This window comes from Panthera uncia, chromosome C2 (assembly GCF_023721935.1).
Source record: "Panthera uncia isolate 11264 chromosome C2, Puncia_PCG_1.0, whole genome shotgun sequence".
Taxonomy (NCBI): domain Eukaryota; kingdom Metazoa; phylum Chordata; class Mammalia; order Carnivora; family Felidae; genus Panthera; species Panthera uncia.
In genome coordinates this window covers 86562345-86634433 of record NC_064810.1, presented here as the reverse complement: position 1 = coordinate 86634433, position 72089 = coordinate 86562345, and the positions used below count along the sequence as shown (strand labels likewise).

The following is a 72089-nucleotide window of genomic DNA, read 5'->3' as shown; positions in this document are numbered from 1 at the left end:
CTAAGAGAGTAGATCTTTTAGAAAAGGGAATTCAATGTAGTTCTTATGTTCAAAGAACTTTGAGATATAGATATTTACAGAAATAATTATAACACTGAGTAGAATGGGGCACAGGAAAAGAAGTGAATAGCAAACGCTAGGTGTAACCATCCTGGTCAGTAACAGAAAACTTTTTTTCTTATTTTTTAAAATTTATTTATTTATTTTGAGAGAGACAGAGACAGAGAGAGAGAAGGTAAGGGGCAGAGAGATAGGGAGACAGAATCCCAAGCAGGCTCCATGTCACCAGCACAGAGCCTGATGTAGGGCTCAACCCCACAAACTGTAAGATCATGACTTGAGCTGACACCAAGAGTTGTTGGCTGCTTAACCCACTGAGCCATCCAGATGCCCCAGTAACAGAAATCTTGATGTTCCATGGCCACAGTATGTTTAGCAGGGAATATAGTCTGTTTCTCCAAATTCTTACTCTCTAAATATTACCATAAAGCCATGGTGTTATTTATATGTACAACCCCAATTCCCATTAAGATCTCCTTTTGATTGATTTATATAGTGCCGTTTTTAGCTTTTTGTTTTCTTGAGAGATAGGAGAGGGTCACTGCACATGTAACAAGACTGCTTCCCATTGTGTGCCAGCCTTTGGGCTCTATTGCTTACCCTTCTATCAAGCTCTCTGTTCTGTTGGTCACCATTGCTGTGATATTCATAGAATGAAACATTTACTCTTGTTCAATAACTCTATACAATCTCACTGCCATCTACATATTAATTTTTGAGATCTTGATGAATTCTGGATTTACAATCACCACATGGTCTATGATCCATTTCCTGGACACTAAAAAAAATCTTGTACTGTTATTCCTCTTGACATAAGGAAAGCAAATTTCCTTTCTCACAAGCATCATTCTCTTCGTGTGTGTGTGTGTGTGTGTGTGTGTGTGTGTATACTGTGTGTACACACACACACACACACATATTATTTAAATTCAAGTCAGTTAACATACAGTGTAGTATTGATTTCAGGAGTGGAACCTGGTGATTCATCACTTACATACAACACCCAGTGTTCATTCCAATAAATACCCTGCTTAATGCCCACCACTTATTTACCTATTTCCTCACTTACCTCCCCTCTAGCAACTCCCAGTTTGTTGTCTGTATTTAAGAGTCTCTTACGGTTTGCCTCCCTGATTTTATCTTGTCTTTCCTTCCCTTCCCCTATGTTCATCTGTTGCGTTTCTTAAATTCTACCTATGAGTGAAATCACATGATATTTGTCTTTCTCTGCCTGACTTATCTCGCTTAGCATAATACGCTCTGGTTCCATACATCCATGTTGGATGGAACTGGCAAATGGTGAAATTTTGTTCTTTTTGATCGCCAATATTCCACACAAACACATGCAAAATATCTTCTTTATCCATTCATCCATCGATGGACATTTGGGCTTTTCCCCTAATTTGGCTATTGTTGATAGCACTGCTATGAACATTGGGGTGCATGTGCCCCTTCGAATCAACATTTTTGTGTCCTTTGGGTAAGTAAATACCTAGTAGTGCAATTGCTGGGTCTTTGGATAATTCTATTTTGAATTTTTTGAGGACCCTCCACACTGTTTTCCACAGTGGCTGTACCAGTTTGCATTCCCACCAGCAGTGCAAAAGAGTTCCCCTTTCTTTGTATCCTCACCAACATCTGGTTGTTTCCTGAGTTATTCATTTTAGTCATTCTAACAGGTGTGAGGTGGTATCTCATTGTGGTTTTGATTTGCCCTGATGATAAATGATGTTGAGCATCTTTTCATGTGTCTGTTAGCCATCTGGATATCTTCTTTGGAAAAGGATCTATTCATGTCTTCTGCCCATTTCTTCACTGGATTATTTGTTTTTAGGGGTGTTGAGTTTGAGAAGGTCTTTATAGATTTTGGATACTAACCCTTTATCCAGTATGTCATTTGCAAATATCTTCTCCCATTCTGTAGGTTGCCTTTTAGTTTTGTTGATTGTTTCCTTCACTGTACAGAAGCTTTTTATCTTCAGATATTTTTAAATGACATCTACAGTTTTTTTCCCATAATTTTAAAGAGTTTCAAAGTTACTTGTATATGGCAAATATCAGTATTGTATATTAGCAACTATGTGCTATTAAGGGAGACACAATTGAAATGTAACACATAGTTTGAAAGTACAATGATAGAAAAAGTATATCTTGTAAATACTAACAAAAGGTAGATGGAGTGGCTGTATTATTAGACAAGCATTTTTTGATACAATTACTAAAGAGGCATGTTTAATAACAAATATAAAGTAAATTCAATAGAAAGATGTAACATTCCTTGGGAATGCAAGCTGGTGTAGCCACTCTGGAAAATAGTATGGAGGTGCCTCAAAAAACTAAAAATAGAACTACCCTACAACCTGGAAATTGCACTACTAGGCATTTATCCACAGGATATAGGTGTGCTGTTTCAAAGGGACACATACACCCCCAGTTTATAGTAGCACTATCAACAATAGCCAAAGTATGGAAAGAGCCCAAATGTCCATTGATGGATGAATGGATAAATAAGATGTGGTGTGTGTGTGTGTGTGTGTGTGTATATATATATATATATATATATATATATATATATATGGAGTATTACTTGGCAATCAAAAAGAATGAAATCTTGCCATTTGCAACTACGTAGATGGAACTGGAGGGTATTATGCTAAGTGAAATTAGTCAGAGAAAGACAAAAATCATATGACTTCACTCATATGAGGACTTTAAGAGACAAAACAGGTGAACATAAGGGAAGGGAAGCAAAATTAATACAAAAACAGGGAGGAGGACAAAACAGAAGAGACTCATAAATATGGAGAACAAACTGAGGGTTACTGGATGGGCTGTAGAAGGGGGATGGGCTAAATGGGTAAGGGGCATTAAGGAATCTACTCCTGAAATCATTGTTGCACTATATGCTAACTAATTTGGATGTAAATTTTAAAAAATAAAAAATAAAATAAAAAAAAAAAAGAAATCAAACCAGACAGAAATCTCACTTCACAATTAAGTATGAAAACCAGAAATATACTACAGAAAGACAATGAAGGAATAAGAATTAAATCTTATTATCCTAAAAAGTTTCATCCATATGTTCCAGTAATATGTGATGTATATACTACTACATAATTAAACAGTCTGATTCTGAGATTGAATCAAAGTACAATTAAAAATTAGGATTTCTGTTGGAGAATAAAAGAAAGATGTAACATTCCTGTATGTATATACACTAATAGTTTCAAAAGACATATAACAATAAGTGACAGAACCAAAAGGAGCAACACACACTTCCACAATCATATGGGAGATCTTAACACACTCTTCCCTGTAACTAATAAAATAGGTGGGCAAAAAAATAATCAGAAAAATACAGAATATATGAACACAAAAGAATAACGAATATATCCAAGAATTGTGGGACAATTACAAAAGATATAAAATATGCATAATGGGAATATTGGAAGTAGAAGAAAGAGAGTAAAGAGAAGAGTTATTTGAATTAATAATGATGGGGAATTTTCTAAAGTCTTTAATGATAGACACCAAACCACAGACCCAGGAAGCTCAGAGAACACTAAGCAGGATAAATAACCAAAAACAATAAGTAAACAAAAACAAAAAAATCTACACCCAGGTGTATCATATTTAAGCTGTAGAAAACCAAAGACTAAAAGAAAACCTTGAGGGGTGCCTGGGTGGCTCAGTCAGTTGAGTGTCTGACTTTGGCCCAGGTCATGATCTCATGATTCATGAGTTTGAGCCTCATGTCAGGCTCTGTGCAGACAGCTCAGAGCCTGGAGCCTGCTTCAGATTCTGTGTCTCCCTCCCTGTCTGCCCCTCCCCGCTCATGCTCTGTCTCTCAGCAAATAAATAAATGTAAAAAAAATAAAAGTAAATAAAAGCATTAAAATTTTTAAAGTAAATAAAAAGAGAACACCTTGAAAAAGGCAGGTGGGGGATCTCCCTTATCTATAGAAGAACAAGGATAGAATTATGTTGGACTTCTAGTCAGAAATCATGCACACAAGAAGAGAGAAGAGTGAAATATTTAAAGAGTTGAAGGAAAAAACACCCCACTAATCTAGAACTCTGTGTAGCAGAGTTACAATTCAAAAGTGAAGGAGGAAGAAATACTTTATCAAACAAACAAAAAGCATTTTTACCAGTACACATTTACAAGAGATGTTAAAAGTTCTTCGGAGAGAAGGAAAATGATATGTCAGAAACTTGGGGTAAAGAAAGGAGAAGTATTAGAGAAGGAATAAATGAAGGTAAATACAATATTTTACTTTATTCTTAAACTGAGAGATAACTGTGTGTTCATAGTAATAGCAGCAATAATATATTGATTGGTTCCAGTATATGGAAAAGTGACAGGAATGACAGTCCTATAAGAGATGGAAGAAAAGAATTGGGAATACTCTGTTATAAGGTACCTGTACTGTCCATCAAGCAGCATACTGTTATATGAAAGTTAACACAGATTAGTTGTAAATGTATATTGCAAACTCTAAGACAAACCATTAAAATTTTAAAAATGAAGTATAATTCATATGCTTCTCTTCTAGAGAGAAAATGGGATCATATAAAGCAATCAATTAAAAATCAGAATTAGAGTAGATTTTTAAAAGAAATACCAAGTGTAATGAATAGAACACAGTTAAAACATGGTAGATACTAATCCAACTGCATCAATAATCACTTTAAATGTGAATGGTCTAAATATACCAGTTTAAAGACAGAGATTGCCAGAGTGGATCAGAAACCAAGACCCAACTATAGATTGTCTGCAAAGAAACTCGCTTTAAATAGAAAGATAAAAATGCTTTAAAAATAAAGGGAAGAGACACCTTGATGTCTCAGTTGGTTAAGCATCGGACTCTTGATTTCAGTTTAGGTCATGATTTCAGTTTGTCAGTTTGAGCCCCATGTCAGGCTCCCATGTTGATAGTACAGAACCCGCTTAGGATTCTCTCTCTCCGGGCACCTGGGTGGCTCAGTCGGTTGAGCGTCTGACTTCAACTCAGGTCATGATCTCATGGTCTGTGAGTTCGAGCCCCGCATCGGGCTCTGTGCTGGCAGCTCAGAGCCTGGAGCCTGCTTTCGATTCTGTGTCTCCCTCTCTCTCTGCCCCTCCCCTGCTCATGCTCTGTCTCTCTCTCTCTGTCAAAAATAAATAAACATTTAAAAAAAATTTAAAAAAAAAGATTCTCTCTCTCTCTCTCTCTCTCTGTCCATCTCTTCATCTCTTCTGTCTCACAATAAATGAATGAATGAATGAATGAAGAAAGACATACCATGGTAGCACTAATCAAAAGAATGCTGGAGTAGCTCTGTTAATCTAGGATATGGCAGAATTCAGAATGTAGAAAATTATCAGGGATAAATAGGGGCATTGCATAAACAATAGAGGGATCAATTCTCCAAGAAGGGATAATAATTTTAATGCATATGTGCCTAACAACAGACCATCAAAATAAGTATGGCAAAAACTAACAACTGCAAAGAGAAAGACAAATCCATTCATAGCTGGAGACCTGAATACCCATTTATTAGTAATTGACTCATTCATGAAGCAGAAAATCAGTAATAATATTGCTGAACTGAATAGCATCATTAATCAATTGGATATAATTGACATTTATAGAATACTACATTTAACTACAGCAAAATATATGTTCATATCAAACTCACAGGGAGTATTCCCCATGATAGGCCACATATAGGGCCATAAAACACACTTCAACAAATTTATAAGAACAGAAATCATACAGAGTATGCTTTCAGATCATAATAAAAGTAGAAACTAATATGGAAAAATAGCTGGAAAATCCCAAAATAAAAATAGAGTAGAAACTAATGAAATTTTAATAAGAAATCAATAGAAAAATCAATGAAATCAAAAGCTGGTTCTTTGAAAAGACTTTTTTAAAATTGATAAATCTCTAGACAGGCTAATTAAGAAAACAAAAAAGACATTAATTACTAATATCAGAAATTAAGGGGTGCCTGGTTAGCTCAGTCAGTTAAGTGTCCAACTTTGGCTTAAGTCATGATCTCGCAGTTCCTGAGTTTGAGCCCCACATTTGGGCTCTGTGCTGACAGCTCAGAGCCTGGAGCCTACTTTGGATTCTGTGTTTCCCCCTCTCTCTGCCCTCTCCCTCTTGGGCTGTGTTTCTTGCCCTCTCTCAAAAATATACATTAAAAAAAAAAAGAAATTAAAAAGGAGCATTACTACTTATTCCCTAGATATTAAAAGGATAATAAAAGAATTTTATGAACAACTCTATGCCCAGAGATTTGATAATATAGGTGAAGTGTACCAATTCCTTGAAAAAAACACACTATCAAAACTTAGATAAGAAGAAATAGAGAATCGGAATAAGCATATGTATACTAGTGAAATTGAATGAATGATAACTTTTGGAAGAAGAGTGCACAAGGCTAAGATGATTTTTTAACTGTACCTATTTTTTTAAATGTTTTTTTTATTTTGAGAGAGCATGTGGGTGCATGAGATAGAGGGGGAGGGGCAGAGAGACAGGAAGAGAGATAATTCCAAACAGGTTCCAGGCTCAACAGAAAGCCCTGTACAGAGCTCCATCCCACAACCACAAGATCACAACCAGAGCCTATATCAAAAGTCGGACACTTAACCTACTGAGCCACCCAGATGCCCCAAGATGTTTTTATGGATGAATTCTACCAAGCATTTAAAGAATTGATAGCAATTCTCTACAATCTCTTCCAGAAAATAGAAGCAAGGGAAACATTTTTTAACATTCTATGAGGCCAGCATAATACCAGCATAATACCAAAACCAGATAAAGATTTACAAGAAAGGAAAACTACAGACCAGTATCTCTCATGAACATAGAGGTAGTACTCTTCAAAATATATATATAATAAAAGAATTATATACCATTACCAAGTGAGATTTATTCTAGTTATGAAAGGCTGGTTCAACTTTCAAAAATCAATTAATGCAGTTTATCTCTTTGACAGGTTAAATGAGAAAAAAATCATATGATCATCTGATTAAGAAGAAAAAATATAAACAATATTTAAATAGTAAATAGATATCATTAGAGTTAGAAAAAGCATTGGCAAATCCATGATAAAAAGTCTCAGCAAATTAGGAATAGAGAAGAACTCCTCAACCTGATAAAGAGCATCTTTAAAAAGCCTATAACTACATCATATTAGTGATGGGAAAATAGATGCTTTCCCTCTATGATTGGGGACAAGGAAAGAATATCCCTTCTCACAACTTTCATTTAACATTGAAATAGCAGTCTAGTAAATTTAGTAAGACAAAAATAAATAAAAACTATACAGAGTAAGGAAAGAAGAAATGACACTGTATGTCTTTGCAGATGATATGATTATAGAAAATAACAATCAACAACAACAACAAAACTCCTGCAGCTAATAAGTGATTATAGCAAGGCTGCAGAATACATGATCAAAATACAAAAAAAAAAAAAAAATCAATTACTTTCCTATATATCAGCAATGAACAATTGGGAAAGTAAAAACACAATACCATTTAAGTTCACACCAAAGAAGGAGAAAGAAAAGAATACCTAGGTATGAGTCTAACAAAACATGTACAGAATTTCTATGAGGAAATTATAAAACTCTAATAAAATGAATCAAAGAAGATCTAAATAGGGATATATTCCATGATTATGGATCGCATATGAATTCTCCATTGTGTCCATATTATACGTTATAAAGGTGTCAATTCTTCCTGACTTTATAGATTCAGTACAAACTCAGTAATAATCTCAGCAAGTTATTTTGTAGATGGAAAAAATGATTCTGAAGTTTATGTGGAAAGACCAAAGACCCAGAATATGTAGCATGATACTGAAGAAGAATAGAATAGCAAGACTGACATTACCTGACTTCTAGACTTTCTGCCACGCTACAGTAATCAAGACAGCATGATACTGACATACAAAAGTCAAATAGGTCATAGGAACAAAATAGAGAGCTCAGAATAGACCCACACAAATATAATCAAGTGATCTTTGACAAAAGAGTAGAGGCAATTCAATGGAAAGGATGATCTTTTGAAAAAATGGTGCTAGAATAACTGGACATCCATTTGCCAACAACAACAACAACAACAAAATCTCACCAGAAAACCTACACTTTTCACAAAAATTAACTCAAAGTGTATCATAGACCTAAAGGTAAATTGAAAAACCATAAAATGCCTAGACGATAACATTAGACAAATGATAGGGACAGTGGATTTGGTGATAAGTTTTAGATAGAACATCAAAAGCATGATCCATGAAAGAAAATTACAATAATTTGGACTTTACTAAAATGAAAAAACTTCTCAGAGAACTACAAGAATAAAAAGACAAACCACAGATTGAGGGAAAATATTTTTAAAACACATATCTGATAAAGGCTGTTATGCAAAATATACAAAGAACTCTTTAAACTCAACAACAAGGCAAGGAACAACCCAGTTAAAAAATGAGCAAAACAACAAAGAGAGGGGTGCCTGGGTGGCTCAGTCGGTTAAGTGTCTGAGTTCGGCTCAGGTCATGAGTTCACAGTTCCTGAGTTCAAGCCCTGCATGGAGCTCTGTGCTGACAGCTCAGAGCCTGGAGCCTGCTTCAGATTCTGTGTCTCCTTCTCTCTCTGCCCCTCCCCCACTCATGTTCTGTCTCTCTCTCTCTCTCTCTCTCTCTCTGTCTCAAAAATGAATAAACATTAAAAAAAAATTAGAACAACAAAGAGATACCACTACACAACTATTAGTGCAGCCAAAATCTAGAACACTGACAGCACCAAATGGTGGTGATGTGGAGCTATAGGCTCTCTCATTTATTACTGGTGGGAATGCAAAATGGTATAACCACTTTCAAAGATAGTTTGGCAGTTTCTCACAAAGCTAAACATAGGCTCATAGTATGACTAGGAATCACACTTAGTATTTACCCAGATGAGTTGAAAACTATACACAAAAACCTGCACGTGAATGTTTACAGCACCTTTATTCATAATTATCAAAACTTTGAAACAATCAAGATGTCCTTCAATAGGTGAATGAATAAACAAACTAGGATACATCATACAATTGAATATTATTCAGAGATAAAAAGGTATGAGCTATGAAGCAACAAAAAGATAACAGAGAAATCTTAAATACTTTTTGCTAAATGTAAGAAGGCAGTGTGAAAAGGTTACATACTGTATGATCTCAACTAGACAACATCATGGAAAGGGCAAAACTAAGTGATAATAGAAAGATCAGTAGTTTCTTTTTTTTTTTTTCAATATATGAAGTTTATTGTCAAATTGGTTTCCATACAACACCCAGTGCTCACCCCAAAAGGTGCCTGCCCTCCTCAATACCCATTACCCACCCTCCCCTCCCTCCCACTCCCCATCAACCCTCAGTTTGTTCTCAGTTTTTAAGAGTCTCTTATGCTTTGGCTCACTCCCACTCTAACCTCCTTTTTTTTTTTTTTTTCCTTCCCCTCCCCCATGGGTTTCTGTTAAGTTTCTCAGGATCCACATAAGAGTGAAAACATATGGTATCAAAAGATCAGTAGTTTCTAAGAGTCCATGGAGGAGGCAAAAGGGGAAGGAAATAAATAGGGGAAGTATAAGGGATTTTTAAGGTAGTTGTGGTAAAACTATTCTGTATAATTGTAATGGTGGGTAAAATTTTTCTGTAAATCTATACCTCTTCAATAAAGTGTACTAAAAAATTAGTAAGAAAACATCATTCTATAAATGGAGAGAATTATACCAGAAGCAACATAGACATTAAAATTTTGATTTAGCAGATAATATGAAAGGGGAAATTTATCCCTGGAAAAAATGCTGTATATTTTCTCAGTGTAGAAAGAATAATATAACCATCACTACAAAAATTTATCCAAATAAAATTTAAATTAAACATGCTATATATTTACGTTTTAGGATGGTTTATTTTTGGATCTCATTTATCACAGAAATAATAGCTGCTATGTTATCATGCATTGTTCATTTCCACTACTGAGCTAAAATATAAATGCACTGAGAATGAACATCCCTCCATATAAAACACAGTACTTGCTCAAAGCAAATGGTATTTGCTTTTACTCAGTATTAGCTAATAGTCTAATTCAATATGGTTTATGAAGGAGTGTAATATGGTTAGCAGATTTTTCTACCTACTCCAAAAGCCAGACTAAAGTTCCCAATAGAATTGAATTTGAGTATTAGACAACAGGAAATGTGGCTGCTGATAACTGAGTTACTTTAAACCCTGAAGCAGTCACTGGGACATTTTGTCCATTAAGTATACAGATGGCAAAGTAGATATGCCATTCACAGCTGCATGCATGAGGCTATGACATTTTTGTCTATATTAATCTCATGGATCACTTGACATGACTCATTCAACCCCTCTTTCTATTACATGAAAAGAAAGCTAACTAGCAAGACTTTTAATGGTTTTTAAAATAGATCCATATACTATCACTGTCTATTCTTAAAAGGTTAGAGGGAAATAATACTCATTTCATTTTGCCAAGTAATTGGGCCAACAGAGGGTACATTTTGTAATCATAATCATAGTAAGGCAGTCAAAAATTAAGTCTAAAATAGTGCAAATAAGCCCAAAAAGAGTTTATTTAATGCACGTTTCTGACAAGAGTTTTTATCTTCAATGGCAGTAGAGACAAGATACTAAAACTTAAAATGGAAATTAGATTTCAGAAAAATGCATTGGCTACAATTATTCAGAATTTCTAGGAAAACAACAACTATATAAGAGCTTAATCATTTATTTCGTCTGAACCCTGTAATCATGCGCCAACAACAAATCAGGAAATCTGTTCAACCATCTGTGTCTTACCTGTAAGTTTCACTTTTTCACAAATTTGTGTGCTGTGCTGAACATCCAAAGTTATAGGACAAAGTAATGATAGACATACTCAGTGAGGTAATATGATCTGCAGTCTACCAGCTCCAACCAAGATAAAAGACATCTAAACTGATATTTATCACTAGATAAAATAAAACACAAGAAGTGATGAATGGTATATATAAAATAGCAGAAGCATACAACTCAGCCCTTAAACAAAAGGAGAAGCAAGGGGCGCCTGGGTGGCTCAGTTGGTTAAGCATCTGACTTTGGCCCTGGTCATGATCTCACATTCTGTGAGTTCAAGCCCCACATCAGGTTCTGTGCTGACAGCTCAGAGCCTGAAGCCTGCTTCAGATTCTGGGTCTCCCTCTCTCTCTCACTCTGTCTCTCTCTCAAAAATAAAGATTAAATAACAACAACAAAAACAAGAGAAGAATTCTATGACCAAGAACTTAAAACAGCCATTTGCGAACCTGGAAGATCCTAGAAGATTTTAATCAACCTTGGAGCAAAATTTGAAAACTCCTAGTCTGATAATTGGGAGTTGAGTTCTTCATTTGAAGAGCTATGAATGAAAAAAAAAATCTAAACCGTGTATAGATTTGAGCTGAGAGAACAAAGTCTGAAGTTCTGTGTCATGCTAAAAGGCACCTTCTCTGTCTATGCAAATTAAGTTGCACTTTGGAGATGTTTAAGCCTCTTTAACAGAAACCACTTGATCCTTAAAAATACTTTTAGATGAAAAAAAGAATAGGACACTGGGCAATTTAGCATAGCCCTACAAGCTCTCTCTTTAAAAAAAAATCATCTATTTACATTGTCTCTTTCTGAGGTCTGGTCCACAAACCCCCAAAACAGAAATCTTCTTTGACTTTCATCTTCAAAATTTGACATTTTGGAAGAGCAATCCAGGACAATATTTAAATATTCAATAGGAAGAGAGCTCACACTCTAATACGCAGAGGGAAATAAGTGGTGAAATAACACTTATAGTCTTATAAATGGCAAATGTGTCTGAAGTGGGTAGAACATGCTGCTTTCCTGTCCTGGGAAAGAAAGAAAAATGTGCCACCAAAAATAGCACAGAATGCCTGAAGCGTGGAAGCACTCTATCAGTAAAAGCATTCTGCTGCCTATTAAGCCAGTACCAATTAGGTTCATGGAATCTAAGAGCTGAAAGGGGGTATGAAGACTATCTCACCTGGCATTCTCAACCTCAACCATTCCAAAAATGAGCTCAACAATCCATTCCTCCTGCAATTCAAGCCTTGTGCAGTGTCCTCCCACAAACTGGGTATGGAGTCTCCAGCCCCAGGTGCTTCTGCTGATCCACATGGATCAGGCGTACCACCCAATTGAGTCTTGAACCCTGATGCACAACATCATGAGCAAAATAAGGTGGTTGTTTTAAGCTAGTAGGTTTGGGGCAGGTTTGTTTTGTAGCAATAAATAACCAGAACATAACTTTTCTAAGTTCAGAATAGACCTTGCAGGCCTACCTGATCATTGTATTTTTTTCCATGTGTCCATCTAGAAGTATAATTAATTAATTAATTACTGAAGTATAGTTACACTGTTATATTAGTCTTAGGTGTAAAATATAAGGATTCAACAATTCTATACAGTACTCAGTGCTTATCACTATAAGTATACTCAGTCTCCTTTATCTATTTCACCCATCCCCCCAACCCCCTCCCCTCTGACAACTAGCAGTTTGTTCTCTGTATTTAAAAATGTTTTTGGGACACCTGGGTGGCTCAGTCAGTTAAGCATCCAACTTCAGCTCAGGTCATGATATCATAGTTTGTGGGTTCGAGCCCCATGTCGGGCTCTGTGCTGACAGCTCAGAGCCTGGAGCCTGCTTCAGATTCTGTGTCTCCCACTCTGCCCCTCCCCTGCTCATGCTCTGTCTCTCTCTCTCTGTCTCTCAAAAATAAATAAATGTTAAAAAAAAGTTAAAAAAAAAAAGAATGTTTTGTCTACTTTTTTTCTTCATTTTTTTAAATTCCACAGATGAGTGAAATCATATGGTATTTGTCTTTCTCTGGCTGACTTATTTGACTTAGCATTGTGCCCTCTGGGTCCATTCATGTTACAAATGGCAAGGTCTCAAATATTTTTTTTATGTCTGAGTAATAACCCACTAATCTTCTTTCTATTCATCTATGGCTGAACATTGGAGTTGCTTCCATATCATGGCTATGTAAAGAACACTGCAATAAACCTATGAGTGAGTCTACCTTTTTAGTTTTGTGCTTTTATTTTCTTTGCATAAATACCTAGTAGTAGAATTAATAGTGTACCATAGGGAAATTCTATTTTAATTTTTTGAGGACCCTCCATACTGTTTTTCACAGTGCCAGAACCAGTTTGCATTCCCACCAGCAGTGCATGAAGGTTTTTCTTTCTCCACATCCTTGCCAACATTTGTTATTTCTTGTCTTTTTGATTTTAGCCATTTTGACAGGTATGAGGGTAGTATCTCATTGTGGGTTTTATTTGCATTTCCCTGATGATTAGTGATGTTGAGCACCTTTTCTCATGTATCTGTTGGCCATCTGTATATCTTTAGAAAAATGTCTATTCAGGTCATCTGCCCATTTTTAAATCAGATTGTTTTGTTTTTGTTTGGGGGTATTGATTTGTGTAGGTTCTTTATATATTTTGGATATTAACTCCTAATTGGATATATCATTTGTAAATATCTTTTCCCATTCAGTATGTTGCCTTTGTTTTGTTGATAGTTTTCTTCACTGGGCAAAAGCTTTTTATTTCGGTGCAGTTCCAATAGTTTAATTTTGCTTTTATTTCCCTTGCCCGAGGAGACCTATCTAGGAAAATATTTCCATTACCAATGTCAAAGAATTTACGGTCGGTGTTTTCTTCTAGGAGTTTTATGGGTTCTGTTTTCATACTCAGGTTGTTAATCCATTTTGAGTATATTTTTGTGTATGATGTAAGAAAGTGGTCCAATTTCATTCTTTTGCATGTAGCTGTATAGTTTGCACAGCACGATTTGTTGAAGAAGCTGTCTTTTCCCATTGTATATTCCTGCGTCTTTTGTCATAGAATAATTGAACGTGTAACAGTTTATTTCCGGGCTGTCTATTCTCTTCCACTGATCTATGTGTTTATTTTTGTGTCAGTATTATGCTGTTTTGATTATCACAGCTTTGTAATATAGCTTGAAATCTCGGATTGTGATACCTACAGCTTTGCTCTTGCTAAAGATTGCTTTGCCTATTCAAGGTCCTTTCTGGTTGGTTGAATTTTATTATTATTTGTTTTAGCTCTGAAAAATGTCATCATTTTGATAGGGATTGCATAAATCTGCAGATTCTTTGGGTAGTGTAGACATTTTAACAATATTGGTTCTTCCATTCCATGGGCATGAAATATCTTTCCATTTGTGTCATTTTCAGTTTCTTTCACCAATGTTTTATGATTTTCAAAATGTGGGTCTTTCACCAATTTGGTTAGGTTTATTCCTAGATGTTTTATTATTTTTGGTGCAGTTGTAAATGGAATTACTTTCTTAATTTCTCTTCTTCATTATCAGTGTAAAAAAATGCAACAGATTTCAGTATATTAATTTTATGTCCATCATTGTATTTTTAATATTCATTCACTGAAAAAATACATAATGATAAGCTACTGTTAAATCAACAATGCTTTTTAAAAATTATGGTAATAATCATGACAATTATAATGGCTAACTTTAATTTTTTTGCTCAGTGCTCTTCCAAGAGCATTTCTAATTATGCTATTTAATAGTCCTAGCACACCTATGAAGAAGGTATTTCTATTAGCATCCTCAATTTATAGATGAGGAAACTAAGTCACAGACAGATTAAATAACTTTTCCCACTGTCACCTAGCTAGTAAGGAATTATTACATATTTCCCTTCATTGAAATAGTAAATGTGCTTGATACATTGTAGTTCATAAGGCATACCAAACATACTATTTATTTACAATGCTCAGTACATTAATAAATTTACACTCACTTTATGGCTCCAGGGTCTCCAAGGAATTCATGGACCACTGTTTGAGACCATTGATCTTGACAAACTCCCTTGACTTCTTTTAGAAGAGCACATGGTGGGGAATAGAGAAGTTATATCTAAGTTTACAGAGCGACCTGGTCAGAACTATAACCCCTTGCTAGTGATTTCCAATTCAATGCCTTTATACTAGTCTTAGTTCATCTTTAACTACTTTTTGAATCTTTGGTTCTTTATGTCTTTCTATCAGAAGTGTACTCTGACTTTAGTTCCTATCGAAGGTTAAATCTTCAAAATCCTCTCATATTGTGTGAGTTTATAGTTTTTAGACATTCTACATTTGTCTGATTATGAGTTATTATGTTTTCTTGTTATTATAGGTAATGTAAAAGCCTGAAGACATAAGATTACACCTTTGAAAACATCTTTTATTCAGATTGGCTTTACCACAAATCAGTTTTGTACTGTCCTGTGCAAAACAACCTAATAAATTTTAAATAGAAAACTATTCCTATCCTGGTTTCACATGTACCTAATACTGTCTACTGTATTTTGCTACATCAGCCTTGTTCTGTCTGCTGTGGGAATTATCAGTTGCCAAGTAATCCAGTTCTTTTCTATTCTTTCATTGTCTTAACTTTTTTTTTTTTTTTTTTTTTTACATTCCAAGGGTGATCAATGCAAATATCTTGCCAGAGTTCATTTCCTGTGCATGTTACTTCTGCACATCATTCAATCTTTGAGCGGATAGCTTTCCAGGAGTTCATCTTAGGTGAACTTGAATATGCCCATTTTTCTTTGAGAATGGAATGAAGAGTTCTAAACAAGTCATAAAACTGTAAAAGCAATTTTAAGAGTCCATCCTGATTGTTCCCACTGTGAAATAGAAAGAAGCATTGGGGTTTCAAAACATTCCTGTACTCAAGGATATATCAGTAACTATTTATTGAACATTCCAGCAGAAAACATTATGTAGACTGTGGAGAACTCTGCAGTGGTTCGATGAGTTATTTACAGAGTTCTCAAGGCAAGGTATTGTTATTCATGCTGAATATGAGTTACAACAATAAATCCAATAGTACCAACAAGGATTTTATGGCAGAACTCTCTTATTAATTTATTGTTAGCATTATAATCATTAGGTGCATATAATCATAAAATTGTAATTCTGAAAAAGACCTTAAAAATATATTTAAGCCCCATCATTTTATCCACAAGAGAATATAAACCCAGACAAAAAACAGGTCAGTTTCTGTGACTTTTAATGATTGGCATAGTCAAGCTTAGACACCAGACCTCTTAACACCCACCACGGGCTTATATGTTTATATTTAGTGTGCTGTTGGAAAAAGCTATGGTAGGTAGGTAGTGATGGAAAATAATAAAAACAAACAAAATGAATTCTTGGATATTTCAGTTTATGCAAAGGATTGAAAAGCCAAAATAAAGTTTGAACAATAGGTAATTTTCTGAGTAGTATAACATCAGAGAACGTGTATTCTGATTAACTACCTTAACTCCTCCTGTCCTTTGGTAAAAAGGCAATGCCTAAACTTTATTCAATTGTCTCTGGATCAAAGTTTCTTCTATAAAATAATAAAACACTCCACTTTGTTAATCAGACTTCTGTGAGGACAACATAAAATAACTTTCCTGGAATATAAAGAAAATCACTTATTGAATTCATGTCTCATCACAAATGATGCTACTTGGCAGCCTGAGAAAGAAATCCAAGAGGAGTTTACTTAAAACTGTAAAGAGGGCTCCTGCTCTGCAGCCTCTTCTATGTGGCAGTTCCTATGTTAGTTGTTCTCATAAATTGTATCAGACTCTCACATCATCCTTGTGGTTTAGCTATTATTTATTTTTTTTCCTCACTGATGTATAAGGAAATTGAGTATCTGATAGATTAGAAACTTGCCTACTGTAAAATGGCTAGAAAGTGTTTGAGGCAAGGTGTGAATGCAAGTCTGAATTTAAAGTCCAGACTTTTTCCCAGGATGAGAAGCAGCCTTACCTGATCTCAAGCTCAATAGTTAGTCTCATTAACTATTTACCAGGTAGTTTCTCCTTATGTTTCTCTATCTTTAAGAGGAAGGCCCCAGATTCAGTGGACATTAATTGTTTGCCTGTGAATTCTGTGTCTTTGTAATGAGAAGAGTGATTAAAGAGATAGATATTAAATATGGTTGAATTACTATTTCAATTAATAATTCAAATTATCAGATTGGATTTTAAAATATTTATATTCCGTATAGCAAGAGATCATGTTGTATATCTTAAGTGTATATAATTTTTATTTGTCAAAGTAAATAAAATATTTTAAAAATCTGTATTCTGCATATTAGAGAAACAATATAAGGATTTTAAAAGTCTGAAAGGAAAAGAATATACGTTGGAAAAAACTATACGTTGCAAACACTAATCAAAGGAAAGTTTGTGTTTATATATATAAAGCACACTTTAAACAAAAAAAAAATATTACTAGAAGGAAAGAGGGACATTTATAATTCTAAAAAGTCATTGAGGAAGATGTCAGCATTCTAAATTTGTGTTCACCTAATAAAGCATTGGCTCAAAGTTTAAGAAACAAAATAATTGATAGAAATAAAAGTTTAAAGAAACAAATCTATAATCTACACATGAAAAAAAATCACTAAATATTTGGAGTTTAGGTTATTTACTTCCAAAAAATTCCAAGTCAAAGGAAAAAAAAACACATTGAAATTCAAAATACTTTTAATTGAATGAAAATAAAAGTTAGACATATTAAAATTTACTCTTTTTTCTTCTTGGAATGGACACTTAGATCACTGACTTTCAGCCTTGGAATTTGTTGGGACATTCTTCACCTAGGGTTAGTTTTGGTAACAATTCCATGTTCTCAAGAAACAAATAAAAAAGTAAATTAAACTCAAATGATCAGGGCAATGTCAATAAAAATTTATACAAAATTTTTGATGGAAATTAATATGCTTATTTTAAAATTTATATGAGATTGCAAAGGACTTAGAATAGTCAAGACAATCTGAAAGAACAATATTGTAGAATTTACAAGATTTGTAAAGCCAGATATCAAGACATACAGAGTCACAGTAATTAAGAATAATCTGGCATTAGCACATGGTAACCAATAAAAAAGAACAGAGCACAGAAAGAAGGTCCATACATATGTCAATACTTATGACAAAGGTGACTCTGCTAAACAGTGCTAAACAATTGTGTTATTATCAGTAAAGAACATTGGGTCAATTGAACATCCATATAAAAATGATTTGTAGGGGAGCCTAGGTGGCTCAGTCAGTGAAGTGTCAGACTTGATTTCAGCTCATGTCATGATCTCATGGTTCGTGAGTTTGAGCCCCACGTCTAGCTCTCTGCTGACTTCAGAGCCTGCTTGGGATCTTCTCTCTCTCTCTCTCTCTCTCTCTCTCTCTCTCTCCCTCTCTCTCTCTCTCTCTTCCCCTCCTCTGCTCACTCTGTCTCCCTCTCTCTCGAAAAAAAAATATGTAGCTCACACTGAATACAAAAATAAATATTGGAAGAATTGTTTATCTAAATATTAAAGCTGAAAAATAAAGCAGTTGATAGCATGGAAAAAGGATAGCATAGAAGAGTGACACTGGAGTAAACAGAGATTTATTAAAGAGGGCATAAAAGCAGTAATCATAAAATTTTTGTAAGTGGGAATTCATTAAAATTTAAATCTTCTTTTTATTAAAAGTCAAAATGAAGAAAATAAATATGCAAGCCACAGAGTTGTAGAAGATATTTGCAATGTGTTTAAATAACAAAGCACTCCTCAAAATATAGAAGATCCATAAAAATTCATAAAAGTACATAAGACAGCCATATAGAATTATGGGGAAAAGTCTTGGACATTTACTTTATGAATGAGGATATCCAAATGGTCAGCAAGCCTATGAAAAATGCTCACTAGCATTAATCATTAGGGGAATGCAATTTAAAGCTAAAGAAGATACCAACCAAACCCCCCAGCCAAAGCAATTTTTTTTTTTTTTTTTTTTTAGTTTTAAAGTAAAAAAAGGTGTTAGGATGGATGTGGCATCACTGGAATTCTCATTCAGTGCGGTGGAGATTGTAAATTGGTAAAAGTACTTTGGAAACTGTTAGGCTATATCTACTAAAGCTGAACGTATACATAATTTATCACTCTGTAATTCCATTACTGGATATATACCCAAAAGAAATGTGTACATTTCTACACAAAACACATGAATGAAAATGTTCATAGCAGCACTAATCATAACTGCCCCAAATAGGAAGCAATCCAAATGTAATTCAACAGTAGAATGGAAAAACAAATTATGGTCTATTCAAACAATGGAATACTGAACAGAAATGAAAATAGATAAAATGTGCTATATGCAACTACATGAATAAATTTCACACAAACAGTGTTGAACAAAAGCCACACACAAAGGATATACACTGGTATATTTATAAAAAGTTTCAAAAACAGATAAATCTAATTGATGTTGTTGGAAGTGAGGATAATGGTTACCTTTTGGGAGGAAGTGTGACCCCATGTCAGTGAGAAGGACTTGGAGGGATTCTATGGTATTGCTAGAACGGTATCTGATATCTCTAGGTTGGGGTAGTCACTATACAGACATGTTTACTTTGAAAAAATTCATTAAGCTATATTCTTGTGGTTTGTGCACACACACATCATACATTAATAAAAACATTTATTAAAAGCGGAAGAATCAGGGGAATGTTCCAACGTGACTTCAGTGTTCAAATAGATCCCAATTCAGTTTGCCTATTTATGTATGGAACTAGTTCATTATGAATTGGAGCTTTCAACACACATATTGAAAGTTCTGGTTTCTTTTAAAGTTGAAAATTGAAGTTCGTACTCTTCTCGGTAAAAGTTTCCATTTGTTTCCAAGTAGGGCAGACGAGCCAGACTAATTGAGAACTTGAGACTTAAATTTATGTTAATAGATATTGAAACATACAGTCTTAAGACATCACTGACTTGGTAAATAAATTTACTGAGCATTAGGTGTTCACAGAGTTTGTTTTCCCATCGTGTATGTTAAGAATGAGTTGAGTGTGTATAAGTTCTGAATCAGCCTGCCTACACTGACTAACATAAACAGGCATTGCTTTTCTCATATAACCAGAAGTCCTGACAGAGACGGCCAACGGCTGCTGCAGGAGCTTCACTGGAAGTTATCACTGTTCTGTTTTTCTTCTAGCTTTCTACTTTCCCATCCTTAGCATGTTCTTGTTCTTAGACTCGAATCCTTAGTGTCTGGTCTTATCCACATGTTCTAGGCAGAAAGAAAAGAGAATGAAGGGGGATGGGGGAACACCTGAATGAGTCAAGTACAAGTTTTCTCAGAAATTCACCATCTTCTGCTGTCTCCTGCCTTCGCCCTCAAATGAAAGACAGTGACAGGAGGTGTTATTTTGTTGGGCCGTGTTGCTGCCAACAAAGCTAGGGTTCTTTTGGTAAACAGGAAGAAGGGAAGAGATACTGGGTAGGCAGTGAGTAGTGTCTGTGATACCATGTTCTCTTACTCTCCTGAACCGTTAAGAATTGCGAACAGTGCCTCTCAATATCGGACATCGGGGCGCAAATCCATTTTTTATTAGGTTCAAAGAGCAATTTGAATATGGAATAATTTGGTTATACTTTCTACAGAAAACCTGACTCAGACCCTTTTTCAGATGTAATTTTTGGAGACTGGTATATTTTAAATGCTAATGATAGCATTATAGCAATTCTTTTTGCATGTGGCATTTCAAAGGGAACACTTTTTCCAAGTAAACATTAATGGATCATTTACATACACAGCAATGAAATTACTTGCACTGTTCCATTTAAAGCAGTTTTCCCCGACCTATCAGAAATTGCTATTTTAAATTAAGGTTTAAGTTTAATAAAATCTCAGAGCATTTTTATAAAAATGTGCTGAGCTGGTAGAACATTAGTTAATAATTCAAGAGTATATTAAAATTTTTCTATCTATGCTAAAATAGTTTTAGTTAGTAATCTAAAAAGAAGAGGTATTTGTGTTTCATAGGATCACCATTTGTATGTAATTTGCATTCTCATATCATACCCTAGGGAGCCTACTTAAACGTTTTGAGGATTTATGAAGATGATTAAAGAAATAATTAACAAACCTTGGGTTATGTAAAGGGAAAGAGAAGTCAAGGAATTCTGTGAAACCAAACGGCCCTCTCAGAACTAAAACAGAAATGTCTGTGTTTTGGAAAAGATGTAATTTCAAGCTTCACAAGTACATTTTCATATAAAATAACTCCCCTTAGACTAGCCAGGGAATTTGTAAAAAATAATGGCTTATACAACAATTAAAAACAAAAAATAGGTCTGCAAGGAGTACCTTGAGGCACTGCGACAAAGACCTCAAACCATTTGAGTTAGAAAAGTTTCCAAAAGAGGTAAAGATACCCCCGGTCTGTTCCCAGCCCTCACGTCTGTAAGTCTAGGCCAAATTCCAGATTTGTGTTGGTGTCTCTCCGGCTGAAAGCTTGTCCCGAAGCTTACCTAATTGGATAGGGTTCTAACAACCCTGCTTGCCCTCCTGCTTTCTTTCCAAAGCCTGGATCCATTTGCTAAGATCCTGCTTAAAATCTGGCAGATTTCCTAGCAGCCTTGCTGATGCTGCCAACTGCCTAAGTCAGAGAAGTGGGAGTGTTCGTTCTAAATGAACGTCAGTGCTGCTTGGCAGAAGGGGCTACAGTTCAATGAGCTTGCAGGAGCCTAGCCCACAGCCTGCCTTACAACAAGGAGATTATGGCCAAACCTAACTGAATGGCAACCCTGGCTTCATCTTCTCTCATACCATCCTCTTCTCTCCTTCACACAATTATCAGAATTTGGATTCTGTATCTAGTGTGTGTCTCTCTCACAGACTTCTGTCCCTCTGTATGCGTGGAGGGTTCCCTACCTCTCTTTGGACCTGTTCAGCTTCATGGGCTGTGGCTTGTGCAGTGGCACGGGGCCCTGCTCTCAGGAGCATCCCACGTTTGCTTTACTGCTCTGCTGCCAGCCTCGTAAAGTTTTTGATAATTTTGCCTTTGAACCCGGCTTTTGTAAGCAAGCTCTGATGAGGCAGTGAGACATGGACATGAGCAGGGGAGGTGCACCAGGCAGCACTGAGGACATGAGCAGGCTCAGGCCCCGAGGCATCCCAGGCAGGGCCAGGAACCCTGCAACTGACCCAGCACATATGCATGTGCCTAGGGGCGGTCTGGGAGAACTGGGAAGCCCTGACCTATGCAGCGACAATGCCTGCAGCAGCAGAGGCAGCACAGTCCTGGTTGAGAAGAGGGACTCTGCAAGGGCACAGCACTGGGACTGCAGGGAGGCTGGTGGGGGAGCCTGGCCCCAAGGCAGCAGCTCCACAAGTATTAACTCCCCAGACTGCCCAGTGACAGCAGCTGCTGATGCTTAGGCAGTAAACTTTGTCAGTAAATTATTACAAAATAAAAGCATGTACGTGGACATTACGTGTGTCAATTCCTCAGGAAGTAAATAACTCAGAGAGTCATTACAGGTTTTAGTTTAGAATCTCCAACTTTGAAAACAGACACAGTATTGCAAAGCAAATATTTACAGGCTTAGAAATTCAGTGTGATTGTTGCATTTGACAGAAACGTATTTTCTTGTTATATGAAGCTTTGGGTGAACGAGTTTTAACATGGAAGATAATTTTATAATTAAATTTTCCTTATAAGTGAAGATAACAATAGAATGCATAAACAGGTGTTTTGAATTCTGTACAAATCATGAAGCTGCTTTTGATCTCTCGTATAGTAAGTTACAAGAAATGTCAATGGAAACTTTATGGCACCATTGTATAAATTTATATTTAAAATTACATTCAGATTACACAAAAGTGATTTGTGTGAAGAGTTAAATCTCTTTAGAAATATTGTTGCCAAAGAATCATTAGCTCTATGATGTAGTGAAATGTAAATGTAGTACTATAATGTAGTACTTCAAAATAATATATCTTAGAAATTTATCCTAACCTATAAAACTTGTCACAACCTATAAAATAAGATGCATCAGGAAAAATTTAACCTCAAAATTAAAAATTATCAAAAATTGTGTGATCTTGCATTTGACAAGAGCACTGATAGAGTTTTCAGTTGGATCATTTGAAAATTAAATTTTTAAAAGTATATATTTTGCTGGGTTAACAAAATATTGGCAAGACAAGTAAGGTAAATAATTTCACAATAAGTTTAGATACTACATTTAAAAAGTTGTATTTTTATTGTGCTATATAAAACCATGGTAGCAAAATATTATTTTTTTGCTGGTTTTGTGCTTATGTTGTTATTCATGTATCGCCATTACCCTATTACATTAATAAGATATTTTTAAAGGTAAAAGCTTTCTATTTGAGTATCTTTAATGGCACTTTTTTTTCCTGCTGTTTCAACAGGAGGTCCACATTTTCATTTTGCTTTGAGCCCTGCAAATTATACAGCCAAACCTGCTTTGAACATTATGATTTCAGTTCTGTACCCTTTATCCACTTTCTCATCTCCACTCTCAGAACCCTCCTAGCCAGTCCTACTCCTCTTTCCACCTCACCCTGCACATTCATGATTCACTCCTGCCTTCTTGCCTGCCAGCCATTTGCATCACAGCATGTTATTCCGGTTATAACAGCATATTTGCTGTCATTTTGAACACTTATTTTTGCTAAATCCTTTATATATATAGCACCTAATTAATTGTCACAATCACTCTGTGGGAAAGGTATTTTAGCTTAATTTTATAGACAGAGAAGTAGAGGCTTATAGTGATTAAATGTTTTTTAATGTCACACAGCTCATTGGAGTTTGAAATATACTAGTAAACTGGGAGGAACATTAGATTCCAAATTCTTGTTTAAGACATGACTATAGTGGCTCATAAATGGTGATGCTTCTTCCAGGGTCTGTCTTCTTTGGTTCACAGAGTCCCTCTCCTGACACTTTCATTGTCCTTTTAATGTCTCCCAGGCTTCCAGAAATGCTCTTGGCCCATTCGCTGAGATCCTACCAATTCCATCTGAAATATTTTCTCCATCTTTTTCATTGAGCAAATGCCTTTTCATTTTTCATGACACGGCTCAACCGTGCACCTTCTTTACTGAGTCTTGCCTCATTCCCTCTCCCTCACTAGACAGAGTGACTGCTCTGTTCCACACATTGTTCTCTCAGAGCCTGAGCACTTCCAGCATACTTAGACAGTGACTTATTGGTCTCTAGTATAGGATGATTTGTCTGTCACAGATAACAGGGTATCTTAATTTGCCTTCCTCTTCCCAGCTCAGTTTACTCTGAATAAATAATGAACAAATGAGAAAAAAAAAAAAAAAAAGTTGGGGGGGAGAACTAGTTCCCCTTATACTGGTAAATTATTACTACTACTTCAGTTACTACTACTATCTAATTTGTAGATATCGTTTCTAGTTCTAAGTGCTTTTTGTATAACTGTCAATTTATAGCTCACATCACCTCCATGTTCGTGGACTCGTTATTTCTTTCAACACAGCTAGAGAGGTTAAGTTCATTGTTCAGTTTCATACAGCTACTAAAGGAGTTGTAATTTGAGCTGAGATACTTCTAACTCCAAGACCTGAGATCTTAAGAAAATGTGTTTCAGGGTACCTGGGTGGCTCATACAGTTAAGTGACCAACTCTTGGTTTCTGCCTAGGTCATGATCTCACGGTTCATGAATTCCATCCCCATAACAGGCTCTGCACTACCAGTGTAGAACCTGTTGCGGATTCTCTCTCTCTCTCCCTCTCTCTCTGCCCCTTTCCCACTCATGTGTATACACTCACTCTAAGTTAAAAAAAATTATGTTTCCTGATACTCTGCAATTATTAAAGCACTTATCTCACGGAATATAACTCTTCGTTTAAGTAAACCCTCTGTGCTAGGAAATTGACTGAAGTTCCCTGGGACTAAAAAACTGTATCAGTATCTCTTTCCCATGCCAGATGAGAAATCACCTTTCCCATCCAACCCCTAACTAGTTTGCCTGGATCCAAGATCCAAGATCCAAGATTGCACATTGATCCTGTATATACTGTTGTGGAGTCTTAGTACATAAGGGAAGGGGTGGGAGGCCAGCATCTTTCCCATCAGGTCCGTTCAGGTTCTTCCCAGCAGACACCTTCCTGGTAAATAGATGCCTGGCCTGGCACAGAGATCTGGGTGCCTCATGGTTCCAGGGCATCCATGCTTTCCGTGGTTCCTTCCCAACATTTTGTATTCTCTCTCTCTGGGGCATGTACGGTAGACAGAAAATCTCTGAAACTTGGTCAGCTTAACTTAAATTTTGTATATATAATTTTCAGTTTCAGAATATCTAAAATTTATACTAGGCTGAATAAGAGATGTAAAAGGAACAGAGAAGGAAAGATACAATCTAGTCTCTCTTTATCATAAGAATTCAAATTTGTAATTGAAATCACCTCTGTAGCTAGTTTCTTAGAAAATCTTTTTCTATGACATTTTATTTGAATTTGAGATTTGGTAATCTTTTTTTTAATGCTTAATTGGTTAAGTACTGTATTTAAGGAAGCTTCTCAAAGGACAAATCATCTACAATTCTCTTAATGTTTATGAGATACTAATAAAGGGTAAATTTGCAATTAGGGCTATATTTTATATGAATTTAAATACAAGACTAATATTTATGTGTAGTGAGAGCAATTCTTTCTTTGGAATGGTAATTCATTCTTTCTTTTCTTTTCTTTTCTTTCTTTTTTTTTTTTTTCCTTCACAGAACAGCTGAGCCTCTGTAGTACCCTCCATCATTTGTCACATTTAACAACCCAGAGTAAATAGCTCTCTGAAAAGTAACTACAGGTCCATCTTGTTGATCCCAATTTGTCAAACATTGCAACGAAGAAAGCGCTAAGCCTTTAGGAAGGGTGTGAGGAGATTTGTAATTTATCTGAAACTCTAGACCAAGGCTCAGAAATAGATTTTCTTTCTTGCATCTATATAGTTCCTATTGACCTAAGAGTGGGATTTGTTATGTCATATGATACAATTGAAATTTCCAAGTCTTCAGTTTTTCTGGTATTATTTTTCATTGAGGATACATTAAGGAATTTGTTAATATCCATGCCACCTTTTTCAGGCATGCCACCTTTTTCAGGCATTACCTTTACAGAAAGGGTAAAATATATTACACTAAACCATGTACATAGTTTATAGTAAAGGCAAGATTCATTTTCAGAAATGTTTGGCAACCAAATTCACTTTATAGCAAAGAATGGAAGCAAGAATATTGAGGATACAGTGATTGAGGACCATAGAAAATGTCTACATAATGCTGGGTAACAGCTAAATAACAATATTTAAATCCAGTTAAGATATGGATGTTTTTATATGTTCTCATATAAAAAACAACTCTTAGCTGATTTGACACTGATTTTCTAATTTCAATTATAACCATTGGATGACTTACATTAAGGGCTTTCTTGTTTATGAAGAGTTATTGCTTCCTGTTAATAAGAGGAACATGTGGGGGCATCTGGGTGCTCAATTAAGTGTCTGAATTTGGCTCATGTCACAGTATCATGGTTTGCAAGTTTGAGCCTCACATTGATCTCTCTGCTGTCAGAGCAGAACCTGCTTTGAATCCTCTGCCCCTTTTCCCTGCCCCTTCCTCCCTCTTAAAAATGAATAAACATTAAAAAATACAGGAGGAACATGTGCTTACCTAAGTATGTGTGAATTGTATCTGTCATGTAAAGTTTCCTAATAAATGACCAAGTATCATCTCTCTGATACCTTCATTTATTTCCCCAGCAAAGCCAAGGCAATTAAGTCTCAGTAGGTTATTTTTCACAACACAACTATACACTCTAAACTGTAGCATTGGTAAGTCTCTATAGACATTTAGCCAAGCTCACCTTTACTGTATAAACTGGCTACTGTGTACATGCTAAGGGGATGAGGATTGAAAGTAGGCAATATTGAGCAGAGAAAACATATTATGTCAAGCTGGACATAATACCACTTGAGAATACAGAAAACTGCTGCTGCATTAATAGAAAGCAAAGTTGCTAGAGATCTCCTTCATACATACAACATGGGTACAGTTAGATTCTGTATCAACACCCAGCCTCTTCTCAGTAGCGTCTATAAAAACCTCAGGGGCTTAGGGACTGTTTCCTTCACTCAACCTTTTATTAAAAAATGAAAAATCATTCTATAGGCCAGGTATGTAAGGAAGTAGCACAAAAATGGAGACAGCAATTTTCATATACAAAACAGATGTATAATATAGCAAAACAGTGAAGGTAGGACTACAAAACAAGGCAAAATCAGAAAGAATTATAGTGCTGTACGTATTTAGGTGAGAGAGAGATCGTCTGTTGGGTGATAGTGGTGGATTGAAAATAGGATGTGAAGGGGCGCCTGGGTGGCGCAGTCGGTTAGGCGTCCGACTTCAGCCAGGTCACGATTTTGCGGTCCGTGAGTTCGAGCCCCGCGTCGGGCTCTGTGCTGACAGCTCAGAGCCTGGAGCCTGCTTCCGATTCTGTGTCTCCCTCTCTCTCTGCCCCTCCCCTGTTCATGCTCTGTCTCTCTCTGTCCCAAAAATAAATAAAAAACGTTGAAAAAAAAAATTAAAAAAAAAAAAAAAAGAAAATAGGATGTGAAGACAATAGAATTTAAAACAACTGATGTGATGAGTATGGGAAGGAGTAATTGGATTAAATGCTTATTACAAAATTATGAGAGCACATGTAAAATCAAATAGCTTGAAATCATAATCAGTACATATATGACTATCAAAAATATTCAGAAGCCTAGGACTATAGATAATCTGTATTGTATACTTGAAAAATTTTTTCCCATCCCCTTCCCACCCATCTCACCTCTGGTAGCCATCAGTTTGTCCCCTATAGTTAAGAGTCTTTTCTTGATTTGTCTCTCTCTTTTTAATTTTTCTCAGTTGGTTTGTTTCTTAAATTACACATGTAACGGAGATTATATGGTATTTGTCTTTTACTTATTTTCCTTAGCATTACGCTCTATAGTTCTATCCATGTTGTCACATATGACAAGATTTCATGCTTTTTTGTGGCTAATATTCTTGTGTGTGTGTGTGTGTGTGTGTGTGTGTGTGTGTGTATACACACACACACACACACACACTTGGGCTGCTTCCATAATTTGGTTACTGTAAATAATGCTGCAGTAAACATTAGGGTGCATGTATCCCTTTGCGTTAGTGTTTTTGCTTTTTTTTTTTTTTTCTTTTTGGTAAATACCAAGTAATGTGATTACTGGACCATAGGGTAATTCTTTTTTTTTTTAAATATGAAATTTATTGTCAAATTGGTTTCCATACAACACCCAGTGCTCATCCCAAAAGGTGCCCTCCTCAATACCCATCACCCACCCTCCCCTCCCTCCCACCCCCCATCAACCCTCAGTTTGTTCTCAGTTTTTAAGAGCCTCTTATGCTTTGGCTCCCTCCCTCTCTAACCTTTTTTTTTTTCTTCGCCTCCCCCATGGACTTCTGTTAAGTTTCTCAGGATCCACATAAGAGTGAAAAATATGGTATCTGTCTTTCTCTGTATGACTTATTTCACTTAGCATAACACTCCAGTTCCATCCACGTTGCTACAAAAGGCCATATTTCATTCTTTCTCATTGCCATGTAGTATTCTGTTGTGTATATAAACCACAATTTCTTTATCCATTCATCAGTTGATGGACATTTAGGCTCTTTCCATAATTTGGCTATTGTTGAGAGTGCTGCTATAAACATTGGGGCACAAGTGCCCCTATGCGTCCACACTCCTGTATCCCTTGGGTAAATTCCTAGCAGTGCTATTGCTGGGTCATAGGGTAGGTCTATTTTTAATTTTCTGAGGAACCTCCACACTGTTTTCCAGAGCGGCTGCACCAATTTGCATTCCCACCAACAGTGCAAGAGGGTTGCCGTTTCTCCACATCCTCTCCAGCATCTATAGTCTCCTGAGTTGTTCATTTTAGCCACTCTGACTGGTGTGAGGTGATAGCTCAGTGTGGTTTTGATTTGTATTTCCCTGATGAGGAGTGACGTTGAGCATCTTTTCATGTGCCTGTTGGCCATCTGGATGTTTTCTTTAGAGAAGTGTCTATTCATGTTTTCTATTCATGTTTTCTGCCCATTTCTTCACTGGATTATTTTTTTCTCAGGTGTGGAGTTTGGTGAGCTCTTTATAGATTTTGGATACTGGCCCTTTGTCTGATATGTCATTTGCAAATATCTTTTCCCATTCCGTTGGTTGCCTTTTAGTTTTGTTGATTGTTTCCTTTGCCATGCAGAAGGTTTTTATCTTCATGAGGTCCCATTAGTTCATCTTTGCTTTTAATTCTCTTGCCTTTGGGGATGTGTCAAGTAAGAAATTGCTGTGGCTGAGGTCAGAGAGGTTTTTTCCTGCTTTCTCCTGTAGGGTTTTGATGGTTTCCTGTCTCACATTCAGGTCCTTTATCCATTTTGAGTTTGTTTTTGTGAATGGTGTAAGAAAGTGGTCTAGTTTCATCCTTCTGCATGTTGCTGTCACTGAACCATAGGGTAATTCTATTTTTAATGTTTTGAGGAACCTCCATACAGTGGCTGCACCAGTTTGCACAGTGGTTCCTTTTCTTCCCCTTCTTGGCCAGCGCTTGTTATTTCTTGTGTTGTTGATTTTAGCCATTCTGACAAGTGTAAGGTGACATATCATTGTAGTTTTGATTTACATTTCCTTGATGATGAGTGATATTGAGCATCTTTTCATGTATGTGTTTGTCATCTGTATGTTTTCTTTGGAGGAATGTCTGTTCATGTCTTTTGTCCATTTTTAATTGGATTTTTGGGGGGAGTGTGGAGTTGTATACATTCTTTATATATTTGGGATACTAGCCCTTTATTGGATAAGTCATTTGCAAACATCTTCTCCAATTCCATAGGTTGACTTTTAGTTTTGCTGATTGTTTCCTTCACTGTCCAGAAAATTTTTATTTTGATGTAGCCGCAATAGTGTATTTTTGCTTTCATTATCCTTGCCTCAGGGGATGTATCGAGGGAATGTTGCTGTGGCTGATATCAGGGACATCACTGCCTGTGCTCTCTTGTAGGATTTTTATGGTTTCAGGTTACACATTTAGGTCTTTAATCCATTTGGGTTTATTTTTGTGTAGGGTGAAAGAAAGTAGTCCAGTTTCATTCTGTAGCATGTCGCTGTTCAGTTTTCCCAACACCATTTGTTGAAGAGACTGTCTTTTTCATTCCTCCTTTGTCAAAGATTAACTGGCCATATAATTTGTGGGTTTATTTCTGGGTTTTCTGTTCTATTCCACTGGCCTATGTGTCTGTTTTTATGCCAGTATCATACTGTTTTAATTGCTACCACTTTGTAATATAACTTGAAATCTGGAATTGTGATACCACTAGTTTTGTTTTTCTTTTTCAGGATTTTTTTTGGCTATTCTAGGTTCTTTGTGCTTCCATACAAATTTCAGCGTGGGTGGTTCTAGTTCTGTGAAAAATGCTCTTGGTATTCTGATAAGGATACCATTAAATGTGTAGATTGCTTTGGGTGATATAGACATTTTAACAGTGTCTGTTCTTTGAACTCATGAACATGGAATGTCTTTCCATTTCTTTGCATTATCTTGAATTTCTTTCATCAGTGTTGTATAGTTTCCAGAGTACCAGTCTTTCACCTTTTTGGTTAAGTTTATTCCTATTTTACTGTGTTTGGTGCAGTTGTAATTGGGGTTGTTTTCTCAATTTCACTTTCAGTTGTTCCATTATTAGTGTATAGGAGTGCAACAGATATTTCTACACTGATTTTTATACCCTGTAACCTCAGTGTATTTATTTTTCAGTTCTAGTTTTTCGGTGGAGTCTTTAGGGTTTTCTATATATAGTATTATGTCACCTGCAAGTAGTGAGTTTTATTCATTACCAATTTAGATGCCTTTTATTTCTTTATGTTGTCTAATTGCTGTGGTTATGACTTCCAGTACTATGTTGAATAAAAGTGGTGATAGTGAACATCCTTGTCTTGTTCCTGACTATAGAGAAAAAGCTCTCAGTTTTTCACCATTGAGTATGATGTTGGCTGTGGATTTTTCATATAGGGACTTTATTATGTTGAGGTATGTTCCCTCAAGACCTATTTTTCAGTGTTTTTATCATGAATGGATGTTGTACTTTGTATACTTGAAATTTTTAAAGGAGTAAATCTTAAGTGTTCTCACCACAAACACACATGAAAGGTAACTCTGTGAGGGGATGAATAGGTTAATTAATTTGACTGTGATAACCATTTCACAGTATGTAAACATATCAAAACATCACACTGTATACCTTAAAGATAAACAATTTTATTTGCCAATTATACCTCAATAAAGCTGGGAGAAAAAAAAGAAGCCCAGAAGTGGGAATGGGAAAAAGCAAAAATGGGTGGTGATTCAGAAGTGGGGACTTAACAAAGCTGGAATGGTTGCCAGTCAAGGAACAAAAATTCTTGGGTGACATCAGGTGGTCTCAGTTGAACCGAGTAGACCAGAGGTACAACTGGGGTGGGAGAGAATGAGCGTGCTCAGAAGAGATGTGATGACTTTGGCACAAATGGAGTAGATGGACCGGTGTGATCACATGCAGATGGAGAACAGGTTCTGTGATGGTATGGAGCGGGGATGTAGAAGGTAATAAAGTTATTGTTCTAAGGGCATGCTTATTCCTCACATTTCCCAGGAAGAGAGGTAATTCATTTGCAGAAGGAAAAATTGTAGTAGGAGAACTTTTCATGCCTCTCTCAAAGGAGGGGTAGCAACTTCCTTGGTGGTAAGATCAGGAAAGAAGCCTTTGCTGCTCAGTCCCTTCCAGAGGACTGTACTTCAGTCTGTCATCAGGAAGCATGAATTCGTGTTTTCTTTATATGGGAGGCCTTCCTATCTGGGTGGGCAGGCTTTAATTCATGAACAAAAGCAGTAAGGGGGCGCCTGGGTGGCTCAGTCTGTTAAGCATTGGACTCCTGATTTTGGCTCATGTCGTGGGATCGAACCCTGCGTCAGGCTGTGCGCTGATGACACAGAGCCTGCTTGGGATTCTCTCTGTCCCTCACTCTCTACCTCTCTCAAAATAAATAAATAAACGTTAAAAAAGTAGTAGGAATCCCATTACACCCAAGCCTAAGCTACATGTTCCATTTCAGCACATTCAATAAATGCTAAAGCCTCATCTCTTTGATACGTTCCTAAATTTCTCTGAAATAAATTTCTCAATTGATTCTGAACTTGGATGGAAGCAGGATGTAATTGTTACCTCCCCAAATTCTAAGAGCCATGATGAAAAAAACTTTTGAGGTGTGGAAATTTGATCAGTTGACAAGGTATTGCCAACAAATGGATGACTTGATAGAAGGGTCACAGAGTATGAGGAAGCCAAGAATCTTTGAAGTAGTAACATATAGAAAACTTACTAGCATGATGCTAAAGTCTCTGAGGGAGATTTCAGGACTTAGATAAGGAAATGTGGGAGTGTATCATCTAGTCTTTTAGATGCTGGACAGAAAAAAAAATGTTGGCAAGGGTGTGAAACAATGATAGCTACCATACACTTATATTGAGAATATAAGTTGATATGGTATGGTTTGGTGTTATCTAGTAAAACTTAAGATGTGTATGTCATATGATCTTACAGTTCTTCTCTTAGGTATCCACCTTCAGAAACACCACACATTAAGGCAAAATACATATTCACATTTGCTCCTAGAAGTTTTGTTAGCAATAGTAAAAACAAATGATCAAAAACTGTTCTCATATATTGCAGTGGAATATTATACAGTACTAGAGTGGAATATTATATAATAATAAAAGTGACCAATCTTCAACTAAACCTAACAGCACAGTTCTGAACCAAAGAAGCAAGGCAAAGGAATATTTAAACTATAACTCGTTTAAAAAGTTAAGAATAGACAATATAAATCTATTATTTATCAAATCACTCTTGACTTTTGCTTTTATACATTCCTTACTCATGGGCTTCTTAGTGTTTCTTGAGAAAGTTATAAATGTACAGATTATAATTCAAACTATCTCATTTAAAATGTGCTATCTTTATTTAATGTGTTATCATAAACAAGTCATGCAAAAAATAATTTGAAATAATCACTTTGGAATGGTAGAAACACAACAAAAGGAAACAAGATGAGAGTTAACATCATTCAAATAGTTTTGCCATTTATCTCCAAAATTGTTAAGTGACTTGTCTAAGATTGCTCAGCTGAAATGGACAGAGCTGACATTTTAATGTAGGCATTTTGCTCTGGTTCATTGGTTCTCAGATTTTAGTGAGCAGTCTAATCACTTAGAGGGCTCATTCACACTCCTAACACACTCCTGATATTCTGAACTCCTAACATATTCCCAGGTAATGCTGATTCTGAGGAGGACAACTGGTTTAGATAAGGAAAATAATAAGAGTTATCTTATAGGATACACACACATTTAAAGGGTTAATAACTTCGGATAGGTAAGACACTTAACATAGTGCTAGGCATGCAATATTCACACATAAATGTCACTTTTTATTATTATTATTACTACTATTCCTCTATAATCTTTAATGGTCTTGTGAAAGTCCCACATTAGGCATGCCACCTTCCTCCCTTTTCACATTGCATCCTCCTGGGTGCTTCATCTTTTTCTTTCTTTAAGTTTTTTTTAAAGTTTATTTTTTTAATGTTTATTTATTTATTTTGAGAGAGAGAGATAGCATGTGTGCATGTGCATGAGTTGGGGAGGGGCAGAGAGAGAGAATGAGAAAGAATCCCAAGCAGGCTCCACAGTGTCAGTGCAGAGCCTGATAGGGCCCTAACTCACAAACTGTAAGATCATGACTTGAGCTGAAATCAAGAGTTGGATGCTTAACCAACTGTGCCACCCGGGCTCCTCTGGGCTCTTCATCATTTTACATGCAGATGGGCAGGCTCTTTTTCTCCCAGATCTTCTCCTTCTTCAGAGAGGAGAATCTAAGAGATCTCTGTAAACTGCTCTTTGCTACTAGAGATTGCCTTCCATGAAATAATCTTTGACATGTTCTTGTTAAACACCACCTTCTCAGCAGGGCTGATGAAAAGAATGCAAGAATTGAAAGGGTTAGAGCCTCATTCTGTTGCATTAAAATGAGAATGTGATGAAGTCATGGTCAAGCAGAAATCCTTCAGTGGCTCCTTCCCAGGAGGGAGACTCAGTCTTCCCTGTGACCTGCCCTTACCAACCCGTTCTGCTTCCTCAGATACCCCTCTCCTGCTTCCCAGTCCTGGGAGCCACTGGTGCTTCTGATCCTTGGAGTTCCTCCTGCTTCAGGCTCTTTGCTCACATTGTTCCCTCTAGCATGATCACTCTATCTTTCATCCACATGGCTATTTATTTCCCACTCGTCCTTCCACTATCTGTCCAACCATTATTTCCTCAAGAAAGCCTTTTATGATATTCTAGATTAGTCAAAATCACTGCTTTATGCTCTGGAGCACCTTCATCTTTTATTTCAGAGCATTTATCACAGTTTGTAATAGTATACTTATGTATGTGATGATTTGATTACTATTTGATTCCCTCACTACCAACATTATTTAATGGAACTTCCTGTGATAATGGAAATCTTTTATATATTAAACACTTAAAATGTGAGTAATGTGACTGAAGAGCTGAAGTTTTAGTTTTATTTAATTTTAATATCTACAAGTGACTAATAGCTACCATGTTAGACAGCAGAGTGCTAGACTGTAGGCTCATAAGGAAAGGAGCCCTAACTATATTGTTCATTTCTGTATTCCCAGCTTCTATCACAGGGTCTAATAAATGAAATGATCTCAGTAAATATTTATGAAGTTAATGATCTCTCCAATGTCTATATATTTTAATACTGTAAAAGAGTTGAAAGTCTTTCTTTTTTTTTCTATTAGAATAATTCCCTCTTTTTATTTTTTTTCTTATAAGAAATTAAATAGAACATTGGTGACACTAAGAAATGCTTTTTGTGTGAAATTCTGAATTGCCTAAACCTTGTGGCTTATATATAGGTAACATCTATTGCTTCAGTCCACTGAGAGTACATTTTAAGATTCTTTGTAATTAAAAAAAAAGTTAATTTATTTCCAACTATTCTTTCTTTTGCTTAGAATTTTCTTCTAAGTAGTCCTTATTTCTCATTTACTCAGAGCATTTTGTAAGTTTCTGCTGTCATTTGATGATTTAAAATTATTTCTTCTTTATGAACAAATAATTGCAGACACACAAAGAATGTTAAAGTAGAAAAGTAGCCATATGAGTATAATTTATAAGAAATACCTTATTTTCTAAATATTATACCATTTGCCTACATTTCCAAAAATTACCTAAAAGCAGTCAATGATAAGGAGCTTTCTTGGATTAAAAATGACCACTCTCAATTTTTGAGCTCTAATCATTACTATATGGATGGCTAAACTTTAGGTAACTACCCAAAGATATCCGATCTAGTCCCTGGCATACACACAACAGGTACTAATAACATGGGTTTTGCCTATTCAGTGTTTCTGTCAATTAGTACAATTGCCTGTCAGGAATATATTGATAAAAACTAATGCCTTTATCCCTGTAGGGAAGATTATCTAATGATCCCACTCTTCCTAACTTCCTTGAAGACTTGGAGGTTCAGGAGGCCAGAACTTATTTCATTTTGATGGCAGAGGTTTTTTCTGGCACGGCTTCTAAAGAAACTCTTACTTATCTTCTTGCTTATGACTATAACTGTTTTCCTGAGTGTGAGATTGGGGTCACAGGGACTCTGCTACAGACTCTTTATTAAGGGGGGTAGGATGGTGTGCAACAGTTTACTATTTTTCTGGGTCTTTACAGTCTGTTTAAAGGTCATCTTCCTTTACTTCCTATAGTAAGTCAGCCAGAAAAAAGAAAAGATGACCTTAAATTCATAAAAATAACCTATTTTTAAAAATTTTCTTTGAACCTCTAAAAAAGCACCCTTTTGTATTGATGTGTCTCTCATTCATATACTGGGCATCTGCCTTGAGTATAGGGACCATAGGTGTGTTACCACTATGAAAATTAACTATTGCAAAATAAGATTAATGTGGAAAGTTAGATTTTAAAATCAAGATATAAGAGAACAAGCAAAGATGTGCAGAATCAAATTGAAGAGAAAGATTTGTTCTGAGTCAGGCAAGAATGACATATGCTCAATTAAATAGCCATTTTCAGGGGCGCCTGGGTGGCTCAGTCGGTTAAGCGGCCGACTTCAACTCAGGTCACGATCTCGCGGTCCGTGAGTTCGAGCCCCGCGTCGGGCTCTGGGCTGATGGCTCAGAGCCTGGAGCCTGCTTCCGATTCTGTGTCTCCCTCTCTCTCTGGCCCTCCCCTGTTCATGCTCTGTCTCTCTCTGTCTCAAAAATAAATAAAAAAAGTTAAAAAAATAAAAAAAAATTAATAAATAGCCATTTTCAGTACAAAATAGATATCAATGAGAAGAGGATAGGTGGGTTTATCATCCATGGGGACTAAGAGGAGAATTGTAGAAGCAACTGTTGGCAGGCAGTGCCCATGCCAAGGAAATGAACCCTGCCATTTCCTTGGCTTGACATCCCTGTAGGAGGGAAGAACTTTCTCACCAAGAAACCACCTGGGTGTTTAAAATGGGCTTCATATTTAATTTCCCTCCAAGGAAAAATGTATAGAGAGGCTGGTATGGGTATATGGCTCTCTTGACAGCTTCTAACAAGTAATAAATGATTTGGCCTACTATCTCTGCCAACAACATTAGGTTCCTGAGCTGTAATCTTGATAGCCAGTTCTGAACCAAAGACATTTCCCTGGTAAATAGGTTTCTCTGCTTCAGCACATAAAATACAAAATGCCAATTAAATTTGATTTAAGATAAATAATTTGGAGAATAGTTATTCTAAAAATCATCATTTATCTAAATTTCAAACTGAACTGGGCATCCTACATTCTGTCAGCTAAGCCAACTTAGTGAAGATCTGTGTGAACTGCCAACTTGCCTAACCTGCAAGCCACCCTCGGGCATCACACTGGTATGAGTTAATATTTGAGGGTGAAGCCATGTCCTGCACTTGATAGGGCTGATGATTCTTTTCCGTCTTATCTGATTTGAGCTTCACAATGAATGTGTGCCCTCCCTGGTGTGCATGACTACCATGTGTTCATCATCATGAGAATAATGAGACCCTCTAACTTCTGGTCTACTGTCTTTTCCATTTGACTGCCTCTCTTAGAGGATGTCTTATTTCACATCATTTCATTAGCTGTTTGTGTTAATCCCTTGATTCTCACTTTGAACACTTACTCCCAGCATCACTTTCAAAGAGTAAGTCATTTCATTTGCTTCCTAACTGATAAGGAGTTGCACTGACACATAATACTTCTCATGGGAATGTAACAGTAGAAATAGAGGTTCAGAATACGCCCCAAGCAAACTTTTGGTTTGACAGACCTTGGATTGGGCACCTTTCTGGACTTCTTTTCTAAGTCAGAAGTCCCTTCATTCCTACCCTCCCCCAAGTATTGAAGATTTCCTTAACTGTTGTTGTTATTTCCTTAAAAAGTTCCAACTTTTCTTTCCAAACCTTCTGTCAAGAAAAGACCTTTTTGCTCAACTAACCTAAGGTTAAACGTACCCAATAATGGGCTTAATTAAGTTAAATGAATGCTTATGGACAGCTTGTAGGGAAGAATGTTATGGTACTTTACTATTTAGAGGGGGATCCTTTCACTTACTCTGAAAAGACTGGCATTTGATCTTTATGGAAGATGGAAGGTTCTAGGAATGTTTGTAAACTCTCTTTAAAAATTATTTAGATCAATAGGCGGACAATCAAAATCACTGAATCCTGTCTGAACAGGGAGCATGATGCGAAGAGGACAGTATGGTTCAGCTTCTCTTGCATGGAAGAAGTTAAATTAATATGCAGCCAGCAGGTCTGTTGAGAAGCAGGACCTGTAGCTTCAGTGTCTGAAATCTGTCCCTGATTCTAATGACTCATTTTGTGACCCTATGCAACTTATTAACTTCTTTACTCTAATCTTATCTGCTGGAAAAGAGATTTAATAATACACAATTCATAAGAGATTATAATCCCAAATCATTAATGCAAGAATCTGTAGAGAGAAAATACTGTTAGCTGGTAGAGTGGGGGTGATAAAAGTAATTCTGAAAGGCAACATTTGAAAATCTGGAGACAGTAACAAAATAAACTTGTAATGCTACAATTATGGCTTAAAAAATAGAATCAAGAGGTTAAATCATTGGAGACCTAGAAAATGGAGAGGCACTGTAGGGAGCAAGAACAAATCTAAACCATATTGTGCCGTGTGACATGCCTGTTTCCATTGTCACTACCCCCACTTCCTATGACCTCTCCCCATTTTTGTCTTTTCTCCACATCCCAAACACTGAATTCTATTAAGGGCCTTCTCTTTTTGCCACCCTAAACCTGAAACTTGTTCTGAAATGCTTTTTATGTACTAAGACAGGTATGAAGTAATAAGTCAAAAGGGCATTATTTTACAGGCTGGTGGCAGAATTTCTTCTGAGAAAATATTTTCGGTTTAATATTTGAGAAAGAAAGGTGAAGGCTGCAAGGATAGGTCGGAAGGAAGCAACTAAACTATCTTCCAAAGAAATGACGTTGTGGGTGAAGGAATACTCCAGGAGATGGAGAAGAGGAAAACAGAAGGCTGGCAGAAAGCCAGCAACCCAAATTGGTAGCAATGGCAGAGATACTCTGTAAAAACTTAGACATCTAATATTCATTCTTAAGCTGTTCACATTATTATGTTATAGAACTACCCACACCAAGGCCTTTGTGCTTTCATCTGTGTGTGTGGAATGGAGGAAATGGGTCACAGTGCACTTGAAATGCAAGTCTAGGTCACAAGAGGCAGAAGCCAGACAGCTGGTGGACAAAAGTGAAATGATGGATGAATTAAATGAACTCAGAGGAAATAGAGTTTTGAAGCTTGAGGTGACTGAGAAAAAAACCAAATACTTCTTCTCCTCCAGAATTTCCACTGATTTCTACCACAAACAGGAAAGGGTTTCAGTGCGCTTTGCTTTAATTTCCACAGACTGGTATCTTAACAACTCTAGGATTTAATTTGGGCTATAAAAAGCCCCTCTCTGGGGCTGTGTGACGTGGGGCAGAAAGCTGGCATCCCTCATTTCCCTCTTCCATTTCCCCAGTCTACCCTCGCCTTGCTGCTCCTCGTGGCAATTCCAGAAAAGAGTTCCTTTGAACTATGAATTGCACAGCTGGGAAAAAACAAACAAACAAGCCAACAACAACATTGTTTTAAGCAGTTGGAAAATCTCTTTGGAAAGATATTTCTATTTTTGTACAGATCAAATAAAATGATTGGGACTGTGTGAAGTAATGTCATGCACAAGGCTTTCCAGGAATGTGGGGACAAGTTGGAAAAGTGTGCACAGGGTTGGGCTGGAAGATGGTAGGCCAGATGAGGAATCTGGAGGATAAAGCCTGGAATTTGAAGTCTTCCCAATGAGCCCCAGACATTCCCCAGAGGAGCATTTTCTAAAGACTATTTTGGCAGAAAAAGAGAATAGATTTTAAGAAGAAAAACTATAATTTAAGTTCAATTGCTGACCTTTAACATTATATTCTGCTGTCAGAATATCTCAAAGACCTTGAAGCTTAATAAAAAGATTCAAATATTATACCATCCACTGATGATAGCACAACTGTAGCTTATACTGTTTTGTTTTTGCAAGAAGTATTACATTTTGCTGTGAATGCTAATAATTTCTTAAATAGCATGTAAGATAGAAGTACCAAGAAACTCTTCTCTTCATATAAGAAAAGGTATAATTTTTCACTTAAAAAAATTAAGATTTTATTCCCATTCCTTCACTTCCTTCGAATTGCTTTTTAAAAGGCTACTTAACATTTCTTAAGCTTCTTTTACAAAGGTGATACTTTTGAGAACTGAGTTCAGGACTCTCAAATTTCTCTTCTATCATTTGGTGCTGGTAGAGATCCCCTCACTTTAAAAAATGACTTTTAAATGACAATCTCACAGCTCATTTTTAAATAGCCTCTTTCCATTTCTGCAGAATTGCCTTGGAGTTCAAACAAAATGAGTCACCCAAGGGAAAAAAAATCACAAGCCATTTTTATGCATTCTCCAGAGCAGAAATTTAATTTAATGGCACTGATATAGAAGAACTCCTTCATGCAACAATTTAAAAGTCAGTTCCTTTACTTTTACGACAGTAACAAGTTATCTATGCAGATGAAATAATAATGAGTGGTGAATGAATGGTGCTCATGTATGAATGGGAATGGGGTGCTGGTGATGAGGGAAAGGGGTGGGTAGACATAGTATCAAAGGGATAAATAATTATGTAATATAATTTGGGGGGAGGGTGTCATTGGAGCCCTTCCTGCCTCCTCACTGGGATCAGAGCCATCTCAGTCCCCCATAGCTCCTTCCTTCCTCCTCCTCTGCCTTCTGATTGGAAGGGTTTTCCTGTGGGAAAAATGGAGGATGGCAAAAAAGGAACTTGAAGTGGTTCAAAATTTCTCTACAAGTTCAAATTGTTTATCTCTACCTTATGTCTGTTTTTCTAACATTACAGAGAACTTACCAAGGTGTCCTGTTCTAAGTCCTATGTCCCCTTTCTGCCATGAGGGTCCTTTCCTTGACTCCCACACCTGGGGATGAATCCACTACAGAAGTAGATACATGTGTGCATACATGTTCTCATGTGCCTCAAGAAAATCTACATGTTTAGAATAAGTGACAATACTGGTCTAAGGTCTCTCTGTTACATTTTGAAATGATCTCTATGGTTCACAATTTCATTTCTTCAACAGGACATACTTTTTATTTATGTTTTATTCAGTATAATTAACATACAGTGTTATATTAGTTTCAAGGATATAATATAATGATTTAACAATTCTATATATTACTCATTGCTTGTCACAGTAAGTAATTCCTTTATCTATTTCACCCATTCCCCCACAACTCCTCTCTGGCAACCACTAGTTGGTACTCTGCATTTAAGTCTCTTTCTTGGTTTTTCTCTTTTTCCTTTGTGCATTTGAGTGAATCGTATGGTATTTGTCTTTTTCTGACTCACTTATTTCACTTAATATTGTACCCTGTAGGTCCGTCCATGATATTGCAAATGGCAAATGTCAAGTCTGTTTTATGGCTGAGTAATATTCCAGTGTGTGTGTGTGTGTGTGTGTGTGTGTGTGTGTGTGACCCCACTCTTATCCATTCATCTATCAGTGGTCACTTGGGTTGCTTCCATATCTTGGCTATTATAAATGTTGCTGCAGCAAACATAGGGTTGCATACATCATTTCATATCTTTTCTTTGCTTTCTTCGGGTAGATACCCAGTGGTGGAATTATTGAATCATATGGTAGTTCTATTTAATTTTCTGAACCTCAGTACTGTTTGCTACAGTGGCTGCATCAATTTGCTTTCTCAACAGTGTATAAGGGTTTCTTTTTCCTCCATATCTTTGCCAACACTTGTTATTTCTTATAGTTTTGAGTCTAGCCATTATAACAAGTGTAAGGTGATATCTTACTGAGTTTTTTTTTTAATTTTTTCAGTGTTTACTTATTTTTGAGAGAGAGAGAAAGCATGAACAGGGGAGGGACAGAGAGCGAGGGAGACACAGGCTCCAGGCTCTGAACTGTCAGCAGAGAGCCGGATGCAGGGCTCAAACCCATGAACCGTGAGATCATGACCTGAGCCAAAGTCAGATGCTTAACCGACTGAGCCACCCAGGCACCCCTCACTGCAGTTTTGATTTGCATTTCTCTGATGATTAGTGATGTTAAGCATCTTGTCATGTATCTGTTTGCCATGCATATGTCTTCTCTGGAAAATGTCTACTCATGTCATCTTCCCATTTTTAATAGGATTATATTTTTGGGTGTTGAGTTTTATGAGTTATTTGCAAATATCATTTCCCATTCAGTGGGTTGCTTTGTTTTCTGGACAGTTTCTTTTGCTATGCAAAAGCATTTTATTTTGATATACTCCCAATACTTTAGTTTTGCTTTTTTTCCCTTGCTTGAGGAGACATATCTATAGAAAATGTTTCCATGGCTGATGTCAAACAATTTCCTGTTTATGTTTTCTCCTAGGGGTTTTATGGATTCAGGTCTTACATGTAAGTCTTTAATACATTTTAAGTGTGTTTTGGTGCATGGTGTAAGAAAGTGGTCCAGTTTCAGTCCTTTGCATATAGCTGTCCAGTTTTCCAAGCACCATTTGTTGAAGACAGTGTTTTCCCCATTGTATATTCTTGCCTCCTTTGTCACAGAATAATTGACCATAAAATGGTAGGTTTATTTCTGGGCTTTCTACCCTATTGATCTATGTGCCTGTTTTGTGTCAGTACCATACTGTTTTGAATACTACAGCTTTGTAGTATATTTTGTAAACTGGGATTATGATTTGTTGTTTCTCAAGATTGCTTTGCATACTAGGGGTCTTTTGTATTTCCATACAGATTTTAATATTACTTTTTAGTTCAATGAAAAATGTTTTTGATATTATGATAGGGATTGTATTAAATCTGTAGACTGGTATGGATGGTTTGGACATTTTAACAGTATTTGTTCTTCCAACCTAAGGGCATGGGATGTCTTTCCATTTGTTTGGGTCATCATAAACTTCTTTCATCTGTGTTTTATTGGTTTTGTAGTAAATGTCTTTCACCTCTTGGGTTAAAATTATTCCTAGGTGTTTTATTTAAGTGGTGGGAGTGGACATCCACTTCTTGTTTCTGATCTTAGGGGCAATGCTCTCAGGTTTTCACCATTGAGTATGATGTTATCTGTATATTATTTATATATGGTCTTTATTATGTTGAGATACATTCCTTCTAAACCTACCCACTTTTCCATCCCTGTAATAAATCTCACTTGATCATGGTAGATGATTTTTTAAAATATATTGTTGAATTCTATTTGCTAATACTTAGTTGAGGATTTTTGCATCTTTGTTTATCAGAGATATCTGTGTGTAGTTTTATTTATCTGGTTTTGGTATCAGGGTCATTCTGGCCTTATAGTATGAATTTGGAAGCTTTCCTTCCTTTTCTATTTCCTGGAATAGTTTCAGAAGAATAAATATAAACTTTAAATTTTTTGTAGAATTCACCTATGAAGCCTCTGATCCTAGAGTCCTATTTGTTGGTAGTGTTTTGGTTACTGAATGAATTTCATTGCTTCATAATTGGTCTAGTTAAATTTTGTCTTCCTGGGGCACTTGGATGGCTCATTCAGTTGAGCATCCAACTCTTGATTTCATTTCGGGTCATGATCCCAGAGGCATGGGATCGAGCTCCATGTTTATTGATAGGTGTAAACTTACTGCCATTTTGTTATTTCTTTTATGGTTGTTTTTGTAGTTCTCTGTTCCTTTCTTCTCTTGTTGTCTTTCCTTGTTGTTTGATGGCCTCCTCTAGTATTATGCTTGGGTTCCTTCCTCTTTACTATCTGCCTATTACAAGTTTTTGAACTATGGTTACCTTTAGATTCATATATATCTTACACATTTAGCAGTCTATTTTAAATTGATGGCCACTTAAGTTTGAACCCATTGTATGCATATGATGTCATACTTTATATCCTTTAATTTTGTGAATCCCTTGAATGTTTTTTGTAGATACAATTGATTTCACTGCTTTTGTGCTTTAACCTCTATACTGGTTTATAAGTAATTAATCTACTTTGATTATCTTTGTATTTCCCTGTGAAAGTTTTTCCTTTCATACTTTTCTTAGTACTGATTATGGCCTTTTACTTTAGCATTTCTTGTAAGCATATTTTAGTGGGTGATGAACTTCTCTAACTTTTGTTTGTCTAGGACATTCTTTATCTTTCCTTCTATTCTGAAAGATATCCTTTCTGGGTAGAGTATTCCTGGTTACATGTTTTATTTTTTTGTTTTGGGTTTTTTTTTTTTCCCAGTACTTTGAACATATCATGCCATCCCTTTCTGGCCTGCAAAGTTTCTGCTGACAAATCAGCTGAGAGCCTTATGTGGTTTCCTTTGTAAGTAACTGTATTCTCTTGCTGCTTTTAAAATTCTCTTTATTAATACTTTCTGCCATTGTAACTATTATGTGTCTTGGCATGGACTTCCTTGGGCTGATTTTGTTGGAGGCTTTCTGTGCCTCCTGGATCTGGATATCTGTTTTCTTCTCCAAATTAGGGAAGTTTTCAGCTATTATTTCTTCAAATAAATTTTCTGCCCCCTTGTTTCTCTCTTTTCCTTCTGGAATCCCTATAATGTAAATGTTGTTATGCTTGGTGATATCACTGAGTTCCCTTAATCTATTTTCATTTTTTATTACTTTTCCTTGCTGTTCAGCTTGGTTGCTTTCCATTACTCTGTCCTTCAGCTTGCTGATCCATTCTGCTTCCTCTACTCTACTATTTATTATATCTAGTGTATTCTTTTCTTTAAGTTAATTTATTTATTTACTTTGAGAGAGAGCGAGCGAGCATGTGTGGGAGGGGAAGAAAGAGTCCCAAGCAGGCTCTGTGCTGTCAGCACAGAACCCAGTGTGGGGCTCAAACTTACTGTGAGATCATGACCTGAGTTGAAATCCAGAGTCAGATGCTTAACTAACTGAGCCACCCAGGTGCCCCTAGTGTATTCTTAATTTCGCTTATTGAGTTCTTCATCTCTGCTTGGTTCTTTTTGATATTTTCTGTCTCTTTATTGAAAATCTCATTGAGATCCTCCACTCTTTTCTTAAGTCCAGTAAGTATCTTTATGACCATTGCTTTGAATTCTTTATCAGGCTTATTCTTTCTTATCTCTGATTCATTCTTTCTTTGGGATATTCCTCAGTCTCCTCATTTTGTTTAACATCCTGTGTCTGTTTGTATGTATTAGGAAAGTCAGTTATGTCTCCTGATCTTGAAAGTAGTGGCCTTATGAGGAAGAGGTCCTCTGGTACCCTCTTCAGGTGCTTCAGGAATGTCTCCTGTGTGTGTTGTGTGTGCCCTAATATTGTGGATTAGCCTCATTTGCCTTCAGTCCAGTTAGCTGCAATGGCTCACTTTACCTGTTGTGGGATGGGTTTAGGACCTATCTGGGACCACTTTGGGCTTGGTAATTGGGTGGTGTCAGACTAGATGCCTGCCTCCAGTCTGTCTGTTGGGGCTGCAGTAGCACCAATCTGCAGGGTACTCTCCCTGCCTTGTCCTTTGAGAGGCTTTTGTTATTGGGCAGATGTCTGTCCCTAGTCCCTCTGTTGGGGATGCTGACACACTGATTAGCAACACTCCCTGTGTGCTGCCAGTTATAAGATTTGACTTCTGGGGCTACAATCAAACTGGTATGTATGGATATAACTCAGGCACTTTTCCAATTGCTGCTTCTGTGCTATATCTCTACAGGGCTATTATGCTGTCTCTTTCCAGGTAGGGACTCAGTTTCCTATTGCCCTTTGGCTCTCCCAGAACTAAGCCCACTGATTTTTAAAGTACCTGAAATTAAGCTCCACTGGTTTTCAAAGCCAACTGTTATCTGTGACTCATCTACCCAGTGTGGACCCCTTGTTTCTAGAGTGCTGGGAATGGGATTTGCTTTCCTTTCTCTGTGCTTGTGGTAATCTTATGGTGGGTTTGGTTTTCAACCATGTCATCACCCCTCTTACCCTTTTCAGTGTGGCCTTTTCTCTGATTAACTGTGGAAAGTCTATTCTGCCAGTCTTCAGGTCATTTTCTGGATTGGTAGCACTGATGTGGCTGTTGTCTAGGTGTATCCATGGGATCAGGTGAGCTCAGGATCCTCCTACTCCACCATCTTTCCAGAAGTCTAACAGGACACATTTTAAACATATGGAGTATGAAACTATAAATATTTGACTTCAGCTTTAGTGTAAAGATAGCTGACTAACAACCTGGTTCATCTCCTGTCTAGGCCCAGTTTCTAGGTATGTGCCTTTGGCAAAGTTTCTGTGATTCAGTTTCATCAAGTTTCTTCATTTGTAAAATAAGATGATAGCAGTAAGCAAGTAAATACATCTTAGGTGCTATTTGACAGTAATGTTAGTGCTAACAATTATTATTACCCTAGAATTAAGCATGAAGTAAACTTTTGGCTGTAATTAATAGACATAGCTATTTACAGTTTGCAAGTCATTTCAATATATATTAGCCCATCAGATGTTCACAAATACTGAGTAGAGGTATGTAGGACTTGTGTTTTTATTCCCATTTTTCTAGAAAACTAAAGTAAACCCCACACCCTCCCCCCCCCAAAAAAAAAATCCCACATCACATTTAAAATTGGAAGTGAAAAGTCTTTACAGGATGATTTATACAAAGCAGTGGAGATAAGCTGAATATAATCAATTAAAAATAGTATTAAAAAAACCTTCCCTATGACATGTTTAAGACAATGAGTAAATAGTACTCTTTCAAATGTCTTTGCTAATAAATTTGTGAAAAAGCAAAAGGATTATATAAAAATAAAAATATTAACATAATCATAAATAGAACTTTAGATAATGTCAAGTGTATATATGTATATGAATATATGTGTGAATATATATTAGTATATACACGAGTTAAACTTTGCCCAGATTGAAACCACAATATAAAGATGATATACATAGCTACCTACCACACCCCACCACTGCCCCCTCATCTGAATTAGAACTACTTATCCGATTTTAGATAAAACATTAAATTTATATTTTTATAAAATGCCTAAGATTAACTGAAGTAAAATCAGAACACTAAGCTGTTTTCTTTAGCAAAGCATTATCACTTGAGGAAAATTTCCCAGCTTGTACTTACATTTTCATAACAGGAAGGATTATAAGAAAGCTTTGGTTAAACTGCTGATAACCTCTCCCTTTCACGTAAGCAGTACACAACCTTGGAACAGAAGAAGCTGTCTTCCTAGGGATCCTCTTGGTTAGTACACCCAATTTGGTCCCAGCCCCCATTGCTTACAGGTGTGCATCTTGAGGTCTACTGAAAATAGATCCTGGAAGGAAATAATGACTTATCAGGACTGACAAGTTCTGAAATGTCAGTGGGTTTTTCTATCTTCCTGAGTTGTACTCATGCTGGAGGGTCTGGCCTTAATTCTGTGTCACATATTCTTCATTGCTCTATTGAACTTTCATCTGGATGTTTCTCCCTGGGATTGTTAGCCCCAGACAGTCCCTCCCCCCCCCCAAAAAAAAAAGAGAGTAAAGGATGCTTATAACTAATTATTGAGGACATACATGCATACTTTTCTCTCTACCCATGTGATACTCTTCCTATTCTATCTCCTTCCGCCCTCATGTCCCCTACCCCATCCATCAGTCCTCCCATCTCTCCACCACTTGGGATTATGAGAAGGAATAACTGGAGAGGGGGACCCTGTAACACTATTGGACAGCCTACTATCACCCAGTTGCATTCAGAGAACCAAAACAGGTAGTAAGGCCAAGTAATACTCTGTCCTCAGTGGGTGAGATCACTACTGGTTATTCTCTGGTTACCTTTGCAAATCCATTCACTCTGTTCTGTGATGATCCCTATTGTCTACAACATTTAGACCCCCCCCCCCCCACCTCCCAATGGATTGTTTATGCCTGGGCAGTGGGTGGCACCAGCAGGAACTCAAAGGCCAAGAGGGTTTTCCACCAGGACTATGGTAGTGTCTGATTCCTGTTATAATTACAGCTCCTACCAGCAGCCTCTCCTCCTCAGTTCTAGCTCTTAATGAACTTCCATAGCAAACCTGGTTTCCTTTGTCTCCTTAGTCACAAGGCAGCAATGGCTCCCCATCGTTACTTGTCTCTGGGCGCCTCACCATCTTTTGTCCTTTCCCTTCATCATTCCTATACCTCAGTAAGTAGACCCTTCCTGAAGTCTTGCCAGTTGAACTACCTGGTATGAATTCCTGCAAGGGCTTTGGTTAATATGGACAAGAAAAATAGAATCAGATATGTCTCAGATATTTCCTACACCAGGAAACCATAACACAATACAATACAACATCACAAACCACACCACAGTAAGTTCTTCATGAAGTCCATTTAATCTGCATGATGAGCTCCTGGAGTCACTCTCAGCTCTGTACAGTCTGGGCCTGGATACTTTCATCAACCATTGAGATTCACAAGTAAATGGAAAACTCTTCTCCCTTTGAGTACCAGAGGGTTTGATGCCTTCTCTGATCCTTAAAAAAAAAAAAGGTTAACTATCATACACACACACATTTATGTGTGTGTGTGTGTATATCTTTGCTATTATATCTAATAATCTTGTCTTGGGGCTACCTTAGAAATATAATATGGCTTTTGAAAGCCCATGATTTTAGCCCATTAAAATAATAAAAATATCAATGTAACGATGGTGACTACTATCAACTGAGTCTCAAAGATGTGGGGTTCTTGCTTTGAATACGTTATTTCATTTATCCTTCATAACACCACCATGAGGATGTTTTTCTCTCATTTTATGGGTAAGAAAACAGATTAAAGAGATAAAGTAACTTACTAGGTGAAATATATGTTGCTGTGTAACAAACCAACCTAAACTCAGTGGCTTAAAACACAACAATTATTTAATTTGCTCAAATATCTGCCACTTGGGCACCATGTGGTTGGGATAACCCATCTTTGTTCTAAGCTGGGTTGATGCATAGGTTGGGAGGACATGATGGCTGGGGACTAGAATCATCCAAAGGCCCACACACTTACACAGTCTGGTGGCTGATGCTGCCAGTTACTTAGATATTCAGGTATGGCTCTTGGCTGGAATGCCCATATGTGTTCTCCATGAAGCTATTTGACTTTCGTGGATCTTGGCAGCTGTGTCCTAAGAGTGGGCACCCCAAGAGACAAGAAGTGGAAGTTGCTAGTTGAAAAAATTATTTTTTTCAACGTTTTTTATTTATTTTTGGGACAGAGAGAGACAGAGCATGAACGGGGGAGGGGCAGAGAGAGAGGGAGACACAGAATCGAAACAGGCTCCAGGCTCCGAGCCATCAGCCCAGAGCCTGACGCGGGGCTCAAACTCACGGACCGCGAGATCGTGACCTGGCTGAAGTCAGACGCTTAACCGACTGCGCCACCCAGGCACCCCGCTAGTTTTAAAACCCTGAGCCTGGAAACTGACACAGTACCATTTGCATAGTATTATCTTGGTCACAGAGTCTAGATTCAAGATAAAGGAGACAAAGACCTACCAGATGATGAGAGAAATGTCAATGAATTTGGGGGCCGTGGTTTAGAACTGCACATTTACTGGCATCATGTAGCTATAAGGAGAGAAGCTGGGACTCAAACTTTTAATTTTATAACTTCAAGGTTCTGGTTCTTTTTAAATATATTGTAATGTTTATTTTTGAGAGAGAGAGAGAGAGAGAGAGAGAGAGAATCCAAAGGAGGCCCTAGGCTCTGAGCTGTCAGCAGAGCCTGATGCTGGGCTCAAACCATGAACCATGAGATCATGACCTCAGCTGAAGTCTGACACTTAACCAACTGAGCCACCCAGGCGCCCCAAAAGTTCTGGTTCTTAATCATAGCTTTGCTAAGTCACCTGAAAACTAATTTTAGATTAATGAAGGGGAACATTTAAGACAGTTCTATCCAGCTGTCCTACCTCGGTTCACCTGACCTCCCCAAACAGTAATGATGACCTGCTTTCTCTCTTCCAAAACAACTGATCCTGTTGATCCCACCTGGCCCACAGGGACATGCCCACGGATGTCACCATGCCCTGCCCCCCCCCAGCCCAGCCCCATCTGACACTAGTGACTCCCTCCTGCCTCTCCCCACACACATCTGGAGTCAGGGCCTGCCCCAGCCACCTGGCCTCTGAAGCTCGAGGCAGCTGCCCTGGGTAGAATGGGGCCCTGAGCGCCTCACCCCTGCCCAGCTTGCTGCTACAGCATGGCTTTTGAGGACATGCTCAATCCTGCCCCCATCCACATCTTGCCCCCTAATCTGAGCCCAGTTTTGCCCAGTCCCCAACCTTCCCAGTCCATACACCCTTGCTACCCTTGGCCTCACCTTTCACCCTGGTCCTTCCAACCCTGCCTTCTCCCACTGGCTGCATCTTGTCCAGCATTGACCCGTCTCTTTTGATGACCCCTCAGTTTACAGAGCCAGCAAGAAGGGTCTGAGCTTGAAGTAGAAGAGGGCTTCTCACCTGATGCTTCAGGTTGAGGCTGCAGGGTAGGGAGTTCTAAAGCACAACAATATGCATAGTGTAAAAACACTAAGAGCTATAGAGTCATCAGTCCCTCATGTGCAGCCAGGGACTAGCCAGGCTCTTGTCTTACTTGGATGCACACAGTTTGGGGAGAGAGTGTCCAGTGCAGAATGTAGCAAGCTTCAGCCTTATGGGAATAGGTGCTTAGACTCTGTTCTGTGTACAAATCTTCCCGAGTTCCCCTTTTTTTCATGAAAGTGAAAACTTAGTCTCACCATGTTTGTTTTAAAACCACCTCTCCTATGTCAACTTTTACCAGAGTCATGCAGCGTTGGGGAGGAGGAGCCACTACATCCCTTGGCTCAGGACCAAGTCATGACCCTGTCCTTCCCATGTCTATTAAAGGACTCCCTCATGAAGGAAAACATATGTATGTGTGTGTGTGTTTCAGAGTTCTATGAATGCTTGCATAAAGTATCCCTCTAAAAATTCAGCTTAAGCAGAGTTCAAGAGATACTGGAGTTAGAGGGGACCTTCATGTACTCCACTCTGCCTCCCCCCTCCGCCCCGTATTTTACAGACTTGGATGTTCAGGCACCAGCTGGTTATACAACATGGCCATGTTAGCCAGCTGCGGTGTTGGGACCAGAATCCAAGCCAGTGCCTTCTGTACTGTGTCCCCACATGGGTGCACATTACTTCCTTATCCACTTTGGATACTGGTAATTTTTTATCCAAATAACTACCATCTATGAAGTGCTATAGTATCATTTGTGCTTTTTGTCTTTACAGTCTCCTCCAGGATGTCTTTCCTAGCCCACTGGGACAATGCAGAAAGGTGGAAGCAGAGATGCTAATGGCAAATTCATAAAAATCAAACCACTGATTTTAGGCTATGCAATATTAAGCTAGAAAATAAAGTTATAAATGAAGAGTCAACAAATAGCATGGTGATTGGAAGCTGGTAGAAGAAACTGGCAGTGAGAGGATTGACATACAGTGAACAAGGCAGACAGAGGTGTCCTAATGGGGTGTGGTTGCTCCAAAGTGAATATCATGGAGGTTGGATTCTAGTGGCTGCACCCCTTTTAACTCTCACCCCACAAGGTCAAACCCTCACTAGACCTGGCATAACACCACTGTGAGGTACATGAGTGCTGTTATTACCCCCTGTATCAATTTCCTAGGGCTGCCAAAATAAATTGGCCCAGATTGGGTGTCCTCAAACAACAAAAATGTATGCTCTCACCATTCTGGAGGTTAGAAGTCTGAAATGAAGGTGTCAGCATGGCCATACTCCCTCCAAGGGCTCAAGGGGAGGATCCTTCCTTACCTCTTCTAGCTTCTGGTGGTTGCTGGCAATACTTGACATTCCTGTACGTTTGTTTCCAAATGTCCCTCATCCTATAAGGACACCAGTTCTTGGACAAGTGTCCACTCTAATACAGTATGATCTCATCTTAACTTGATTGCATCTGCAAACACATCATTTCTAAATAAGGTCACATCCACAGGCTCTGGATAGAATGTGAATTTGGAGGGGAACACTATTCAACTCAAGCATACGCTCTTTTACAGAAGTAGAGACTGAGGTCCAGATAGGCTAAGCAGTTTTCCCACATTGTTCAGAGGAACAAATTGGAATTTAAAACCCAATTTTCTGATTCCAATTCTGTGGTGTTTCTGCTGTATCCTAAAGTATGAAAGTTTTCTGATGTTATTTGATCCTCCATATAAAGCCTGTAAAAAAAAATTAATGCTGCAGCATATTATCTATATTTTCACTAAGGAAAAAAAATGACTTCCTTGAACTTTCTGCCCTTTCTATTTGTTCCCATAGCAACCTGTAATAAGTCTTTCATAAGTGTTATCACTTTATTGTATTTGCCCAATTATTTATCTGTTTCTACTAAAAGCAGAGAAAAACAGCATTGGTGCTGGCACTGGTGAATGAGAAGGAGACAAAAGGTCCTGCCTGAGTCAAATAGGTTAGATGCAAAGCTTGGACTTGAACTCATTCTCAGCGACCTTGATTTCATCTTCCATATCTCCTCAGAGAGTCCAACTTCTCTCCCTATGCACAAGACCACTCATCGAGAGGTATCATCAGGCATAGTGCCTATAATTGATGAATTTTATAAAGGCCAACACAATGTCTGACAGACATCTGGAAAAATATTACCAGCTGCAAAATAAAAGAACATTGCAAAACTAAATGCAATATGTATTTTAATTAAACTGTAGTAAAATATATGAACAAAATAACTGCAATAATTATTACAGAAATAAATATGCAAATTAGAATTGATCTAACACCTCGGTGCATTCTAATTTACTTATTATAATGTGGGATAGGTGGGGGGCTGTCTCCAACAGTAAGAATGCCTCAGGCCTATAAAGATCCCCAAAAGGCTCTGATGACCACATTAAAATCAACCCTATTTATGAGGATCAAAACAACTCCAGATTGTCTGGCATATGAAATGGGAGAGTGTGAACAGCTCTTTTTTTTTTTTTTCTTTCATCACGAGTAAAGCAGCTTCTTCTTATTATATAACCATATTACTCAGGCTCAGTAATGCGGCATTTGGTGAGGTCGTCATGTACTATTTGTGGCTCACTTAATCCTAGTGCTCCTCCCGGGGATAGGCCTAACGGAGAGATATTTCATCTCGGTGTGTTTTTCCTGTGAAATTTTTGATCCAATTATCTTTTAATCTTTTGCTACACAGTGTGTTGGGCAAGCAACTTAGCAGCGAGAGCCCTTGTCTATAATGACAATTAGCCCAAGAGACAAGAGAACCGAAAATATTTGAAATCAAAGAAGGTAATTCTGAAGAGGAGAAAGCTTTATCATTTTCTTATCTCTCTGTTCCAGATAACACCCAGATAGCTAAAAGAACAACTAGATTTTAAAGATGTTATCAGTTTTCTCAGTGACAATTAATTTTAGGTCCAGCTCCCCCTATATTCCCATTCATGGAATAAAAGTCTTGTTAATCCCTTCACTGCGAACATTTTCTTAAAATTCAAAGTAGATCTATGACATGGCTGTGAACAGCACAGTTGAGGAATCTTATGACTCTAGTTGGCAATGAGAGTTTATTTTGTTTAACCACAATAAAAGCTAAGGATGTAGAGTGAGTCTATACTTTTCTCACAATTTCTCAGCCTACTCTTGACTTCCCATCCTTTTTTCTCCGGGCTAAACTCTTAGACCATGATTTCAGTCATTCTCTTGCAAATCTCAACTCCCTCAGCCCTTTAGCCTTTCTTCATGCAAACTTTACAAATCCCTGTGCTGTTTCAGTCCCAGGATCTGTCACCTGCTTTTTCACAGTCAGCTGAGTTTCCTTCACTCAGCTCCCATGCTGCCCCATAGTTACCACTTACAGCCTGCCTTGGGGGATTTCCTCCTTCTCTCACCCTTTTATTTATCTTTGGCCCGCAGCCTATCCCAGTCTCAGTGCATCCTCCAAACTTTCTTTTCAAGTTGTCATCCCAGCACTCATGCTCAAAAAGCTCAACCAGCTTCCAATGAGCATCAGGTTTGAGGCACCACCTCACGCGTCCTTCTGTATTCCCAGAAATCTCTCTATAGCACACCTCGCCCTTCAGTCAGAGGTAAAGGCGTCATACCCCTTTGACATAAATCTCCCGTCTGTGCTCTTCATTGCATCCATCTTCATTTTCTTTCTGTATCCCAAAACTGAAATAGAAGACCGAATGCTTTCTCAAAGGATAGTAAGAGAGACAAGAGACCCAACAAAGGTAACAACAGTTTATATCATTTTGCTCTTCTTGCTAGAAGAATATCCACTCTAGAATACTGGGGCCAGAAAAAATTTCCAGAGTAGGTGATACCTGAACCAAACAGAATAAAAAAAGGCTAGCCTGGATTTAAAAAAAAAAAAAAAAAAAAAAAAAAAGTGTGTGTAGGGAGACCATCCCATGCAGACTGAGCAGCAATTATAATGGCACAGAATCCAAAAATGAGGGAGGGCTGAGCTAAAACTGAATTATCTAGGTTATCTAGGTTGAGTGGAAAACAGTCAAATAGGACAAGTACTTAATGATCAGACTCTGAATATGTCATACAGACTAAGAAGCTTGGGTTTTTATGCTGATGGCACTGGGGAGCCATTGAAAGTTTCTTATCATGAGAAAGGCACAATCACATTTGCATTTTAGAAAGAACATTTGAATGCAGCGTGGAAGACAGATTGCAGTGGGACAGACATTAAGGGTTTGAACTAGCAGGAGAACAGTTAATAAACTCACAGTAACCCCAGGCCAAGAAAGACAATAGGGTGAACTAATGTATTGCTGCCTCAGAGCGACAGTGGGAGGGGTGCGTTCATACGGCACCAGTTCCCTCAAGCATCCCTAAGTACAGATCTCTGGTCTGGATGTTGATCCTGGTCCCCTGGACTTGTGAAGGTTCTGCAGCAGATCTCACTGCTGCAAGCCAGGGCAAAAGTAAAGAAAAATTGTAGACCCCACAGAGGAACCAAAACTGAGTTTCTAAGCCTATGTGAAGAATTGACAAGGTCAGGTTAAATTGGAGAATGTGTGTGTGTGTGCTTGGTTGGGGTGTAGAGATTAATGACCGGAGTTAAAGTTCCTGCAAAAATGGGCCGAGGCATGGGGAGGAAGGAGTTATAGCAACTGGGCTTATATTTATTTACGTGTTTTACTAGGGTACACTCTCGGAAGAAGTAACAGATGGCATGTCACCCAGTCTGATCTCCTTGTCAACTGAATCTCCAAGCAGATACACTCATAATATATGCTACGAGGAGGAGAACTTGAATTCAGAATGCCTTTGGAAAGATGTCCCTGGCTAAAGATTTATCTATGATAATAAACCAGAATCTCTGGATTTGTAAGACATGACTTCCTACAGATTTTCACATAAGTTCCTCCACCTTGGGGTATAAAATGGAGATTTTTCACTGCTTAAACATCCTCTGCTGCGTGAGGTAACCTCAGGAATCTCATTTGGAGACCTCACTTCTTATTCTGAACCAGAGGTACATGTTTGCTGCAGGGAGAAAGGACATGGCTGGCTGCCCCCCACATCCCAGGCTCTCCCTTGCTCCCCTCTGTGCCTCTTGATTGCCTGTACCCTTGAAGTTAATAGTAAAACTTTATGCTAGATGAGATTTGTGAGTCTGATTTCACAATCCAATCCTATATATTATATCTGAGAAGAACTAGTAAAGTAACTACTAATCTTGCTATGTTCCTAGTTTTACCTGGAAAATGTTTTCTTTAGGGAAAAACAGGTTATACTTACATTTTATGGTTTTAAGTCTAGCCTTTTTGACCAAATCAAATGCTTCTTGATCCATTCAGATATTTCTGACAGATCTGTCCAGTTGAGCGTGAATTTTTATCCACACCATCTCTCACGCTATCTCCACTAACTGGGACCGGTGAGAATAGTTTCTGCCCCTTTCCCCCAACAAGATAATCCCTGAGTTGTTTTCAATACATTACCAGTACAAACAAAATGTATATTAGTGCATGCCTTCAGAATCTTGTTCCTCATGCCCCAACTGGAAGAAGTCACATGGATTAGAGTAAAAATATCTGTAAGAGAACTTGTATGCAAAGCAAGTATAGACACTGCTTTAAATCCACAAGATAAAGCAAGCAAAGCTATGTATGCTTTCTTCTCTAGGGCAATTTGGGCTAGCTGGAAGGCAATTACTGCCTATAGCAGAAGAAAGCTGTCCCCACAAGTAGGCAGCCAGGGAGCTGTGAATTAGCTTTTCAACACCTGAAGCATACGTTAGAGAAAGTTAATGGCTCTGCTTTGAGAATAATAAGAAAAGCCTGGGGTTAGAGGAGGTCCCTTTTTTCACAGTAATTTTGCACATTTTCATAATTAGTAGTATATCAATATTTATGGTATCACAATAAAGGAGCATATTTGGGGGGGATGTTTGATCATGTGCATATTTTGTTCACAGTCGTCCATGACTAAAGAGAGCTCCATGTCAGGGCAGGGACAGTTTCTCTGCCAAGACATTCTAAGTCAATACATATTGGCTGGAAGAAATTAGGCCACTTCGAAAGTACTAGACTTACAACCCTACACCTAAAATGTGATGCTCATCTTAAACTACAGGTCACTTCATGCAGTGATGCTATGGTAACCTTTTAAGTACCTTTTGAAAGACTAGAGGGTATCCCTCGTATTATCTCCTTCAGTGGTTTTCAAACATTAGTGCACATTCAGTGCTCATGGTATTTACTTCCTGATACATGATGAAGGTACTTCTCTGTGGTATTCTTTAAAAAAAAAAACAAAAAAAACCCAAATCCTAAAGTAACCATGAGAAAAAATCTATACACTGAAAACTATAGAAAGCTTATGAAAGAAGTTGAAGAAGACACAAAAAAATGGAAAAAGATTCCATGCTCCTGGATAGAAAGAACAAATATTGTTAAAATGTCGATACTACCCAAAGCAATCTACATATTCCATGCAATCCCTATCAAAGTAACACCAGCATTCTTCACAGAGCTAGAACAAATCATCCTAAAATTTGTATGGAACCAGAAAAGACCCCGAATAGCTAAAGCGATCTTGAAAAAGAAAACCAAAGCAGGAGGCATCACAATCCCAGACTTCAAGCTGTATTACAAAGCTGGAATCATCAAGACAGTATGGTACTGGCACAGGAACAGACACTCAGATCAATGGAACAGAATAGAGAACCCAGAAATGGACCCACAAACGTATGGGCAACTAATCTTTGACAAAGAGGGAAAGAATATCCAATGGAATAAAGACAGTCTCTTCAACAAGTGGTGCTGGGAAAACTGGACAGCGACATGCAGAAGAATGAACCTGGACCACTTTCTTACATCATACACAAAAATAAACTCAAAATGGATGAAAGACCTCAATGTAAGACAGGAAGCCATCAAAAGCCTCGAAGAGAAAGCAGGCAAAAACCTTTTTGATCTTGGCCACAGCAACTTGTTACTCAACACATCTCCAGAGGCAAGGGAAAAAAAGCAAAAATGAACTACTGGGACCTCATCAAAATAAAATCTGCACAGTGAAGGAAACAATCAGCAAAACCAAAAGGCAACCAACAGAATGGGAGAAGATATTTGTAAATGACATATCAGATAAAGGGTTAGTATCCAAAATCTATAAAGAATTTATCAAACTCAACACCCAAAAACAAACAATCCAGTGAAGAAATGAGCAAAAGACATGAATAGACACTTCTCCAAAGAAAATGCGGTGTACCCTAAATGGGATCCTGGAGCCAAAAAATGGGCATGAATGCGAAAGATAATGAAATCTAATAAAGTGTGGAGTTAAGTTACTAGTAATGCACCAGTGCTGGTGTCTTAGTTGTGACAAATGCACCACAATAATAAACATATTAACAAGATTGGGGACTGACTGAGGGACATATAGGATCTGTTTGTACTGTCTTTGCAACTTTTTTGTAAATCTGGAAGTACTGGAAAAATAAGTTTATTTAATGATGCCGACGGAATACTACAGGCAAATCAAAATCTCTGGGGTTGGGACCTGGCTATTGGCATTGTTTTAATCTCCCAGGTGATTCTCCTATGCAGCCAAACTTGGGAATTACTGATTTAGATAGATATAAATTAAGGACTTTCGTACTAAATCTACCTTTCACTTGGTCAGCATGGTAGTTAATACTGAAACAATTTGCTACTTTTTGTATTTCTAGAGAAAACATCTCTTTTAGTTTAGGTTAATCAACTCTGTAAAATAATAGTACCAGTCACTTAAAATAAAAAGTAGAAACAGAAGAAATCCATACACTGGCTTTTAAAGATGACATTCCAGAGTATATCCTGAGGTCCATATGCATCCCCTCTATCCTATTACACCATGTTTTAAAACTATCAGACAGAGCTTTGGGACCTGGGGAGAATTTTGTGACTAATAGAATTTAGGCAATTTAGATAATTGCACATGAGCCCTCTGTACCTGGAAGACCCTGTGCAAGCCCCTGTGATAGATCTATAAAGTCTTTACTCCAAAGCATAAACTTTTCTTCTAATCTCTGTTAGTTTTGTAAGAACTAAGGCTCAACTGTAGCACTCAACTCTAATATTTGTCTCATTTTTCCATCTCCACATTGTGTGGATAAATCTTCCCAATAGGGATACACTAAAAACAAAGAATAATTCTAACTACGAGGTCATTCAAATAAGAGAAAGGTTTTTACTTTTAGTTAAAAAAAATTTTGTTATATTAGGAGTGCTGATGTTGGAGAGGCTAGCTATTCAATTGGCTATTAGAGCATCTCCTGATACTTCCTCTTTAGTAGGGCCACATGGTTTTTCAGACTCAGCATCTGACCTATGGAGAGTCATGAGGAAAGGAAATTAGTACCTGGAATTCTGCCAGTGAAGTGGCAAGTTCTGGTTCCTCGCCAGGTAGTGCCAACCAGTTCACTGGGCGGCCCAGTTTTCTGGTTTTTGCAGGTCTGCAGGATACCACTGGAAATGGTTCCATTTCATCCTTTCCACACTGTGGCTAATCTTTGTAGATTGAATGCCACTGGCAATTTTGAATGAAGGATCAAGTCTGCAATTGATGAGACTATACAGGTGGTAACAGAAAGTCTGGCACTTGCCTCCACTGCAGTTTTTTACTGGCATCACAGGCAAGCATAGGGATATAGAAAAAATATCAGGTATTATGGAATTGCAACATTCAAGGAGTGAATGTACATTTTTAATATTTAATGTATTTTTCCTCTTGTGAGTGAATCTCCCATAATCTTAGAAAGCAGTTAGAAGTATTACTACCTGGTTTTAGGAAACATTAATATGACTTTTTAGGCACTGAGAGAGAGAAAGCGAGAGAGAGAGAGAGAGAGAGAGAGAGAGAGAGAGAGAAAGTCACCATCTTTTATACACAGCAAACTTATTATTCAGTTTTCCTGCCTTATTCAAGACCCAGAATCTTAGGGATTCTGTTCCCTTAGCAGTTCTTGTGAACACACCTTAACCCTAATGCCAGGCATTATTGATTGGACCCAGAAGAGGACATCTGGTTGGAAATAACTCACTGATTTCCTTTCCTGGGAATCTGCAGTTTGGATCCAGTTCTAGTTAATATTATAGGAGCTTTTAGTGTGCAGCCTTCCATGTTCACTCAGAAAGAGGCTAGATCTACAAAGAGGCAAGTGATCAGAAAGATGCCAGCAAGGTACTGAGTGGTAGATGAGCATATGAAGGGGGTGGGGAGAAGGAGCAAGAGAATCTGGAGACTAAAAGAGAACAGATTTGTTCTGTTAGTCTCTGTTAGTCTGGAGACTAATTTGACCCCTAACTGCCTACTTTTCGTACTTCTTGCCCCTAAATTCCATAAATTATCCTGTATGCTAGTAAAACTTATTTTGTTTGTTTGCTTCTGTGTTTCAATCTAATTTACATAAGTGTGTTACTCTCATCAAAATGATTCGTAGGAGAGTATGCATACATGCAAGTAATTGAAGCATTCCTTCTAAATTACAACAGTGCCTGCCATATACTTTTTGATAATATATTTGATAAGTAGATTTTCTATGCATCTTTCAAAACATTTATTGTATACGTTTTAAAAATTTTTTTATATTTATTTTTGAGAGAGAGAGTGCAAGCAGGGGAGGGCAGAGAGAGAGGGAGACACAGAATCTGAAGCAGGCTTCAGGCTCCGAGCTGTCAGCACAGAGCCCAACGCAGGGCTTGAACTCACAAACTGTGAGATCATGACCTGAGCCAAAGTCGGATGCTCAACCAAGTCACCCAGGTGCCCCATATTGTCTACTTAACATATAGTATGTATACATATATGTATATGAAATATGTATATTCATATATATGTATGTGTGTGTGTATCCTATTTTTTAGGGAACACCATCAAAGACATTCAACTAGTAATACCACTTACGACCTGCCTATGTTGAAGAACCAACAAAAACTCCTTAGCAATATGTGACTTCGCAATATTTTGCATAGTGACTAAGAACATGGGCTCTGGTGCCAGACTGACTGAAATATTGGGAGGATTATATAAATTTATGTGCAGAACTTGTAACCATTTCCCACATATATAATAACCATTCAAAACTAGTATAGCTTATTATAATGCTCATTATCATTATAACTATAGTATATAATAAGTATACAAAGTTATTGTTTTTTATCATTATTATTATCATTATTAAAAAGTTGGTTTAGTCTCTGGAGAATTTGTTAGAGGAGCATAGTCACCTTTTCAAGGACCATAAAACTTTATATTCAGAAAATAAATCAGCCAAAATCACATATCAAAGCACCAAGCTTAGAATGAAGGTTTCTTCCAGTTGGGAGCCAAATTAGTGGCAGAACATGAATTTGACGAAGGTTGGACAAACTAAGGTGTAAGTGCTGCTTAGAGGTTGCTTGGCAACTTGGCAAGAAGATATCAAACAATACCCTAAGATTCTAAACACCTTATACTGTTTCATAAAAAGTATGAAAGGACTGCTGACATCCCCTTTGGAAGAAGTATGAGAGCAATGTGGGATCAAGGGTAACTGGTATGTCCAGAGGTGTGAGAAATATGAATAAGAGCTCAAGCCAAATACCTTGTTGATTATTACTCAGGCTATATGTGTATGGCAAAAAACAAAAAACAAAAAAAACAAAAAACAACAACTATTAGAGTGTATCCTTTTTGTTACACATCCACCTTAAATTTACTCTCTTAACTATTAGAGTAATTAAGATAACCAAGCATTATTATTTAATATGCTCCCTAAAAAGTTTAATAATGTCTTAGAACAAGTATGTGTAAACTGTTGTGTAAACGATCAGATTGTAAATACCTTACGCTTTGTGAGCCATGTTTCTTTTTTGCAACTACTCATCTTTTTATGCCATTATAGCACAGAAGCAGCCATAGACAACACATAAATGAAAAATCATGGCTGTGTTTCAATAAAGTTTTATTTACAGAAACAGGTGAAGGGCCAGATTTGGACTATGGGCTATTGTTTGCCAGTACCTGTCTTAGAAGATTTCAACTGCTTTTCCCCTACAACTTTCACTCCCAGTGAGAGTACTTAGAGACTTGCTAGGAACTTCAAAGTTGATTAATCTCTAATGATTTATAGAGCCAGAAAGTCCACACCACTAGAGCATGTATCCATAGAGGATGAAGGCAAGCATTGGAATGGTCAGCCTCAGGTCATGTCTCCATAGTGGCATGGAAGAGGAGAGGCAGGAAGTGCCATTGCTCAGATTATCAAGCATGGACTGTAACAGATAAAACAGAAATATTCCTACTAAGGTGAAACTGGAGGAAGGTGGTTGCATAGGAAAAATTCCTTGAATAAGGCTAACTAATGAAAGGAAATGTCTCAATCTTAATAAAGGACAGTCTTTGGACTGTGAACATCACAATGACAGAGAATATACCTTTCCATATATTTTAGGCCCTAACACAAAGCCTGTACTCAGAAAATGTTTGTTCAGGTGTATCCAGTCAGGTGGCAATAGGGAACCCAACCTAACCATACCAATAGGGAATCCAGATGGTGGTCATCATTAAACACTGCATCTGTATGTGGAAGCTGTCTGGTTCAAAAGATGACAACATAAGAACAGAGTCTAGTCCTAGAAGGTACAAATACAAAAGCCAAGCAGAACTTTATGAAATAGGAAAGAAGATAGAAGGAAAAATCCAGGCACTACTCCAGGGCAGGTCAACACTGGAAGAGGAAGAGTCACTGGAATTAATGTGTCATGAGAAAATATGAGCTCTTTATGTCTATAGTACTGGATTCCCATTCTGGCTGATAAAAAGGAGACTTAAGAGAGATCCAAAGGTAATCCAACAAGGGACCTATCAGATGTGATTAGAATACTGACTTCTAAACCTATAAGAAATTCTTAGCTTCAAAACTCAGTGAAGTTGATGAAATATTATCCTAAATCAGGGAAGATTGTTGGGGAAGAATGGAGCTTACAGATGTGTTCTATGGGTGTAGCGAATATTTGGAAAGGATAGGCTGAGAGATTGAGTTATTAAAATACAGTGTAATCACTAAGATCATGAACCTCAGAGTCAGACATCCTGGATTTAAATGTTGACTGCCACTTATTGCTCTACCCCATTTAGCTTTTACTCTTAAGCAAGTTATTAAATATATAGTATTTATTCTCAGTTAGTTTCCCTATAAAATGGGCATAAAAATAACACCTACCTCAAAAGATTGCTATAAAAACTTAATGAGGTAAATATGCAGAGTGCTTTATGTCTGGCTATACAGTAACTTTTCAATAAAGGAAAGACCTTATTAAGTAGGAAAAGAAACTATTAGGAATATGGGTTTAGCATTTCTTTTTTTTTTAATTTTTTTTCAACGTTTTTTATTTATTTTTGGGACAGAGAGAGACAGAGCATGAACGGGGGAGGGGCAGAGAGAGAGGGAGACACAGAATCGGAAACAGGCTCCAGGCTCCGAGCCATCAGCCCAGAGCCTGACGCGGGGCTCGAACTCACGGACCGCGAGATCGTGACCTGGCTGAAGTCGGACGCTTAACCGACTGGGCCACCCAGGCGCCCCGGGTTTAGCATTTCTTACATTAGCTTTTGTTAAAATATATTTAGATTTCTCAAAGCACAAATCTGGGAGCGCCAAGTCCATTTTTACATTTTCTTTTCTATTTTGGCAAGAACCAGCACTTTTGGACTTTGCAAATTTTGTCAGGATAGATTGAGAATCTCCAGCAAGTCAGAGCCCAATCTATGGTTCCAGGTGAAGTTTAGAGACTGCTCCACTGTAATGTAGACTGGCAAGTTTCCAGCTTGAAGAAAAATACATGAGCTGCAGCATTGCAAGGAAGAACTTTAATTTTTCCTAAAACTTTCTCAGAATCACCAACTCTTCTCTCCCTTATATTTTTCCTGAAACCAAGAAATAAGCCAAATATGAGACAGTTGTCCTAAGAAGGTTGTCGAAATGAATCTCCTAGGCCTGTTATGATTTTAATCTGATCCTTTGGAGGGGTCAAGAGAATGCTAATGTGACCTGGTATTCAATGTATCAGTAGATTCATCAAACAAGAGTTTTTATTTTTTAGGGTTTTCTGGGGCACAGTGACCTCTCTTCCCAAACCCTGCAAAAGACCTAATTTGGACAGAAGATAGAGGAAAACTCAGTACATGGAGAGTGTCCTCAGTCTCCCATACCTCCCTGGACATTGAGCTTCAGAGACTTACTGCAGAGAGTAATAGTATAGATGGCATATTGCCTGATGCCAAATGCCTTTTGGAGAAAATTAAAACTAGAACTCAAGGGGCGCCTGGGTGGCTCAGTCGGTTGAGTGTCCGACTTCAGCTCAAGTCACGATCTCACGGTCCGTGAGTTCGACCCCCGCGTCGGGCTCTGGGCTGATGGCCCAGAGCCTGGAGCCTGCTTCCGATTCTGTGTCTCCCTCTATCTCTGCTCCTCCCCCGTTCATGCTCTGTCTCTCTCTGTCTCAAAAATAAATAAACGTTAAAAAAAATTAAAAAAAAAAAAAACTAGAACTCAAGTGCTATGAAATCTTGTCATAAATGGCATTTTCTTTTTTCCACACTTTTCTGGATGTTTGGTTTGAGCTTCCAACAGAGCTCTGTTAAACATTTCAAATATGTTTTCATTGTGATTATAAGTCACTTAAATATTGTCACAAAGGTAGCTTGCAAGATGTTTTCATTCATACCAAATTTAAATACCACCTTTTCTTTCCTGAGTTGAGAGGCAAAAGGTTCAAATAAGAAAACAAAATTTTTAGTTTCTACATTCTCTTATTTGGAATGACTGAACATAAGACCCACATAGCCTCCAGACATTGCAACACTTAAATTATGCTTTCACCTAGCAGAATCAATATGGTCATTTGTCATTAAACAGTTACTCATAAGGAAAATATCAACAGCACAAGGACATTTCATTTGAATTTTCTCTTGGAACTGCTACATCAGAATCAATAGGAGTATTGCTTAAAAAAATGGTGATGAGCATAAGAGACTCTTAAAAAATGAGAACTGAGGGCTGATGGATGGTGGGAGGGAGGGGAGGGTGGGTGATGGGTATTGAAGAGGGCATCTTTTGGGATGAGCACTGGGTGTTGTATGGAAACCAATTTGACAATAAATTTCATATATTAAAAAAAAAAGAAAAAAATGGTGATATCTTGGCCCCACTCAAAACATAATTAAAATACTAGAGTTGGGACTCAGAAATCTACTCCTTGGCAAAGATTCCAGCTGATTCTTGTACACCATAAAATTTGAGAATCAATGATTTAGGGATTCAGTTCTGACACTTGATTTAATAATTAAAAAGCTTTTAAAAGATCACCATAAACTTTATAATTTATTTTGTCCATAATTTCTGGCATTTCACTGATTGTTTCATTATATTAAAATATTGTATTACTAATTTCACAAAATCAAATAAACATTTTAATCTTGAACCAAATAGGCAAAATTTCAGTGTCTTTTTCTATGGGCACCATATATAGTTTTCTTAACATGATATTTCCAAAAAAACTAATTACATTGCTTTACACAAAGAAAAGAAGAAAAATTAATAAAAATACATGAAACTGTAATCAAGCATTGCAAAATAGGAGCCAAGGGACGCTTATCTCTCATAAAGGGAGCACAAATGAGGTAAGTCCTATAATTTCCCTGGCTTCACTTCAGTAAACTCTTCTAAGAATACAGTTCTGGGAAGAAGGACTAAAACCAATCAAGGTAGTTTTGTTGAGTTGAGGAAATAGAGATTTAACTCTTAGAAAGTTGAGGCAGGAAGAATTTTCAGGCCAGGGACCTGGAAGGAATGAGTTACACAGAGAAAGTACCTCAAAAATCTGTATAGAGGTCTACTTGGGTGTTGCTAACTTATGCAAGTTGTATAGGCATAAAGTGAAGCTCAGTGATACCAAGCAAAAAACAAAATGGTGAGCTCACACAGGGGTAGAAGACATTTATCTTCCAACTAACCAGGGAGTACAATTCTCAATAAAAATTCAGGGTATTGATCAGAGACCCCAGCGAGTCAGACCTTAATAGTAATGCTACACTAGTCCTGGATAAAAAGATATTCTAAAACTTTTATAACAAAGATTAAAACTAACCTAAAAGGATCAAGTTGATTGGCCACTTACCTGCCTACCAAAATAAACAATACTTTTTTAATAAAGACAAAATTCACACACACATATACGTGAAAAAAAAAATATATGTATACACACACACACACACACTGTGAAAGTGAGGTATATGCAAAATGACCTCCAAAGACCAAAGGGGCTATAAGACCAGATAGATGAGAAATGATTTATTAAGAGGACTTACAGGACAGAATCCTATCTTAGGCAACTATGAATATATCCTTGTAACTCTACCTCTCTTAAGACCTGCTTTTATAGCCCTAGAGGCTGGGAGTACAGGCGAGGGAACTAACCTCGAGAAGAATGTTTAAGAATAGGTGTACGTCAGTCACAGACATTTTCTCCTGGGCAGATCAAGGATGGTATGCCCTGAGGGTGTACTTAAAGGTGGGATTAAACAAAAGGAAAGAATATGGGAAGGTGGAGGGGATCTGTACTTAAGGTTTCAAGTCACAAAATGGTCCTCATCGTAGATTCGTCCAAGATGCTGTTAGTCTGGTTCACCCAATATATATGAGATATATATGTATATATGTGTATATGTGTATGTGTATATGTATACATATATATGTATATATGTGTATGTGTATGTATATATACATATGTATATATACATATATACATATACATACACATATATATGTATACATATATACACATATATGTGTATATACATATACATATATATGTGTATGTATATATATGTATATATGTATATACATATGTATATACATATATACATATATATACACATATATATGTGTATATGTACATGTGTGTATATATATGTATATGTATATATGTGTATATATATGTATATATGTATATATGTGTATATGTGTATATATATATGTATATATATCATATATATAAAATCATATCACAATGGTCAGCATCTGATACAAAATTAATAGATATGAAGACTTGGAAAAATGTCCTCTATAACCAGGAGAAAAGTATATGTTTAAAAACAGAGATAGAAATGATAGAAATTAAAGAACAAAGAGTTTAAAATTGCATATATAAGATAAAAAAACAAACTGGGTAGACTTAAGTTTTTCAGTATCAAGTACAAGTTTACTTTTATCTGTGAATTTCAAGTCATGACTATAGAAGTCATCTAAACTGAGGTGCACAGCAGAGAGAGATAAAGTGTAAAAAGTTTCAATGATTTGTAGAGCAACATCAATGGTGAAACATACCTGTCATTTGAGTATAAGGAAATACAAAAACAAAGGAGTGGGCCAAAACAATGGGAAAAAAAAGAAAATAAATCCAGCTAATTTTTTTTTCAAAGCAATGAAAATCCAAGGAGCTGATGAACATTAAGCAAGATAAATAGAGAAAAATTCATACCTTTGTATGCACTGGAAAACAGTGATAAAGGGAAAATTTCAAAGCAGCCAGAGAAATAAATCACAATACATATAGGAAAACAAAGATAAGAATGATCTCTGACTTTTCATCAGGGGCAGGGAAGTACATCAGTAGACAAAGTTTCTACTGACAAAGTTGCTGAAAACAGCAACAGTTATTTTTACACTTTTACATGTAGCAAAATATAAAAGGAAACTGGGACTTCTGGGTGTCTCAGTTGGTTAAGTGTCCCACTCTTGGTTTCTGCTCAGGTCATTATCTTATGGTTCCTAGGATCGAGCCCCACATCAGGCTCCATGTGGAGCCTGGTTGGATCCTCTCTGTCCCTCTGTCTCTGCCCCTACCCTGCTCACACTCCCTCTCACGTGTGCTCTCTCTCTCAAAATAAATATCTTTTTTTTTTTTAAAGTAAAAGGAAACCAAAAACATTTTCATACAAATAGTACCTAAGTGAATTTGGTGTCTGATGTAAACCTGGATCTTCAAAAATCAATAAAGAGTGTAAAAATGTTCAAAATGGGCAAAAACCATAAATTTTTTCTCACTTTAAAAGTTCCTGAGAGGGGCGCCTGGGTGGCTCAGTCGGTTGAGCGCCGACTTCGGCTCAGGTCACGATCTCGTGGTCTGTGAGTTCGAGCCCCACATCGGGCCCCTGTGCTGACAGCTCAGAGCCCGGAGCCTGTTTCAGATTCTGTGTCTCCCTCTCTCTGACCCTCCCCCGTTCATGCTCTGTCTCTCTCTGTCTCAAAAATAAATAAACGTTAAAAAAAAAAAAAAGTTCCTGAGATTTGAGGCTATGACATAAGACTTATTAACAATGAACTGTAACATATATGGAGGTAAAACATATGGCAACCTTAGGACAAAGAAAAGGAGGGGGAAATGATATATTTTTGTAAGATTTCATACATGTGAAGCACTGTAGTAATATTTGACTATAGACAATGATATATTAAAATTGTATATTGTAAATCTTAGAGCAACCACTAAAGAGCAAAACAAATATATAGCTTATAAGTCAAGAAAGGACTTAAAATTAAATAATTAAAAATAATCAGAAAAAAAGACAAAAAATGAGAAAAATGAAGAACAGAAGCAACAAATATAAAACAAATGGAATGACTCTAGACTTAAACACATCCAGCTAAAAAAATAAACATTCTATGTAACTCCAAATAAAAAGCAGGGATTGTTAGACTAATAAAAAGGCAACATCCACCTATGTTCTGTTTATAAGAAATGCATGTAAAACATAGACCACATATATTTTTAAATTAAAAGGAGGAAAAACTATATACATTTTACGAATCATAATAAATTGGGAGTGGCTATTGAGTATCATAAAAGTAGACTCCAGGACAAGGAATTTGACCATTCATAAAGAATAAGGCTTAATAACAATAAAATGGTCATCAATTCATTAAGAATAAAAGCTTTATTCCAAGGAGGACATCCAGATGGCCAACCAACACATGAAAAAATGCTCAACATCACTCATCATCAGGGAAACACAAATCAAAACCACCATGAGATACCACCTCACACCTGTCAGAATGGCTCACATTAACAACTCAAGCAATAACAGATGTTGGCAAGGATGCTGAGAAAGAGGATGTCTTTTGCATTGTTGGTGGGTATGCAAGCTGGTGCAGCCACTATGGAAAACAGTATGGAGGTTCCTCAAAAAACTAAAAATAGAACTACCCTATGACCCAGCAATTGCACTACTAGGCATTTATCCAAGGGATACAGGTGTGCTGTTTCAAAGGGACACATGCACATGCACCCCTATGTTTATAGCAGCACTACCAACAATAGCCAAAGTATGGAAAAAGTCCATGTCCATTGATGGATGAATGGATAAAGATGTGGTGTGTGTGTGTGTGTGTGTGTGTATATATATATATATATATACACACACACACACACACACACACACACACACACCCAATGGAGTATTACTCAGCAATCAAAAAGAATGAAATCTTGCCATTTGCAACTATGTGGATGGAACTGGAGGGTATTATGCTAAGTGAAATTAGAGAAAGACAGGGGCGCCTGGGTGGCTCAGTCGGTTGAGCGGCCGACTTCAGCTCAGGTCACGATCTCGCGGTCTGTGAGTTCGAGCCCCGCGTCAGGCTCTGTGCTGACAGCTCGGAGCCTGGAGCCTATTTCCGATTCTGTGTCTCCCTCTCTCTGACCCTCCCCCGTTCATGCTCTGTCTCTCTCTGTCTCAAAAATAAATAAACGTTAAAAAAAATTAAAAAAAAAAAAAGAGAAAGACAAAAATCATATGACTTCACTCATGAGGACTTTAAGAGACAAAACAGATGAACAGAAGGAAAGGGAAACAAAAATAATATAAAAACAGGGAGGGGGACAAAACAGAGGAGACTCATAAATATGGAGAACAAACTGAGGGTTACTGGAGGGGTTGTGGGAGGGGGGATGGGCTAAATGGGTAAGGGGCACTAAGGAATCTACTCCTGAAATCACTGTTGCACTATATGCTAAATAATTTGGGCGTAAGTTTTAAAAAATAAAAAAATAAAATAAAGGTGAAAAAAAAGAATAAAAACTTTATGTATGCAACCAGAAAAGACCCTGAATAGCCAAAGTAATGTTGAAAAAGAAAACCAAAGCTGGAGGCATCACAATTCCCAACTTCAAGCTATATTACAAAGGGTAATCATCAAGACAGTATGGTACTGGCACAAAAACAGACACATAGATCAATGGAATGAATAGAGAATCCAGAAGTGGACCCACAAATGTATGTCCAACTAATCTTTGACAAAGAAAGAATATCCAATGGAAAAGAGACAGTGTCTTTAGCAAATGGTGTTGGGAAAACCGGACAGAGACATGCAGAAAAATGAACCTGGACACTTTCTTACACCATACACAAAAATAAACTCAAAATGGATGAAAGACCTAAATGTAAGACAGGAAACAATCGTAAGACAGGAGACAATCAAAATCCTAGAGAAAAAGGCAGCAACCTCTTTGACTCTGATGCAGCAACTTTTTACTAGACATGTCTCCAGAGGCAAGGGAAACAAAAGCAAAAATGAGCTAGACTTCATCAAGATAAAAAGCTTCTGCACAGTGAAGAAAACAGTGAAACTACAAGGCAAACAACAGAATGGGAGAAGATATTTGCAAATGACATATCGAACAAAGGGTTAGTATCCAAAATCTATAAAGAACTTATCAAACTCAACACCCCAAAAAACAAATAATCTAAGGAAGAAATGGGCAAAAGACATGAACAGACACTTTTCTAAAGAAGACACCCAGATGCCTAACAGGCACATGAAAAGATACTCAACATCACTCATCATCAGGGAAATACAAATCAAAAGCACAATGAGTTACCATCTCCCACCTGTCAGAATGGCTAAAATTAACAACTTGGGAAACAACAAATGTTGGCCAGGATGTGGAGAAAGGGAAACCCTTTTGCACTGTTGGTGGGAGTGCAAACTGGTGCAGCCAGTCTGGGAAACGATATGGAGGTTTCTCAAAATATTAAAAATAAAGTTACCCTATGATTCAGCAATTGCGCAACTAGGTATTTATCCAAAGGGTACAAAACTGATGATTCAAAGGGGCATATGCACCCCAATATTTATAGCAGCACTTTCTTTTTTTGTTTAGTTATACATTTATTTATTTATTTTTTCAATATATGAAATTTATTGTCAAATTGGTTTCCATACAACACCCAGTGCTCATCACAAAAGGTGCCCTCCTCAATACCCATCATCCACCCTCCTCTCCCTCCCACCCCCCATCAACCTTCAGTTTGTTCTCAGTTTTTTTTTTTATTTTTTTTAAATTTTTTTTAACGTTTATTTATTTTTGAGACAGAGAGAGACAGAGCATGAGTGGGGGAGGGGCAGAGAGAGAGGGAGACACAGAATCGGAAGCAGGCTCCAGGCTCCGAGCTGGCAGCACAGAGCCCGACGCGGGGCTCGAACTCACGGACCGTGAGATCATGACCTGAGCTGAAGTCGGACGCTTAACCGACCAAGCCACCCAGGCGCCCCTGTTCTGTTTTTAAGAGTCTCTTATGCTTTGGCTCTCTCCCACTCTAACCTCTTTTTTTTTTTTTCCTTCCCCTCCCCCCATGGGTTTCTGTTAAGTTTCTCAGGATCCACCTAAGAGTGAAAACATATGGTATCTGTCTTTCTCTGTATGGCTTATTTCACTTAGCATCACACTCTCCAGTTCCATCCACGTTGCTACAAAGGGCCATATTTAGTTCTTTCCATTGCCATGTAGTACTCCATTGTATATATAAACCACAATTTCTTTATCCATTCATCAGTTGATGGACATTTAGACTCTTTCCATAAATTTGGCTATTGTTGAGAGTGAGCAGCACTTTCAACAATAGCCAAATTTATGGAAAGACCCCAAATGCCATCAACTGATGAGTAAAGAAGATGTGTAATATATACAATGGAATATTACTTGGAAATCAAAAAGAATGATATCTTGGCATTTGCAACAACATGGATGGAACTAGAACGGATTCTGCTAAGCAAAATAAGTCAGAGAAAGACAACATCATATGATTTCACTCATATTTAGAATTTAAGAAACAAAATAGATGGACATAGGGTAAAGGAAGGAAGAATAACATAGAAACAGAGAGAGAGGCAAACCATAGAGACGCTTAAATACAGAGAACAGACATGGTTGCTGGAGGGGAGGAGGGGAGGGGGATGGGCTAAATGGGTGATGGGCATCAAAGAGCACTTGTAGTGGTGAGCACTGAGTGTTGTATGTAAGTGATGAATTACTAAATTCTACTCCTGAAACCATTATTACACTATATGATAACTAACTTGGATTTAAATAAAATCCTAAAAATATGTTCTTAAATTAAAAAAAAAGAACAAAAACCCTAAATGACACGTACCTAACACAGAAGCTCCAAAATTTATGAAGCAAATGCTTAACAGTTTAAAGGAAAAATAGACAGGTGTACAGTTATAGTATGGAATTTCAACACTCTTCTCAATAAAACAAGTAGACACTCAGTTCACCCACTGAGCTAATGGACATTTAGAGAACATTTCACCCAACAATAGAATACATATTTTTTTTCAAGTGTATACAAAACTTTACTAAGATAGACAATATGGTGTCATAAACTTATTCTTAATACATTTTGAAATTGAACTTACACAGAATATACTATCTTACTACTATGGAAATCAATAATAAATTTTAAAAAGGAATCTGAAAAATCCCCAAATATATGGAAATCACTTTTTGGGATGGTGGAAATG

General features: G+C 37.3%; 1 long non-coding RNA gene across 2 annotated transcripts; it reads right to left on the bottom strand.

The window, feature by feature from the left end:
* Positions 1 to 47316: 47316 nt before the first annotated feature.
* Positions 47317 to 60820, bottom strand: LOC125921871 (uncharacterized). Of its 2 annotated transcripts, XR_007457523.1 has the most exons (4): positions 60472 to 60820; positions 58604 to 58865; positions 48744 to 48861; positions 47317 to 48220 (listed from the first exon to the last, which is right to left on the bottom strand). It is a non-coding gene; the product is annotated as an uncharacterized LOC125921871 (long non-coding RNA). The 2 variants fall into 2 exon arrangements; XR_007457522.1 differs by lacking the exons at positions 58604 to 58865; positions 60472 to 60820 and adding an exon at positions 50058 to 50157.
* Between the last annotated feature and the right edge of the window lie 11269 nt (positions 60821 to 72089).